The 72,089-nt window shown below is 38.5% G+C and overlaps 1 protein-coding gene across 1 annotated transcript; it reads left to right on the top strand.

Annotated features, from left to right (window-relative positions):
* The first annotated feature begins 31,305 nt into the window (after positions 1 to 31,305).
* Positions 31,306 to 59,197, top strand: PTP4A2 (protein tyrosine phosphatase 4A2). The gene is made up of 5 exons (XM_001365757.4): positions 31,306 to 31,437; positions 33,130 to 33,222; positions 53,881 to 54,011; positions 55,495 to 55,569; positions 56,725 to 59,197. The coding sequence occupies exons 1-5, from the start codon at positions 31,342 to 31,344 to the stop codon at positions 56,831 to 56,833; spliced, it is 504 nt and encodes a 167-aa protein (XP_001365794.1). The 5' UTR covers positions 31,306 to 31,341; the 3' UTR covers positions 56,834 to 59,197.
* The last annotated feature ends 12,892 nt before the right edge of the window (positions 59,198 to 72,089 follow it).

Raw genomic sequence — 72,089 nt, 5'->3', positions numbered from 1 at the left:
AAGGGCTAGCAAATGGGGGTTAAGCGACTTGCCCAGGGACATACAACTAGGAAGTATCTGAGGCCAGGTTTAAACCCAGGACCCACATGTATCTAGACTTTGCTCTCAAACTCATTTCCTTTCCCCATAAAACCTCCCCTCCTCCAAACTTTCCTCCCCCACTATCTTTAATCCTGTGGCCACATTCTCTCACTTTTATCTTTGTAACATCTCTTATATAAGCCATCACTCAGGGCAGGCCCACACCCTTGGACTATTGTAATAGTCTGCTTGTTAATCTCCTTGCCAAAAGTCTCTCCCATTTCAATCCATCTTTTACTCCATGATCTTCTTAAAGCTCATTTGTGACCACGTCACCCTCCCTATTCAATCAATCTCAGTGGCTCCCTATTACTTCTCTAGGATCAAATATAAATCCTCTGGTTCATTATACCTCTGAGATATATCACATACAGCCTCTGTTCAAGTCACACAACCCTAGTTTAAATCCTCATCACTTATCACCTCCTTGTTGGTCTCCTTGCATCTTGCAATTATTTTTTTTCTTTAATCATTCTTTACACTGAATGAAAACCAAACAGAAACTCTTATTGCACAGATGTGACCATGTCACTGGTAAGGGGTAGAAATGTTAGGGGGGTTACATAAAAGGTTGGACTGGATTATTTAAAAATAGAGTTGCCAGAAACTTAATTAATTCCAAAGAGATTTATTTTAATAATTTATTTATAAAATATAGAAAGAGTGAAAGTAAGAAAAATCAGAGAGAGGATAGGGTAAGATATCTAAACTAATACACTAAGCATTTTGCTCTGGTCCTGGGCTCAACCCAGGGTGGGCTAATTAGTCCTTAGCCAGAGGGGTCTCAGCCTTGAGCTGAGGACCTGGGATTCAGGGAGCCTCTCTCAAAAGGAGAGGCCTCTCCTGAGGTTAGACCCTTCAGAGAATCCAGGAAAGGAGTCAGCCTTCTTCACTCACCCAATGTGGTAGTTTTAAGGAAAGTAGAAGCAGTTGGAGATCCTCAGTCAGAGCTCCTCCAAAGTCAAGTTGAAGACAAAGACCAAAAAGACCCTTCACAGGAAGTTCTTGGCATTTTTAAAGATCATTCCTTTTCCACACTTCCTGTGACTTACTTCCATTTTACGCGTATCAATTAGAGTTAAAGCTTTGTTTAGGACTGTCCAGGGGGCAGTCAGTTGATTCTGATTTGTCACCCATTATTGCACATGTGGGTCACAGACCTCCCCCACTCAAGTGTAAGTGGGGTGTATATACTTCTGGTGATTAAATCTAAAAATGGGCAGGGGAGAGTTAATTTAATCTTCACAATCAGGGGAGAGTTAATTTAATCTTCACAATCAGGGGAGAGTTAATTTAATCTTCATACTGTCCTATTGGAGAATTTTCAGTGGCTCCCTATTGCCTCTAGATAAAATGAGAATTCATTGCTTGGAAAAAAAGCCCTTTATAGTCCATCTCCTGCCTATCTTCCCAGGCCAATTTGGCTTTACTCCTCCTCACTCACAATGGCCTATGTGCTAGTCCCTGTGATAGTTGATCTCCCCCCCCCCCCCCCCTTTGTACAGACTATTTGTTTCCATCTTCTTTTTCAATCTGACATGTTCTCCCTCTTTGCCTTTGGAAACTCTATTTCCCTTTAAAATTCAACTCAAATTTCATCTCCTTAAGGAAGCCTTTCTATTGGTTTTTAGTGCCCCCCATTCATGCTGTATTAATTTTGTGGATATTCCATATCTATTTATCTAGGACCAGGATGTATCCACCTAGTGGAATATACTCTTTCCCTTAAGGCAGAGGCTGACTATCTTTTTTTTTTAAACCCTTATCTTCCATCTTGGAATCAATACTATGCATTGGTTCCAAGGCAGAAGAGCAGTAAGGGCTGGGCAATGGGGGTCAAGTGACTTGCCTAGGGTCATACAGCTAGGAAGTGTCTGAGGCCAGATTTGAACCCAGGACCTCCCATCTCTGGGCCTGGTTCTCAATCCACTGAGCTACCCAGCTGCCGCTCTTATTATTCATTTTTGATCTTTTAAAATCCAAACCCCCAATAATATATAATGGGTGATATTATAATTTCGATTTCCTAGGTGAGAAAACTGAAGCAAACCAAGGTTATATGACTTGCAAGTGTCTGAGACCAGATTTGAACCATAGACTTCTTGGCTCCAGGCTCAGCACCCTGAGCCACCTGTCTTTGTATCTTCTGTACCTAGAATAGTGTTCATCATATAGTGAAGTGTTTCAAAAATGCATAGATTGATAAATTATTGATTGATATGATAAGGTCAGAGAACTATTCCCAGACCCCTGGGCTATTTGGACTTTATATTTTCTCTGGTTTCTAGGCTTGAATCAAGAAAAGGGTGGAGAGAAACCTGCAATATATAACCCAAGTCCTTTGGGATGGGAGGTTTCAAGAGGCCCTAGTAGAGGGGCTATCCCCTAAATTTTAGCCTTTGGGGGGACGAAGGTCAATGATGCTTCTTTAACACTAAGGCCAGGGGAAGTTAGGTGGTTCAGTGGATAGAGAATAGACCTAGAGTCCACAGGTGCTGGGTTTAAATTTGTCCCCAGACATTTCCTAGCTGTGTGACCCTGGGCAAGTCTCTTAACCCCAATTACCTAGCCCTTGTCTTTCTCTCTTAGCATTATTACTAGGACAGAAAGCAAGTATTAAAAAACCCGCAATAATAAATGCTTATTGATTGTTGAAGACATTGAAACCCAGAGACCCAAGTGATTGCTCACTAAGCAGAGGCTGGATTTGAATTCAGATCTTCTGACTCCAAACCAGTGCTCTGTTCACAGCACTACACTGCCCACTCAAGATGAGAAGTTAGGGAGGAAGCAGGGTGGCTCAGTGGATTTGAGAGCCAGGTCCAGAGATGGGAGGTCCTAGGTTAAAATCTGGCCTCAGATACTTCCTAGCTGTGTGACCCTGGGCAAGTCACTTAACCCCCACTGCCTAGCCCTTACCTCTCTTCTGCTTTAGAACCAATACTTAGTATAAGATGGAAGATAAGGGTTAAAAAAAAAAGATGCGAAGTCAGTCCAGACTATAGTGTGATAGAGAGGGAAGATCACTAGATGCTGAACTGAGGATATGGTTCTAATCCTGTTCTTGCTTCTAGCTTACTATGTGATTTTGGCAAGACTTCTCAGGGCCTCCATTTCCTCATCTGTAAAGTAAAATCCTTTGCCTGATTCTAAGGTCTTTTCAGCTCTGAAATACCTTCTAGAAGGGGAAATGAAGTGGCCTTTTCCTGCTCATTCCCCAACCCTTGGCTATTGTTGGATGGGACAGAGAGCAGCCTGTGGACTCAGTTCGGTGAGGGAGACATTCCTGGAGAAATCTCTCAGTCCTGCTGTCTCTTGGGTCCATTTTGTCCTGCCTAGTTATTATCAGACTCTAACTTTCCAGATTCCACCATTGTAGGGGAAACCTCCCTTCCTCTCTAACCTCCCAAACCCAACCCAGCAGTAGCCTCGCGATGTCTCCTCTCCTCTTCCCCTGGCTGGGTTTTCCCCAAACAGCAGGGACTTACTTGGAGGCTGTCATCTGCTTTGTGGCGCAGGGATTGCCTTATGCTACTGAGACCAATGGGAGCTTCGGCAGCCCTCTCCAGTCCTCCTGGACTCTCACAAAAGCTGATGGGCAAGTGGGTCTCCTGCTGCTTTCTGGGGAATCTGGGCACCCACTCATTTTTTTTAAAGGCCTGTAAAATTCCAGACTCTAGATTAGAGGCAGGGGATGGGTGGGGCAGTGAATCAGTGCATTCCTTCCTCCCCCTTCTCCCTCCTTTTCATGGGTTATCACTCTGGTAGGGTGTGGGCCCTCTAATGGAAGGACCCACTGGCAGATCTTTTCTAATCTAAGCAGAATTCCAGACTAGCTGAGGAGTGCAGATACACTCCCTCCTTCTCCTTCCTAAACTAGACAGAGCTCTGGTCCCCCATTAATTGGCCACTGACTGTGAGAGAAAATTCCCAGACCATGGCCTCATTTGGTTTATGATTTGGAAAATGTCTACCCTTGTCCTCCCGGGGGTCCCAAACCATAAGAATCAGAGAATACCAGAATGAATGGTGCTGGCTAGGTCAGCAGGCTCTCATTCCTTTTTTTTTTTTAAATAAAAAACCTCACCTTCCATCTTGGAATCAATACTGTGTATTGGTTCCAAGGTAGAAGAGCGGTAAGGGTCAGGCAATGGGGTTCAAGTGACTTGCCCAGGGTCACACAGCTAGGAAGTATCTGAGGCCATATCTGAACCCAGGACCTCCCATCTCTGGGCCTGGCTCTCAATCCACTGAGCCACCCAACCTAGCTACCCCCTCTCATTACCTTAAAAAAAAAACACACACAACAACAATCCTTGCCTTCTGTCTTAGTATTGATTTTAAGACAGAGGAGTGGCAAGAGCTAAGCAAAACAGAATTAAATGACCTGCCTAGGGTCACACAGCTAGGAAGGGTCTGTGGCCAGATATTCTCTTGCCTAGACTACATGGAGGAGTCTCTCAATAGATCTCTGTACTCTTCAAGCCTTTTCACTTCTCCAAGCCATTCCTTACATGACTGCCAAAATAATATTCCTAAAGGCACAGACCTGACAGATGACTCTCTTCAGTCAGTCAATCAACCAACCAATAATCAACTATTATTCGCCTTCTATGTACTGAACCCTCTGCTTAAGTGCTACCAAAAAAAGGTAGAAGATGGGCTTTTATGGAGCTCACAGTCTAACAGAGTGGGCAACTATGTATAAACAAGATACAGACAGGATTAACTAACTAGATGTAAGAAGAAACTCTAGGGGTTCCCCATTGCCTGGAGAATAAAATGCAAACTTGTTGCATATTTATTTTTTAAACCTTTATTTTTGAACCCTTACCTTCTGCCTTAGAACTGATACTAAATATCAAGGCAGAAGAATGGTAAGGGTAGACAATTAGGGTTAAGTGACTTGCCCAAGGTCACAAACTAGGAATTAGCTGAGGTCAGATTTTACTCTGGGTTCTCTGGACACAAGGTCTGGCACTCTATCCACTGTGCTACCCAGCTGCCCCTTGTTGCATATTTAAAATTCTTCACAATCTGGCTCCCACTGAACTTTGCAGACTGATTTCACATCCCTTCCCTTTACTAACTTTATTTTCCAGTAGTTTGCCTACTTGCTATTCCTGCTACATTCCGTTCCATGTCTTGCCTTTGTACAAGGTGTCTTCATTTTCACCTCTTAGAATCCCTAACTAACTCCTTTTGAGATTTGGCTCAAGAACCACCTCTATCAAGAGACCTTTTCTAATTCTCCCAGTCCCACCCCCAATCACTTTGTAATTGTATATTGTATATTTACCTATCCCTGGAGATAATGTGTTTCCCCAGAAGACAGTAAGGTTCTTTTTTCTTTTTTTGTTTTATTGCCTATTCCTCTAATTTCCCCCCCATTATTGTAAAAACAATTTAAAAAATTATTTTCTGACCTTTTGCAATCCAAAATTCTGTCCCTCCTCCCCTCCCCTTCAACACCCCAGAAAGTAAAACAATTGGATATAGGGCTTTACAGTGTTGTCATGCAATACAAAATTTCATATTCCTCATGTTGTAAAGGAAGACATTGCATTCAAGAAAAAAGTCGTGAAGGCAAGCAATGGTCTGCTTCCATCTGAATTCATGCACTTCCCGGTCCTTCTATGGCTGTGGAGAGCATTTTTCATCATGAGTTCTTGGGGTTATCTATGATCCTTGCATTGCTGGTTATAATTTAATCCTCCATAGTTGATTATTGTACAATATTGCTGGTACTGGTTACTGTATCTCCTGGTTCTGCCCACTTCACTTTGGACCAGTTCCTATAAGCCTTTCCAGGTTTTTCTGAACTCACCCTATTTATCATTTCTTATGCTACAGTAATATTCTCTTAAAACCATATTCCACAACTTGTTCAGCTATTCCCCGACTGATGGGCACCCCCTCAATTTCAGAGTTGTTATAAATATTTTTGTACATGTAGGTCCTTTCCCCTTATCTTTGATCTCTTTGGGATACAGACCCAGTAGCGGTATTGCTGGGTCAAAGGGCATGCAGAGTTTTATGGACCTTTGGATGTGGCTCCATATCATTCTCCATAATGGCAGTATAATTGTATCAGTTCACAATTCCATCATTATTGCGCTTCTGGCAAGGCACACATTGTACTGGGGGAGCTACAATTACCCAAAGCTCCATAGGAGCCACTTTGATTGCAGATGAGGGGAAAGAAGGGAAGAAAGGAAGCTTTCTTTAAAGATGAACACTAAATGAATCTTCTGCCCTGTGGCCTTAAGGATCTTTCTGCTCTCAGGAGCCATGAAGCCTTTAGACCTATACAAAGGCCCCTGGGTAACCCCTCTCTTTCCTAGACTTCTTCATAGGAGCATTCTAACCTGTTTTTTCATACTAGAAATCTGTATTAAAAAAAAAAATCAGGGGCAGCTGGTTAGCTCTGTGGATTGAGAGCCAGGCCTAGAGATAGGAGGTCCTGGTTCAAATGTGGCCTCAGACACTTCCTAGCTATGTGACCTTGGGCAAGTCACTTAACCCCCATTGCCTAGCCCTTATTGCTCCTCTGCCTTAGAACCAATACACAGTATTGATCCCAAGACAGAAGGTAAGGGTTTAATAAGAAAAAAAAATCACCCTAAAGCATGATCTAAGAGTGCTACCAAAGGTTAGTGTCCCACTTTCCCCACCTTCACTCCAGAATTTGTCATTTTTCTTTTCTGTCATATTAACCAGTCTGATGGGTATGAGATGGTATTCCAGAGTTGTTTTAATTTGCTTTTCTCTGATCAATAGTGATTTGGAACATTTTTTTCTTATACCTTTAGTCCCTTTTAATTCCTTCCTCTGAGAACTGCCTTTGACCATTTATCAATTGGGGAATAACTTGTATTCTTATAAAAGGGAGGCAATTCTTTATACATTTGAGAAATGAGTCCTTAGTCAGAGATGATAAGCTTCTTGAGGGTAAGGACTCTTTCATGTCTTCTCCCACATTCTCAATGCTTATTTAGTGCCGTGCTTGACACAGAGTAAACGCCTGTAAAATTGAACTTGTTCATCTGTAGCAGCAGCATTCACTGCTATGATCAGGTGGCCTGCTGAGTTCTAAGGGTCAGAGATAGCTAGATAACTAGGCGGCCTCATTCTTTCTTCCAGAGTCATTGAAGGCCAGTGACAAGACCTAAGTCAGGATGACTGTCATGGCAGTTGGAACAAATTGTTCTCATCTGTCCATTCCACTGGGGGAAGTCACAACCTGGCAGAGTGTATCTGCCAAGAGCATGTTACAGCTTCTTGGAGCCACAGGTGAGAGTTGGGTGAAAAGCAGACACCAGAGGTGGTTGAGCAGCCCTGAAAAGGGGTTGGCAAGCCCTCCCCCCAGAAGCGTTGGGCCTTTTTGAACACCCTCTCCACCCAACGAGGGCATCAGGTAAGTAGATCTATACAGAGAGGAATTATAGATAGACATGGCTAGATGGATGGATATAGATAGGTAGAAAGAAGCATAGATGGCTGGAGATAGTTAAGTAGGTAGGTAGATAGGTCGATGGGCAGATGGAGAGATGGCTGGAGAGATGGCTGGATGAAGGTGCTGGAAACATTCCAGCTTAAAGAGACCAATTGTTAAATCTTCAGTATGAGCATTTACACCTGGCTACAAAACAGGGCTTGATTTATCGTTTTATTGACTGGACTCAAGAAAGTGAGAAATGGATAGAGGAAATGTTAATAATGCAGGTTAAACTTAAAAGTATACTGTATACACTGATTTTTAGTGGACTAACTGTTGAATGTTTACTATTACACGATATGATAGATAGATACCACGTGCCAGGCTTTGTGCTAAGCAAGCCTGTGCCTTGGGTCAGCTAGGTGGCTCAGTGAATAGAGAGTCAGACCTAGAGATGAGAAGTCCTGGGTTCAAATATGATTTCAGACACTTCCTGGCTATGTGACCCTGGACAAGTCATTTAACCCCTGTTGCTTAGCCCTTACCACTCTTCTGCCTTGGATATCTATTAATTATATCTATTATATAATATATTTATCTATTATTATATAATCATTAGTTTCATATTATTATATTCTATTATTATAATTCTATTATTATTAATATACCTATTCGTATCTATTCTAAGATGGAAGATAGTTCTTGCCTTCAGGGTGCTTAACATAAAAAGCAACAGGTAGAGAAGAACTGAAAGGGAGTGGGGTACACATGTATCCCAGGTGTGGGGTGAATGGGAGATGGCCAGGAAGTGAAGAGTCTGGACAGGGTAAAGTGGAAGCTCATATCTTAGAGCCCAGGAACCAGGGACAGAGTCCAAGTTCCCAACCAGAGCTTAGAAACTATGTAGTAGAATACCTTTTTTTTTTTTGTAGCGATGATGAAATGATGGCCTAGGGAGGTTTGTAGCATCATAGGAGCATAGCTTTAGGGCTGGAAGGGACCTTAGAGGCTATCTTGTTCAATCTCACCCATGGCTTCGAGAAGCTGTAACATGGTCTTGGCAGGTTAAGGGTAAGCCAGGCCTCAAATCCACCATTGATGGTGAGTTACTGGGGTGGCTACCCCAAGTATTCAAAGACTTCCCCCAGGGGAATGGACAGATATGAACAATTTGTTCCAACTGCCATGACAGTCATCCTGACTTTGGCCTTGTCACTGGACTTCAATGATTTTGGAAGAGAGAAGGAGGCTATGTAGTTATTTAGCTATCAAAGACAGAGAGGCAAGGGATAGGCAAATGGAGTTAAATGACTTGCTCAAGGTCACAAGCTAGGAAGTATCTGAAGTCACATTTGAACCCAGAACCTCCAAACTCTAGGCCTGTGCTAACTGGCTCTTCCTTATTGCTTATTGAATAAAGTATGAATTCCAAGTATTGAAGGCCATCTCTTCCTGTCCATCTAGCTCTAGCTTACTTGTCCAGCTTGATTTTATTCCATTCTCCTTTGTGCTTTCCATGTTTCAGTTAAATTGGATGACTCTTTATCCCATTCTCATATTCTCATCCTCTTCCATTTCCATGTCTTTGTTCAAACTGTCTCTCATTTTTTGGGGGGTGATTTCCCCTGCATCCATTTCTATAGAAAATTGTCTCTTCCTATAAGCCCTTCCTCCTCCTCTTCCTCTTTAGCTCCAAGGAGAATGTAATGGCCCTCCCTGTCATCTCAGTTTCACAAAGCACCTTCTTTGGTCTTGTCCTGATCTCCCTCTCCCCTGTCCCACAGTTACCTGTGTATTTGTCTTTCCCTTCATTAAACTGTGTGACCTTTGAGAGTGGGGCCTGAGTCATATCTATATTTGTAGCCCTCATGTAGCCAGCATGATGCTTTATGCTTAACATAATAAATAAATGTCATTTGACTTGAACAAATAATTATTGAGTACCAAAAGCATGGAAGCCAATAGGCTAATTGTAGCAGTATTTCAGGATCCTGGGTGTTGAATTCTGAACCTAGCTCTCTATAGACAAGTCAGTTTTCTTCCCTAGGGACTTAGACGTAGCTTCCTCATTACATATATTATAGGGGTCTGGAGCCTGTTCAGGGTGTCTCTGTCACATTTAAAGAGGCTAGAACCCTGCTCCCTAAAGAACTATGATAATAGGTAGTAACAGGACAAGCCCTGGAGAGACTGTGGAGTAAGTGTAGACATTCTAACCATGTGTATTGGGAAGCCTCTTTGGCTGCAGAGCTAGAACTGGAGTCTCCTTCCTTCCTTCCTTCCTTCCTTCCTTCCTTCCTTCCTTCCTTCCTTCCTTCCTTCCTTCCTTCCTTCCTTCCTTCCTTCCTTCCTTCCTTCCTTCCCTCCCCATCCCTCTTCTCTCTCTCATTCTCTCTCCCCTCTATCTCTCTTTTCCTCTTTCTCTTTCAAATTCTTACTTTCTGTCCTAGTAACGACTCTAAAACAGAAGAGCAAGGGCCAGACAAATTGGGTTAAATGACTTGCCAGAGATCCCCAGCTAGGAAGTAGCACATTTGAACCCAAGCCTCCTGACTCCAGGCCTGGTGCTCTATCCACTGTGCCACCTAGCTGCCTTGGAGGTACTTTTCAAAGACCTTACTTGGCCTCCACCATTCCTCTTTGATTCATTCTGTTTGGCTGCTTTATCTGAGTGGATTTCATTGACTTCACTTGTGGTGTCTAGTGAGAGACAAGACTGTAAGGCTTTAGGATTTCTTTGCTCTGAGGCCATATGGCCTTGTGATTAAAAGCCTGGGTTCTTTGTTCTGGAATTTGTTTTCTATTTTAGGTGAAAGGAGGGTGACATCCTAACCTATAAGAGTTTGAATTTTGCAGCCAGTATAACACTGATGCTCTGAGTGCAAAGAGTGACTTTGCAGACCCAGCCTTTTAGTAGATGAGAGAGCTCATTTAATAGCGGATATGAACTTGGTGGAACCAGTGTTATGTAGGAACTCTGCTAAGAGTAAGCCCATTTTCTTATAAGAATGAGGTAGGAAAAGGGAAAGTATTTCTCCAGTGTATTTGTAGGGGTGGCAGAGATTGTAAATTTGTCCTTGCTGTATCTTCAAAGCAAATATTCCTTTGTAAAAGTTTATTAATATTAAGTGCAGATGTCCATTCCATAGCAAGACTTTCTTCATCATGGTTTCAATATATCTGAAGTCAACATAATAAATTAAATGGGAATTTTGGGGGAGTTTTGTGGTAGCCACAGATGACACAGAAAAAAATTTAGAAACTCAGAAATGCATAAAATATAATATGGTATTGTATGATATCAAGATATTCTATCTTTAATACCATAAATATATGCAAAATTTATTTTTTAAATTAAAATAAGTAAAGAGTTAAAATTTGTGAAAAGAATTCAAAAGCCAAAAATTTTTATGTAGGTTTTCTGGGTCATGGGGTGCTGTGCCTCCTCCTCCCCACCCATATAGGAGGGATATCTGTAATTAAACAGACCTGGGATTCTATAAGTCACTGGTGCCTAATGGTGAGGGGAATGTAGCTGATGGGGGCTCAAGCCTAGAGAAGCAAACCCACAAGCCTCTTAAAGATCCCTAGAACCCTTATGATGAGATAGAACCTATCTAGCTCTGAAAGAGTGGCCCCAGGGGGCCAGAATATACTGGCTGCATGTACATATCTGCCTTTTCCAGATTTATTTCATAGAAAATTTTGTTGAATGATTCCCTTTCATGCACATATGTTTCAGCCAAAGTAGCCTACTATTTTCTGAATTCAACAAGCTATCTCCAGGAGCCAGGCCTTTTCATAGGCTGCTTCTGGGACCAGGCCTGGCCTGCCCTCCCTTTTGGTCTCTGTTAGTATCTCCAGCTTTCTCCAAAGCTCTGTTCAAGTACTATTTCCTATGGAAGCCTTTTCTGATGTCTCCACATTCTCCCTCCTATGGTTTATATTTATTTATCTGTGTAATTATGTCTCCCCAGTAGAATGTCAGCCTCTCGGGGCTATCCTTGTTTCCTTAACACTCAGTGCCTCAGACTTGATAAATGTTTGTTGAATTGAATTAAATAGTCTATGAAACACCAGCCACAATCAATTCAATTACCAGGTATTTATTAAAGTCTTCATTATGTGCCAGGCACTGTGCTAGGTGCTGGGGACAGAAGTACAAAAATGGAAATCATTTCTTCTTCTAAAAAGCTTATTGTCCTATGAGGGAGACAAGAGGTACTTATAAAATATGTAGAGAATATTCAAAGTAGTAACTCTTCATTTCCTCCTTGGCTATGGTCTATGGATTTCTCCATCATGGCCTTGGAACTTCCTGTAAAGTCCAGTAAGACCTGGTATTGACATCTTATCAGCTTCCTGGTTTCCCCTCTGATTGGCGGTAGAGAAATCTTCCCAGAGTCTCCACTGAATTTCTCGATCATGCCCCTTCTCTTTGCCTCTTTTCTCCTTTTTTGCTGTGTGTTGTCTTCCCTCATTAGATTATATTTCCTTGAGGGCAAGACCTTTTTTTTTGTCCTTCTATCACAAGCACTTAGTATTGTGGGTGCAGTGCCTGACCCATAGTAAGTGCTTAATGTTTATTGATTGTTGAACTGACAGGTAGTTTGGGAGGAAAGCCTTTATGCAGAAGGTGGGTTGTATCTTAAAGAAGAAAGGAGGGGGCAGATAAATAGCACAGTAGATAGAGTGCCAGGCCTGGAGTTCAAATATGGCCTCAGATACTTCCTAGCTATATGACCTTGGATAAGTCACTTAACCGTGATTGCCTACCCCTTGCTACTCTTCTCTCTTAGAAGTGATACTAAGGCAGAAGATAAGGGTTATTTTAACAAAAGAAGAAAGGGAATAAGCATTTATATAGTGTTTACTATGTACCAGGCACTGTGCTTAGCAGTTAAAAAAATCTCTCTATATAATTTCATTTGATAAAGAGGAATTCTATGTGGGAAAAGTAAGGAGGGATGGCATTCCAGGCAAATAGGGCAGGCACTGTAGAGAGACAGAGACGAGAGGTAGAATGTCAGTTATAAGGAACGGAGAAAAGGTTAGTTTGGCTGGATTTCAGCGTGTAGGAGGTGAGTAATGTCCAGTGAGGTTTGAAAGGTGTGTAGAGAATATACTGTATAAGTGGTTTCCTGCCCTTGAGGTGCCAATACTCTACGAGCTAGAGCACAGGATAGTGACAGGCTACCTCTCAGAGCTATTGGGAGGATTAATAAACTAATGAGACTTGGAATCTTTCAGAAAAGGCACTGCTAAACTCAAGGCATTTATTACGTATTAAATTCCCTGCCAAGAATGATTCACACCGTATAATACAGGTGCCTCAAGCCCATTTCTTAAGCCGTTTAACGTCTGCAGACACACTGTTACCACCCTGCTTAGGAAAATGTTTTTGGATATGGTCATAAGCCCCATTATGTTGGGGTGTTTCTTTGTTCCTGAGGACTCCTGGGTAGGCCTGGCTGATGTCCTAATACCACCCCTTGCTTTAGAAGATGTTTCCCCTAGATCCCAGATGTGAGGGCATCATGCCTGGGATCCCTTCTCAGCATGGATTCTGGGCTTCATGGATATGAGAGACAATTTCTGCCTAAGGCAGTTGGAGGGCAAACAGGAGCATGCCAGCTTCCCCTATGCCACCAGGTAGATGCACCTCTTTCCTGACCTGTAGCACTGTTGGTTATTCTAGTCCTTCACTCCCACACAGCCTGGCTTGCATAGTCCCGAAGTTCTCCCTCCTGGGGCCTTTGACAGAGAATGAACTCTTGGGTTTTGTGATGGGCTTATGGAGCTGAGTTCCAGAGACAGACTTTTCTTTGCATTGTTGAGCCTTCTGGGCATCTCTGAAGAATTAGATCCAGCTTTAGAAATGCACAGTGGAGGGGGCAGCTAGGTGGCTCAGTGGATTGAGAGCCAGGCCTAGAGAAGGGAGGTCCTGATTTCTAAGACACAAGGTAAGGGTTTAAAAAAGAAAGAAAGAAATGCATAATAGAGTCTCACTTGGAGAAGGAAGGCCCCTACTCCAGGGAGGCTGACAACTATTTCTTAGGCAACTTTGAGGCTTTGGAAGGACAGGAAGAGATCAATTGAAGACAATTCCTTCATCAACAAGCACCAGAGGGTGGGGGTGGGCCAGCTAAGTAGCTCAATGAATTGAGAGCCAGGCCTAAATATGGGAGGTCCTGGATTCAAATGTGACCTCAGATACTTCCTAGCAGTGTGACCCTGGGCAAGTCACTTAATCCCCAATTGCCTAGTCATTACAGCTCTTCTGCCTTGGAACCATTGTACAGTATCGATTCTAAGACAGAAGGCACGTTTAAAACAAGCACTTGATATGTCCCTGGCACTGTACTAGGTACACACATAAAAATGAGATTGTCCTTGCCCCTGAGGCACTTCCCTTTTATTAGGGGAATACTTCTGGTACCTAGTTTTTGGATACAACTCTCAATAGCCATTTTCATTTAAGACATGTTTTCTATAACTTGATCCTGAAGCTCTCCTTTCATTAAAATTCTCCCCATATGCCTCTGCCTGGAATGGAGGTAAGCCTTGGTTCCTGAAAGCTGTGTACACACAGAACACAAGCAGCCCACAGATCCTCCGAATTTGGGAAGGCCTAGAAGATGAGTACAACTGTAGCCTGGGTGTCTTATCATCCAAGGAAAAGTCCAGGAGAGGTTTGTAGTAGAGGTTTAAATGTCAGGGGATGATTTTTTGTTGTTGTTATGGCAGTTTATGAAAACTAACTATTTTTTTAAGCTTTTATCTTCTGTCATAGTATCAGTTCTAAGAGCAGAAGAGCAGTAAGGGCTAGGCAATGAGGGGGTAAGTGACTTGCCCAGGGTCACACAGCTAGGAACTATCTGAGGTCACATTGGAACTCAGGACCTCCCATCTCTAAACCTGGAGCTTTATCTACTCTGCTGTCTAGCTGACCTCCCAGACTAGGGTTTAAAGGGATTGAGTCTTCATTGGTAGAAGAAAGCCCCATACTGATGAGATCAGGGGCCTTTTTAATTAATGAAGATCCCTGAAGATACCTCTATTCCCCTCTGAGAAGACTTCCAGTGATTGTTCTTTATGACAACTGGCAATCAGCCTGGTCTAGCTTCCTGCTATTTGTCTCCCCGCCCCCCCCCCCCCCCAAAGTGGTTAAGCCTACAGGAAATCTGTCCGAAATGCAAGGTCAACCTTCGGGCCTGAGACCTGCTGCCCAGGAACTGCTGGGCCTAGAGCCAAAGAGACCCCAATCTCTGAGAAGGCTCAGCCAAGAGGTGGGCAGCTCTGGCTTCTGTGCCCTCGGCCTCTGCCAGTCTCAAGGCTGGGAATCCCTTTGCAATGGCCTTCAGCTCTCTTGCCACGTCCCATCAGGGTCTGGCACCAGGCCCTTGCATCATGGCACCTGGTAGCATGGCCAATACTTCCAGGAGCAAAGGCTGCCGGGACCCCTTCCTAAGCAGGCCCAAGGCCGGGATGCCTGAGGGGGCTGCCGGGGAGTGTATGTACCCGGGAGCGCCGGTGCATGTGACCTCCCCCATTCTCGCGACTACTTGGACCGGGCCTCCGCGGGATGGAACAAGAGTGAAAGAAACCGGGGGGAGAAGCGGGAGGAGGGGGTGAAGGGCAGAGGTCAACACAAAGGCTAGAGACCGGGTGGGCGGGTCGTACGGGATGGCAGTCCGGCGAGTGAGCTGGAAGTGCGGAGGGAGTGGAGGGCGGATGAACGGACCAACAGCCCGGGAGGGCGGGGGCTCTCGCTGGAGAGAAGACACGAGGAAGGGGGAGGGGGAGAAGGCGAGGTGGTTCCGGTTGCGCGCGCAGCAGGAGCGGCGGCGGCGGCGGCGGTGGAGGCGGCGGCGCGACCATCCTGAGCCGTAACCGTCCCGGCAGCAGGAGCCGGAGCAGCGGCTGTGAGAGCTAGGGCAGCGGCGGTGGGAACAGGAGCAGCAGCAGCAGCAGGAGCAGCAGCAGGAGCAGTAGCGGCTGGAACGTGGATCAGGCCTTTAGGTGGAGCGGAGCGGCGCGAGGCCCCTGCGCTGCCTCCCCTCGGTGAGCAGACGCCGCTGCCGCCTCAGCCCGAGCCGGAACCGGAGCCGCCGCCGCCGCCGCCGCAGCAAGACGGACTCGCTGGCACGCGTCGCCGCCGCCCGAGCCGGAGCCGGGGCCGGGGCCGGAGCCGGAGCCGCCGCCGGGCCGGGCCGGGTGTCGCGCGCCCGGGAGGAGGCTGGGGGGGAGTCATCGCCGCCGCCACCGCCACCGCCGCCGCCGCCGCCGCCGCCGAGGTGACTGAGGAGGAACCCCCCGGCCGCCCGCCAGTCCTCGTCCTCGCCGCCGGACTTCAATGCCCAGCCCCCAGCTCGCCGGCGTGAGTGAGGCCTCGCGGGGAAGGGGGGGAGTTGTGGGGCGGGAAGGGGGAGGGCGGCCCGGCTCGGCTCCTTTGGCCCCCCCACCCCAGGCCAGGGAAGGGCCGCCGCCGCTGCCGCAGCAGCAGCAGCCATTAGCCAGGCCCCAGACACGTCCCCGGAAGGAGGGAGTGTGTGGTGTGTGTGTGTGTGTGTGTGTGTGTAGTGTGTAGTGTGTGTGTTGGGGGGACTCCCCGTAGGCTTTGAGTCTATATTTGGGGGAGTCTTAGTGAGTCCAAAGGTGCTCCCTTACTGTAAATGGTATGTAAGAGGAAGCCTTCCTGGCTCCTCTGGCAGGGACACAGTATGTAAATAGTTTTTAGGGGTCCTTATGCAGTCACTTTGTTTTAAAGGGAGCTTTTCCTGCGTCTTCAGGTGGTCACATTAGTTTAAATGGACGGGTTTTTCTGGAGGTCTTTAGGTGGCATATCACTTTTTTTGTAAAGTGAGGTCTTCCTGAAACTAAATAAAGGTAGTTACTTTATTTTAAATGACGTGTGTGGGTTTTTAGGTGGCTACTCATTTTGTTTTAAAGGGAGATCTTTCTGGGGCTTCAGGTGGTCTTTAGGTGGCCCTTAAGAGGCCACCTAAATTTGTTGTAAAAGGAAGTCTTCAGATGGCCACTTTATTGTAAGTGGAGGGTTTTTTCTTGGGACTTCAGGTGGTCACTGTATTATAAATAGTGTGTAATAGTGTGTGAGTCCGTTGTAAAGGGAGGAGGCCCTCCTGGGTCTTCAGTCAGATGGGGATGGGAGAGAGGACTATTTAAAAAAAGATGATAACTATTGTAACTGGAGGGAAATCCCTTGATTCTTGAGGTGTTGGTCATTATACTAGCTAATAGGATGAGGTAATTTTTTTGAAGCAATCTAACCTAGAAGTTTTGGTTTGTATGAGTTTCTCGAGGTTTGAGGGAAATAGTTTTTTGACTTCTTTCTGTTTGTTTTAATTTCCCCACCCCTATATTCTATTTGTGCCTATTTTCCTTTAAGAGTTTGCTAAATGATTGGTCCTGCCCTTTCTGACTTTCCCTGTCCAAAGCTCCCTAAATCTTCTTGTTTAAGACTGACCTTTTCTGTTCCAGACTGAAAAGCACAGCTCTATCCCTGAGAGGTTAATACTTAGAGTGTTTGGAGTTTTTCTGATGAAAGGCATTTTAGAAATGTATAATGAAGGATTGTATAGAATTACATTTATCCCTTCTCTTGAACTTGTTCCCCACTAACTCCTGGCAAGAAAGCCTGAACATACAACTTTCTTAATATCTAAACAAATTCCAAAACATATTTACTTTGTAGATTTTGAGTTTAAAGTTTAGTGCTTTCCCTTTTATCAAAAAATAGCTACCATTGGATTTGAACATGGAAGCTTTTTGTTGGTATGTTTCATATGATATGTAGTAGTTTCAGACAGGAAGTCAGCGAAGTTATGTCCTGTTGAAAGTACAAACGGAAATTAAGGAAGCAGAATGACATTATCAAGGCCTCAAAATCACTTGCCCATACACCAATGGCAAAAGCATTGTGGAACATGATGACAAGTGAACAGGTCAACGTTCAGATTCTTTTTAATGTTGGAATATTAAAGGTAAATTTTTAGACTAATACATGTAGTGCTTTTAATTTCTGTTATAGCATTTAGTACAGTGCCCAGCACACAGTAGGTGTTTCATAAATGTTTATTAGATTGTTTGGGGGTGTGTGTTCTGACAATGCAATATAGTAGTTATGCTTTTTGTCCTCTACTGTTGGCAATCCCCAGTAGAGTCCTTGGTTCTATGGCCTGGTATTCCAAGGGTCTTTTTTGAAGGCTTGATGAAGGCTGAGGAATTTCAGTTAACCCTTAAGCTTGGTGAGTGCTTCAGTCTCTCTTACACAAAAACCATTCTTATTAACTCAAGTTTTCCTCAATATGTAGGATTCCCTTAATTCATATAAACCCAGAAGGGACATCAGCTTTTTTCCAGATCACCCTGTACTTTCTTTTTGCTTTTAGAAATAGAAAGTGGATTTTTCTTTCTGTGGGGTTTTCTTGGAGGTTTCTTCTTATAGTTTGTTTTTCTGAGATCTTTGTAAGCAGAGAATAGAGACTTGGAGGCAAGGTGATTTTTTTCAGAAAAGGCAGGTTGGAGACTCTTAAGGGCTTTTGTGTGGGAGTAGATTATGCTTACACACTCTCTTGGGGCCTCAGGGTGTGTGCCTTGAGCTGGTGTACTCTCAGTTTTTATGAGGCACCTGGGATATGGGTGGGGGAGGAAAATCTGGCTGCAAAAGTTGATGGACAGACCTGTGTATATTTTGTTGGGGTGGTAGGGGAATGGATGGATTTTACTGACTGAGAATGAGTTAGAAAGGGTCATTCAGAAATTATCTACTTTGTGGGAAAGTGAATCAACTAGACATGGTTTTGCCTCTGGGAACAGTTAGCTAATTTTAGGACACCTGTATAAATGACAAATAGTTTAGGACTTCTAAACAGAGAGAGTATGCTCTGACTCAGAATTGCAGAAGTAAAACCACTCCCTCCATGACTCAAAAGTCAAGTAATATTTAATTTTCATGAACCCAGTTGATGGAAAGAAACCGTTTACAACATAGCCATTGAACTTTGGTAACAATCAAAAAGAGTACATATGTGACTGATTTTATGTATAAATTTAAAAATAAAGACCTGAAGGCTTAAGTATTATTTTTAGTGGAAACATTTTCCAGAACATAAAGAATGTAAAAAAACAGATCAAGTGGACCTTTCTTAGGATCAACTTTCTACTTGGTTAGTAATTTACCTTAACATTCCTTCCAGAGCTATTGTCTGAAAAACTTATCTTAAAGAACAAAATTGAAATATAAAGGGCAATTTGTTTTTTAGCATTAGGACAGAATGTGGGGTTGGAAACTATAATGAAGCCTTTAGAGAGAAAGAACTTGGAAATAAAATGTTGAAACATTTGATGTAACTGATGAACACTAATCCTCTACATAGAGTTCTTATCTATTCATCTTGGAAAGATGAGCTAGTCTAAATTGGTAGTTTTTTTAAAGAGTTATATAAAAAAAAATCAGGTTTATTTGAAAATTTAAATTCCCTCTAGATAAAAGGATTCACTTTGGAAGAGTAATGCTTGTTTTAAAGAGAGTGTGGCATACCATCTCTTAAGCAGTGTAGCATATACCTTGCTTTGTGCTATTTAGAATACTTATTGAATGAATAGCAGTGTTGTACTTTGTCAATCTTAAAGCACTATATAAAAAGTGAATTATTTGTTATTGTTACCACTATAAGGTTAGGATTATAACTTTCAAAAATCAGTCACTTCACCTTTTTTACCTGGTGAAAACAATCCAAAGTGAACAATTTTTCCTTCCCTAGTGCCCTAACTTATTACACTAATTTGTTTTCAGCCATTTTCCTCTCCATTATTTTTTTACAGTTATGTAGGAGTTAGATAAGTGCCTAAGTTTCATTACTGCTTGAAAAACAGATTTTTGTTTTAAATTAAAAAAAATATTCCTTTAAAAACTTGCAAAGTCTTTTCCTGGCTTTTTTTTTTTGCAATTTCTGTCTGAGATACTCAAAGTTGATGTATAGTCTCTAGAAATTGATGCATAATCTCTTGATTTTATAAACCATGCAACTTTGGTGAAACAGTTCAATTAGTTATCTTGATTTTGGGTCATGTTTCATTGGATTGTGAAATGGTGATTTAATTCTCTTTACTCTAGGGGAAACTAGGAGTGCTTCTGGCCCCATTAAACTTCACAACTCTTGAATGTACAAAGGTGTCTGACAACTTTCTGCATTTATTCTTCATTGAGTTAGAACCACATTTTTCAGCTTTTATCCCCCCCTCCCCCCCAACTTCCTGGTTAGTTTCTTGAAAGCTCTGCAGAGTTGCTTAAATAGAATTGAAGTAAGTAAATGAAGCAGTTTGGTCTTGGCAAAACTAGATTCTGATATCAGCTAGGCAGCTCCTCTGAAAGAGGCTCTAGAATCTGGCTCTGTCCACTTTCTTTTTTTAAAAACTTTTATCCTCAGTTTTATAATCAACACTTACGTATCTGCTCCATGGCAGAAGATCAGTGAAGGCTAGGCAATGGAGATTAAGTGACTTGCCCAGGGTGACCTAGCTAGGCAGTATCTGAGTCCGGATTTGAACCCAGGACTTCCCATCTCTAGGACTGGCACTCTTGCCTACTGAGCAATCCAATTGCCCCTTTGTCCACTTTCTATAATTATCCTTTGTGGAATTAACCAGAATCAGGTTGAGGAGGTAACCCTCTCTAGTATTTTTAAAAAAATCTTTACCTTCCATCTTAGGATCAGTACAGTGTATTGGTTCCAAGGCAGAGGAACAGTAAGGGCTAGGCAAGGGGGGGTTTAAGGGACTTGCCCAGGGTCACACAGCTAGAAAGTGTCTGAGTTCAGATTTGAACCCAGGACCTCTCATCTCTGGTCCTGGCTCTCAATCTTCTGAGCCACTCAGCTGCCCCTTTCTAGTCTTTTTCACGGAAGATTCTTAACATCACTATTACTCAAAGGTTCTACATATGATTTCATAGCAAAATATCTATAAGAACATAATTAACATAAGCAACAATTTTTACTACATAATATGCATATATATAAAAAGGTTTTGATTTTCTTGAATTTGTTAACCAGTAACATGGAATCTATCATAGTTTAAATAATCCAAAGGCCCTGTTTAATTTCATCCGTTTAATGTAAATTTATCTTCCTCAATGTTGACTTTTTAAACTTTAGGGAGATATAAAATTACTCTTTTTCAATGTCCCATTGGCTAGCTGATACTGTTTTGGAAAAAATATTTTGATACTTGGAAATGTTTGCCATTAGAGAAGCAGTATTTTTAATTCTTTTGGGTTGGTGTCTTTGGGTTGAAATTTTCTTTCTCAGAAAAAATTAGTTCTTTTGGCTCAAAATGCATATGTGATATATTTGCTTTAGAAGGTCATATACACTATTTTATTTTTATTACTACTATGGCCAAAATTTTGGCTTTTAAACTAATGTATTTGACAAGAATTCAAATTTGCAAAAATCTACCTGAGCTTTTGTAGTTTTAATATCAGTAAGGACTTGAACATTACTTTAAATTAGCACTATTTTATTTGAAGTGTTGGATAAATATTTCTTCGAGTGATCTTTGTTTAGCTGAGTCCTACCAATATGAGTCATTTTCTTTGTCCCCACTGTTAGTTCCCACTCCAGGAATTACTTTGTATATATTTTACATTGACTTGGAGGTATACATGTAGTTTCTCTGGAGAGAGTGGAAGGTTCTTTAGGACAGTGACCATTTCCTTTTTGTCCATAAAAGCAGTATCTGAACATGGGAGGCATTTAATAAATGATTTGTGATTAGTTGGTGGTGCACTGGTGTTCAAAGGATATTTACTCTACTTTTAGTACACTAAAGTAAGTTGACATCTGTTTTCGACTTTGTATTACTGGTAAAAAGCCTATCATTAAGGAATGGGGTGACTTGTTAGTACAGAGGAAATGAGTCATCAGCAGGATTTGTCAGCAAATTGAGAGGGAGCTGATGGAGAAACAATAGACTAGTGACATTATTCTTGACATTCTTCACTTTACACGTGTAGTTACAAATAAGCTTTCCTTTATTGATTTTTTTAATCTGTTCAAAGAATGTAGATCTCTCCAAAGGAAACAAATAAATTTGTTAATAGTACTCAGTTATGTTTCAAATTAAATTACTATATATTCAGTATGGTGTATTGCTATATCTCCATTGGAATTTGGATAGATTGATCTTATTAGGAAAAAAAGCTCCCTAATTAGAATTTGCTTAGGTGAGAGTGTAATTGTGAACCCAGTTAGTGGTTTTGGAAGGACCAACGTTAAGAATGCCTACATCCCTTGCATATTTGATCTTGAGTCAGTAAGCTGCCACTTGATTGGATCCTTGCTTTCTCATAAAGTCATGAGAGTATTATTGACTTTTGACTCTTCCTAGGTTTCAAAACCATCCATTTTTTTGGCCTTCTCACATATACTGTTTCAATTCAACAAGCTGTTTAAATTCTTGTGATGTGCAAAATACTGTTAGGCCCCATTGCTAGTCTGGGAGACCATTTGAACTCATTTCTTTTGTATGCTTCAGATAGCAATGCATCTAAGGGTCATCTGGGATCTCTGAACTTTTTGCTCAACCTTTGACCATATTTTCCCCACTCCTTGTTGTGTCCTGCTTTCTCCACAGCAGTCCATGACCATCACTTTCATTTATACTCTTTTTCTCCAAGAAGCTTTTCTTACCTTCATCCTTAAACCAATGTTTCCTTTACTTTGTGTCCACATACTTCAGCTGGTGCGATAAGATGTTACTATACACCTTTCCTCAATACACCTTTCCTCAACTAGATTGAAACTCCCTAGTTTAGTTCATCAAACCAGTGGAGACATATTCTTGTTTTTACATCCTACACAGGCCTTATTGTGGTGTGTATACCCAGCAAATCTTTTATAGTTGGGCTAGTTAAGTCCTGCATTTTAAAATTAGTCTGGTTACAGATTTGCCATATTGCTTCTCCATCTCTGAAGGCACATGAAGGAATAAGGTTTGAAAGTCTGCAATCATGCATCTCATTAGGAAGAAAAGGGAAATTAAATCTGAGGTAATTTTGATGTCTTATTTGAATGGAGTGAAATAACACAATTTTCTGGATTGTCAAGATATTGAGAGAGGGACATAAAGAAATAATAGAGTTCAGTACTTGGAATCAGGAAATCTAGCTTCTAATTCCAGTTCAGGCTTTTTGCTGTCTCTCTGAGTTGGCATTTGAACACAAATCTCTCTTTAAGACCAATACTATTTCTGCTACATAGCTTACTACCCACTTCCCAAAGTTATATGGAAAGTGCTTTGTAGCACTGTATAAATGGAGTTATGAATATTGTTCTTATATTTAATACTTAAGGGGGTCTATAATTTCATTAATATTTTAAAATGCTTAGCACATTGCTCAGCATATAGTTGGTGCTTAAATAGATGCTTATTTCCTTCCTTCAATTGATGTAGACTCTGAAACTTCAGAACGTTGAGTGTTAAACATGATGAATATATTTGACAGAATGAGGAATGTGAAGCATTAAACTGGCCCACAAAACTATCTAATCATTGAAACATGGTATTCTTTTAATAATGTTAACTAGATGTGAACATTTTTTGCTACTATTCGTAAGATGTTACCATACACAATTCAGTTCAATATAGGACAATGTTTTGCATCCTGTAGTGCTGCTTTTATGTTAGAGTTTCATTTGAAAAGTGATTCAAATAACCTTTTCTGAAGTATCTATTTTGCAACCTCAGGAAACTCGCAGCTGTTCTAGTCATTTTAACTTCCCTGATTATAGCCAAGATAACACTTGAGAATGGTGTGAGCAAGAGTCCAGGTGTCCTTGGTTGTTTGCTTGCAGTTAGAATTGCTGTTGAGAATTCTAAATGCATTCCAGTATAAATTAAATAATTGATTCAGTAGTTGGCTATGAGTAACCCTATGTATGGAGTTAGAAACAAAATATGAGTATTGATACTTAAATTGCTCTTTAGGAAAATAACATATTTTTGAGACTAAACAAGCACTAGAATTTAACTTCAATTGGATATAGACTCTGTATACAGCAAATTATTTACTAAATCATTTAGAATGATGCTTATTATCTGTATGCTTTTAAAAAATATAACAGGAAAACGAGAAAGTTTTAAAACACAGGCATATGATAATCTTAAAAGTTAAAACTCCTTTAGAGTATAGCCAGATGATATTTAGACTGGAAATAGTACTAGACCTATTTAACTTAAACATTCCCAGAAAACAATATTAATGCTCATTGTTGTATGATTTTCAATTGTTTTGCAGGTGCTAAAAAAAGATTTGTGTCTCTCCGTCATGGTCATGTTATTCCTATTTTAATTTGTATGAGCAAAAGTATGGGTCTGGTAATATATTTAAATTTGGAGAAGTTAGCCCCAAGTTGATAAAACTTGGCTCTTGGCAATACTTACAGATGATTTTAGTTACAAAGGGGTTATAGGCTGCTTTAGTGAAGGTACTGTCTACACCGACAATATCCCAAATCCTTAAAGAATAGAATTATTGAGGAAAGAAGAAAAGGGTGGTATACATTCAGACACTAAGGCCAAAATGCTTGTGAGAGGGAATTGCTAGATGCTAAAAAAACAAAGTAATAGAATCTGAAGAAACATTTTGAAAGTGGGACCTGAATATGTGGCTGGTAGTTAAGTTTTAATCTTATAGTTCCCTTATCTATTTCACTTTAAAATTTACAAGGATTGCTAATCACTAGAGAACATACAAATAATTTGGAAACCACTCCCTTTTGATTCATGCTTACAGGGTGAAGGGACTTTGGGTTAGTAACTGACATTTCTCAGAATCTGATGTGGTTGTTGGTCAATTGTTTGAATGTTGGGCCATATCTTATGCTGTTTCTGAATTATTAAAATATTTTCCCATTATCTAAGATCATTATTTTCTTTAAAAAAATAGAAGTGTCTTTAGGATATTTGTTTCTTTTTTGTTGTTGCTATTTTCTTGTACTAACTTCTGTCTTTCCATATAATAAAGAACAATTGGGCAAAACACTAATCCTTTCTGATAAAATATATATTCCATCTATATTCCACCACTTTTCTACCAAAGTGAAGATCTGTCTCCTTTTTCCTCTGGAGTCAAGAATTAGCCATTATACTGATCTCCATTCTAATGGCTTTTTAAAAAGTCTTTCCATTTCATTGTTCTTAGTCATTGTATATAATGTTTTCTTGGTTCTGCTTACTTCATTTTGTATCAGTTAACATATGAGTCTTAATTTCTCAGAATTCTTCAAATTTGATGTTTTCATGAAGCAGTAATGTTTCATTATATTCTTATACCATAATTTGTCTAGCCATTCTCCAATTAGACACTTACTTCCTTTTTTTTTGCTACCACGGAAAAAGTTGCTACAAATATTTTGGCATATAGAGGACATTCTCTTTTGTTCTCATTGGGGTAAATTCTCAGTAGTGATATGTTACCATTTATAAAAAAAAATCCTTACCCTCTATCTTCAAATTGGTTCCAAGGCAGAATTTCAGTAGGATCTAGGCAATTGGGGTCAAATGACTTGCCTAGGGTTACATAGCTAGGAAGTGTCTGAGGTCATAGTTGAACCCAGGACCTATCTCCATGCCTGGCTCTCTATCTGCCACTCACCTGCCTGGGTATAGTTGATTTTTAAAAAGTATATTACTGTGATTTTTAACATCATTTTTTTGTGTGCAGAAAAAAACCGCAGTTCAACAAAACTAACATCTTAACTGAGTTATAGAATATTCAAAGTTTTGTACACATAATCTCCATCCTTCTATTGAAGGGAAAGTTGTGAATTTTTTCTTTGAGAACACATTTTGACCAATGATTGATTGACTTGGTAGAACTTTAATATTTCCTCCTCATGAGAGGAAGTGGAAAGGTGGGAATAAATGAAGGAATTGACTGCTATTACGGTAGTTAAGTTAAAAAGCTGAGGTTGCTATTTACAATCTTTTACCTCTAGAGAAAGTATATTGTTGACAACCTTTGTTCTAGGTTGGTATCTTATAAAATGTTCTGCTATAATGTTTCAAGAGTGTAGAAACTGAGTTGACTCAAATGTGTATGACTTCCTGTTAAGTGTCTCATAAGTAAAGTTTTAATTCACACGTCCATAACACTTTATAGTATCTTCAAGATAGGATTCATTCTTTGTATAAGATATACAAATATTGTGTTTGAAAATTGGGCTTGTTCATAAAATTGAGAATTTTCTTGTTATTTTGTAATTCATTTGAATTTTGGTTAATAAAAAAGATAATTTATTAGTGCAGAACTTGATGAAAGATAGGACAGTTAGTTCACTTTTAAATGTCTGCACAGTGAGATATGTATGGGACAGTCTTTAAAAAGGCTACCCAGTATTTTCTGTAATTATGTTAACTTTAGCAGGCTAGTTGCCAGGAGGTATAGAGTCTGTTCCATTGCCTATTTTCAAAGGAGGCATCTTTCAGGGTGCTTTAGGTAAGATAATAACTCCTTCCACAGTTATGCTGGAAAATGGTATTAATACCAAACTACACTTGAAAGAAATTGAGAGATTTGCCCCAGGTCTCATGGCTGAAGTATCAGAGTTGGGATTCAAGCCCAAGTCTTAGATCCAGTTTCCAGCATAACATATTGCTTCCTGAAACAGATGAAGTGCTGAATGCTTTCATAGAGCATATACATTGTTAGGAGTTAAGTGACTTTAAGTTACATAATAACTTAGCTAGGACTTTAACCTAGGGGCTAAACCTATTTTTTTTCTTTCAGATTATACATCAATACAGTTTTTAATATGCAATCCATGTTTTCTCCCTTCTTTTCTCTCTGTTCTTAAGTATTTTACCCCCAGGCTCTATTATTATATACTTGTCAAATATTTATTTTTATGTTAAAAAGTTGATAGGATAATTTTTGACCTATTATTTTAGCCATTACATTCCTGAACTATACAAAGCTTTGCCACTGGACTGACACCAAGCACCTTCCAATAGGCCTTCTGTAAGGGCTTAATTGTGTTATATTGTACTATTGCTGATTGTCTACCTCCCCTCATGAATTTAACTCATGGTTAAGTTCATCTGACAGCACACAATCTCAAATTAATTGATTGGATTCTGTCTTTTCAATTTTAAAATTTAAAGAACTTCAAAATTATCCTTTTCTAAATTTCTATAAAGCCTATTCTTTGATTCAATATAAAAAATATTGACTTTGTTACTCTGTAAATAATATGCCCCTCAGCCTTAAATTAGAGAAGATAGCATTGAAGGAGCATTGCATTGGGTAGGCATTGAGACATCAAGGTGCTATATAGTGAGTTAGGGTACTGGACCTGGTGTCTGGAAGACATGAATTAAAATCTGGCTCTAGATTCTCATGGCATGATCCAGGGCTAGTCATTTAACTGCTGTCCACTTCAGTTTTCTCATTTGTAAATTAATACCTATCTCCTAAGGTGGTTGTGAGGTGAATAAGGTATTATTTAAAAAAATTCTTTGTAAAAGTTAACAGTACTCCATAAAATGCTAGCTATTATTACTGTTATGGAAAAAAGAGATAGGGGGATATAGATTTGAATCTGTAATGCCTAAAAATTTTGTAATCTACAAAAAGCTTAAATACTCATAATAAACTAAAGGGATGTTTGGCAGATGCTTTAAAGTAACTCAGGCTCTTTTGTCACTGAACAGATTTTTTATTTTTACTTATACCTTAAGTGGACACAGCAGAATTAATACCAGAAATACAACTTTCTTTTTAAAAATCTTCCTGGAGTGTTTACAGGTGCTAGCCATTTGTTGAACCACAGGATTCTGCAACTTTTGAGTTCTTCCCAGCTGTAGTAGATTGTTCATGCTCTCTTAAGAGTCTTTTTTTGCTTACTATTATGAGTTTCAAAGGAAGTTGCTTTAATTTTACATGAACTGACAGGTTGCAAAAGTTTCATTGATGTAGCTGAACACTTAAAAAAATTTTTTTTAAACCTTTACCTTCTGTGTTAGTATCAATTCTAAGACAAGAGAGCAGCAAGGGAAAGGTACTTGGTTTTAAGTGACTTGCTCAGGGGTCACACAGCTAGGAAGTGAGGTCAGATTTGAACCCAGGTCCTCTATACTTCAGGTCTGTCTCTAACCACAATACAACCTAGCTGCCTCTAGTTGGACACTTCTTTGAGGGTTTGGGGTGAGAGGGAAAAGAAATTTAATGTTATTATCATGGGTCTATGAGTACTTACAAAACACTTTCTTTTGGCATGGCTTCTTGTGTTGGGGACCTCTGCATTAAGGGCAAAACATATCAATAAATTTATCATTTCTGAAGTGGTCTTTTCAGAAAGAAGTTGGGGAAAAAATGGAGGAAAAAAGCTCACTATTCCCCAAACAGGCAAATATTAAAGCCCACGTAGAAAACTTAGTTCTGAAGTCTTAACTTTTAAAACCTGGTACTCATTATATATCTATAATGCAGTCTTTTCTTTTTCTCAACTGACAGACACATTAACCTTGATGATATCAGGGTTCCAAAGGGCTTCAAAGCAGGTTAGAATTTTGCTTATGTTTTGCTATGTACTATGAATAGTTATTCTTATAACATGAAAAGATTGATTACACATTCACAGAATAACAGATGAACAGTTCAAGCAAATATGTGAAGAAAGTTTACACTTGAATAAAAGAGATTGTGATTAATTCTATCTCTGGGAGGGGGCTGTTCCACCACTGTTCCCAGTCTTCCCCTATAATAAAGTACCTTGTTAACTTACAATTCTATATTCATTGCCAGAAGACCATGGATTCTAGGAGACTTTGACTCCTATTCTTCTACCATGTACCATTTTGACCTTGGCCAAGACCTGTCTGTCTATAAGTCTCAGTTTCCTCTCTTGAGGACTGATTGGACTATGTGATCTCTAAGGTCTTTTTCATCTCTAGATTGTATGGCCAGTAATTGAAAGACAAGTACATTTGGATAATTTGAGATTGATGTTTTTGGTTTGTGCTGAAATTACAAGTCCCTGAGAAGAATATGAATGTTGATGCATATGTTTGCACTCTCTTTAAGCTTAGGAATCTTTTGCTTTTGCATTATTTTTTGCATTGCTTTTGCATATCAGATAGGATAGTGGCATGAAAACATTAAGAATGTCATTTGAAATGCTATGTCTTCTGACTTTTAAGAATTTTTTTTTTGTACTTTTGTCTATGATAATAGAATCCATGCAGTTAAAACAAACCATAAATGAAGACTGAGTAGAGAATAAGAAATGTTTGGAGATTAGGTTTTTCTTGGCCTTGTTATTGAGTTTTTGTGACTATTCCTATGAACTTTATTCTTAGGTATTAATTGGGTCAAACCCATTGCATCTTCTCTACCTTTTATTTTTAAAAAAGTTTTAAGCCCATACCTTTCATCTTAGAATCAATACAGTGTTTTGGTTCCAAGGCAAAAGAGTGGTAAGGGCTAGGCAATGGGGGTTAAGTGACTTGCCCAGGGTCACAGCTGAAAGTGTCTGCAGCCAGATTTGAACTAGGACCTCCTATCTCTAGGCCTGACTTTCAATCCACTGAGCCACCCAGCTGCCCCTTTCTCTACCTTTTAGAAAATTTGATTATTAGAGAGAATAAATGAAAGTGTCTTAGAGAGGCAGCATGATATAGTGGATGGAAGGGCTGGCTTTGGAGTTAGACAAGTCCTGTCTCTGACACAATCTAGCAGTGGGATCAAGTAATTTAACTTCCTAGTGTCCCAGACAACTTGCTTAGTATTTACAAATGGAAATAATAGTTTTGCATGATCATACATGTATAACCTAGATGAAGTTGCTTACTATCTCAGTGAATGAGGGGCAAAGGAAGGAAGGGAGATGTTTTAGATCTCATATCAATCTAGCCAGCCATAGTTTGGATTCTGTGTTGGTAGGGGAGTGCACTCACTAATATAATAAAACCAAGGATCTTCAAAGAGTGTGAAAGTTAACTGAGGTTTTTCCACAGAGCCTCATCACAGTTTAAATGCAACCTTGGGTTTTTTCAGTTCTGAGTGTGCTTGCATTTGCCCCATTGGGTTGGGTACTGTAGACTTTGGAGTGGATTGGGTGAAGGACTGTGTGTCACATAGCATCTCTGCCAGAGGAAGGCCAGCCTAATTATCTTTGGGACTCATTACCAGGTGGACTGAAGGGTATGTGTTTTTTGTCTCTAGCTATTCTTGAAAATTGGTAGTGGGCTTGTGATCTACCCGGGTAGTATAGTGAAGGAGATAGGAAAACAGTCATCCCATTAGAGGAACTTATAATCTAGTTGGGGAAACCAAACATGTCTAAGAACATGCAAATAAATTGAATAGTCTTAACCAGCTAGTTGTGTGCCTATGCTAGGGAACTGGTCCAGTTATTTTGACTTAAAATATTGGAAAAATGTTGCCCCCTTTTTTTTCTTCTGCTATTTTTGTGTGTATGGTGGGGTAGTGGTGGAGGGGTAAAACTACATTCTATCAGTTCTGTGATTTTATACTTTTGGCTCAGTGAATTAGGAAGAGTAGTAGGTAAAAGCTGTAATGGGAAAGGAGGAATAATTCTGGTTGGAGCCAGTGCTTATTTTTGTGGTAGCAAAAGAGGTTTACAATCTCATGGTTAAATATATAAATCCCTCTCCTCAGTCTTCTAGTGTAATCTACTTTAAGCAAATAGGAATTATATGAACACTTGACTTGCAAAACCCATGAATAAAGGGGATACTGGTGATTTCATTATGGAAAGTTCTATCTAAAGGAAAAATTATCTTGAATAGTGAGTTACTCATGTAAAAATTTGATAGTTTCCCCAACACATTTTTGTGAACTTTGTAAAGCAAGGATCAGTACACTTTACAATTTGCTCTTTTGCACATCCAGTACTTTTCTATAATTCCACATTTATCAGGGTATTAGAATAGCAAGGAGTGCATTGTGCTCATTTTGTTTCTCACTGTTAGAATGTAAGCTGCAGGTGGGTAAAGACTTTCACTTTAGAATTCCCAGTGCTTGTTGGATTGAATTGATGTCTTTACTCATATCATTGTTCTCTAATGCTTTAATACTGCCAGCTAACTAGTTACTCACCCCTGACCTTTTTCCTTTCCTGTAGGTTCTCTGTTGGAATACACGCCGCACATTTATGGCGATTCTGAGTGTGCGGGCAGACTTCTGCCAGGCTCAGCACAGTGCTTTCGCTGACAAGTGAGCTTGAGGCTTCTATGTGCCATAATTAACATTGCCTTGAAGACTCTGGACACCAAGATTGGCCTCAGAAATATTTGGCATATATCTATATTTTTTTCATATTGGAAACATAGTCCCCTTAACGACTCCAGCAAAATTAAGTATCAAGAAAACACAAGTACAGAGTGGATCCATACTTTCACCTCACCTCACCAGTGCCTAAATGTAGGAAAGGCTGCTTTTTAAGTTGCAGGCAGTTGGATTTTTGGAGGTTGAAGGTAACCATCTATAGTAATTGAGGCCCAAGTTGAATCTGAATTCCAGTGGATTCTGAATAGATCTGCTTATCCTGAAGAAACTCCTTAAGGAAGGAACAAGCTGAATAGAGAAGACACTGATCAATAATAGGCATTTTTGTGGTCTTTTTAATGTTTTCTGCTGTGAACCGTTTCAAGGGTTATTGATTTTTTTTCTCCTCATTTTCCCATCTCTCTTTCAAACACACATCCACACTCACGCATTCTGACTACCCCTTGTCTCTTCTCTCACACACACATATACTTTTTTGTCTGCCATAATGAACCGTCCAGCCCCTGTGGAGATCTCTTATGAGAACATGCGTTTTTTGATTACCCACAATCCTACTAATGCAACTCTCAACAAGTTCACGGAGGTAAGAGATTGGCATAATTCACTTTGGTGATTTATTTTACAGGTTAAAAAACCTATCGTAGTGAATACCATTACAAACAGGTTTTGTACCACAAAGCTTTTTCCATCCATGAGGGATAGACTATAGCACAAGTCTTATTTGATCTGTTTACAACCTAATCATGGCTTTTAGGGCCCCTGGAGAGATTCCAGTATAATCCAGAATGGCCTTCTCTGGATCTGATTCTCATAACAGTTACTTGTACTTTTTTATGGTTACAAGTAGCAATTGCCCTTTCACTCCCAGGTGCCCTAGCCTGAAGCTCCCTCAAAATCTTGAACCATTCACCTGAAGCACCACCACTCAAAGATGACCCAAGAGCTCAGGGGTAGTGTTGGGATAGAGATACAAGAAAAGGTATTAATATTTGCAGAACATCTACCTGTTTGTACTGAAATTGGTATTATTTTCATTGGATAATTTGTTCCTAAGTTTCTGTTCTCATTAATGTCCAGGTTCTGAATACTAGGATTATGATTTTTCTCAGTATAGGATTTTATCTTGAGAATGATTGAATTGTTGCTGTATGATTTTTAAGTCCTACAGAATTCACTATAATGAGATTTTACCTGCATTTTGATTTTGTTTTTTAAATTGTTAAATCTTTAGATCTCTTGGGTCTGTACTCTAAAAATAGTCTATTAACAATTATAATGCTATTATTTATGTAAATGATTTAAGTTCTTTATAGGCTATCAGTATTATCATTTATTTATAATTGTAATTCTCTAAGCTAATTGATTTGGTGTGCATGGTATGCAGATTGATCAGAGGGCCTCCTGTGGTGGAGTCATGGCATTTCAGTGGCCTAAGACTTTTTAGGTATGGCTGGTACTTCATATTGTCTCCAGTCTGTGAATTCTAGGCCATTTACTTCAGAGATAGCAGAGAAACCTAATATTTTGAAGTTCCCTCATCTCTTGCAGCTGTGATAGGGGCAGAGTTGTTAGGTGAAAATTTATAGTAAGGAAAGTATAGAGGAGCAAAGAGCCAGAGTGTGATTGCACTTATCTTCTACTACATCTTATAGCTTTTTTTAAAGCTTTAGAAGAGTTTCAGAAGTGCTGTTATAAGGAAGAACTCTGGATTAGGAATCAGGTAACCTGATTTATAATTTCACCTCTACCTTACAAGATCAATAACTTTTTAAGATAGGATTGTCCTTTTTCATCTTCGTATCCTTAGTACACATGGTGGGCGCTTAAGAAATAAATGGTTGTTGCATTGAACTTAACTGATTTGAATGATCTTAGGCAATTAACTTCCTTCTAGGACTCAGTTCTTTCATTTTATAAAATGAGCAGCCTTGGAGCACCTAGGTGGCACAGTGGATAGAGTACCAGGTCTGGAGACAGGAGGTTTTGGTTTCAAATCTGGCCTCAGATACTTCCTAGCTGTGTGATCCTGGACAAGTTAATTAACTCCAGTTACCTAGCCCTTACCACTCTTTAGCCTTGGAAATGAGATTTTATATTGGTTCTAAGATGGAAGGTAAGGGTTTAAAATAAATAATAAAGTAGAAAGAGTTTAAATAAAAAAAAATAAGCAGGTTTGATTAGATAATTTTTAGCATTCCTTCTAGTTCTCTTAATTTTTGTAGTTCTAATCCTAGACTCAGATAGCAAATATACTTGTATTTGTTTTTCTTTAAAGGAACTAAAGAAGTATGGTGTGACAACTTTGGTCCGCGTTTGTGATGCCACGTATGATAAAGCTCCAGTTGAAAAAGAAGGAATCCAAGTTCTAGTGAGTGTGTAGTATTTATAATTTTTCTATTATCAAGTAAATATAATACCTATATAATAAGTAATATACAGGCCAAGTTTGTATCCAGCAAGGCCAAATTAGATTGCTAAAAAAAATTGCTGATTCAGTAAAGTGCCAAAAAACAATTTTTAGCAGTTTCCGTTGACTCCTGGTTTAGTAAATTGCTAGTTTTAATTCATTTGTACTTTAAAAAGTCTAGAATTGCAGAATATTTTTACCACATATATGTTATCTAAATATCCCTATTTATATCAAGAAAATGGAAATTTGCATTTTTATTTGAATATTAATAATATCATATTTCATTTATATTTCTAGGCCATTGGTTGAAATCTGAAAGTAATTTCCATTAAATATTCATAAATTACATATGGTAATCTTTTTTATAAGCATAGAAGTATTCTTTTTTTATTTTTTGATAAATTGTGAGGAATGGGGGAGGATAAGGATTAGAAGACAGCTTTACCTTATGAGAGTGGTCAGCATAGATTATGACACTGTTTTGGGTCTCTGAGCAGTTGTATCATGGTTAGATTTCTTAGGTAACTAAACCTGACACTAAAGCATTGTCTATCACAAAACTAAAAATCAACTTTACTTTCACTTAACCTAAATACTAGTAAAAGCAGTAATTTCATCTTTTCTTTATAGATTACTTAAAAGTATTTGTCAGGTATACATGTAGAAAGTGGCAAGGTAATGAGGAGGGAATTTTAACAATATGTTGTCATCCCTTAAGAAAATTTGTCACAGGGGCTTTTTAATCTTTGGTAGGATTTAAATTTAACAATGATAAAGTTAATCCCCTTATAAACTTTCATGTGTCTGATAATGTTAAATTTTGTTCAGTATTCCAGTGATTTCATCATCACTGTAGGTACTAAATATCTATGATCTCTTTATTCTGTAGTATATGGTCTTTTTAATATTTATTTAAACATTTTGAACCTTATTGACAAAAAAGGACATTTCCATATATATATATATCAGAATGCAAAAAAAGGATTATATGTGAAAGTGAAAATCTACTTCATACCACCTATTTTTAAAAAAGTGTTTTATAAATTCCATATTACTTTCAAGTCTATCCAGTTTGTGCTTCTTGTTCTCATCTTTGCATTTTTAAAAATATTTTTGCATGCCCCCCCCCCCCCCCCCCCCCCGCTTTCTTTTTTTCTTTTGGCTCTACTATTGTTCTCTTTCCTGCTCAAACATTTCCTCATCCCCTAGTTAAAAACCCAGAGGAAAATAATTATTCTTGTAATGAGTAAACATAGGCAAATAAAACAAATCTATACAGTGGCCACGTCCAGAATGCAAGTCCATTTTTGCACATTGTGTCTGTCACCCTTTTGTCAGGAAACTTGGGAAACATTGTTGGTCGTTGTATTGATCAAGGTTTTTAACTCTTTCAAAAATTATTTATCTTTATATTGGTATTTTTCTTTATGGAATTGTTCTTTTGGTTTTGTATACTTCACTGTGTCAGGTCACATTACTCAGGATTTTCTGAAATAGTCTCTGTGGGACATTTCTTGTGTTTCAGTAATATTCTATTACATTCACATAGCAGTTTATTTAGCTATTCTCCAGTTGTGGAGTATCCCCTCCCCTTTTCCTTTTCTCCTTTTAATTACTCCTTCAGGATCAGGAAGTTTGTTTTGCTTGGCACTATTCTCTCTTTGATATTATCCTTGCATAGCTTTCTACACTAATTACCCTTCTTTGAATTTTGATGTATTTCAACGTGTGTGTGTGTGTGTGTGTGTGTGTGTATGTGTGTGTGTACACATGTGTGTACAGCACTTTGTCTAGTTCAAACAAGAATGGGATTCAACTCATGTCCTCACCCCTTCCTCTCAAGAATATTTTTACACTCTTCTTAAACACCCTAATTATAAGAATTGGCAGATTCCACCAAATTACAAAGAAATAGTAAATTTTACTTCTCCTTTTCTACATTAGTTCTACATTACCATTCTTTCTCTTTAAAATCCTCAGAACAGAATCACTCTGCTTCTAGGATCCTTATCTCCCTTCTTTTTCTCCCTACTTTGAAAGCATTAAGGTTTTAAAGGGATGCTTATTTTTTCCCCTCTCTATTGCCTCTTTACTCTGGCTGTTCCCTTGAGCTTTCAGGGTATCCACCCTGGGGCTTAATGACCTCTGTTCACTCTTGTTGCCTCTAGATACAGCCTTTCAGGCTCCAACTGTCTTCATTGGTTGTTCTGGAAAGCTAAGCTTGGCGGTCTGCCCTGGTACTGTTGGCAGGCCCCTTTATCCTCGTGTCCATGGGCTTCTGGTTGATTTTTTGTGCAGTTCTTAGGGGAAAAAGTCACTGTAGTTTCTTACTGGATTTCTTTTCTTTAAAAAAAAAATTAAATGTATGTATTTGTTATATTAAAATTCCCAGGTAACACCTTCCCTCTCTCCTTTACCATAGTAGAAAAGGTGTCATCTGATAAAAATATATATGTGTATATATAAAACTATGTCTTGTTTATTTCTGTTTTCAGTCTTTCTCTAGAGATAGACATATACAAGTTATTTTTCAAACAGTATTTCTGTTGCTGTATATAATACACTTTTGGTTCTGCTTGTTTCACTCTTTGTAATTTCTGGTAGTTCTTTTTATGTTTTTTGAAAATTAAATTACTTGTAGATAGGTAGTACACAGGATAAGAATGCCATACCTGGAGTTGGGAGTATCTGAGTTCAAATGTGGCCCCAGACACGTTCTAGCTATGTAACCCTAAGGAAATCACTTAATCCCAATTGCCTAGCCTTTGTTGCCCTTCTATCTTAGAATTGATAAGGCAGCAGGGTAGTTCAGTGGTTTGAGAGCCAGGCCTAGAGACAGGAGGTCCTGGGTTCAGATCTGCCCTCAGATACTTCCTAGCTGCGTGATACTGGGCAAGTCACTTGACCCCCCATTGCCTAGCCCTTCCTGTTCTTCTGCCTTGGAACCAATACATAGTATTGATTCTAAGGCAAGAGTTAAAAAAAAAAAAACACCTGACACTAACTAAAGGTTTTAAATAAATAAATAAATAAAATTAACCTGCTCTTCATTTCTTGCCACACAGTAGTATTTCATCATGTTATTGGATTTCTTGATCCTTTTCAGTCTGGTACAAATTTTGGGGTTTTGCCATCTTAGTTATGTGGTATTTAGGTAGTCTGCCTCTGTTCAGAGAACAGTATGATTGTTCTGAGTCTTCATTACTGAATGAACTGATGGTTAGCCTGCTGGTGATGAGGCACCCCCTCTGTTCCTCTAAGCCAGGCTGGTTCTCTCATGGGACTCACAGAGTCTTACTGGGCCTACTCCTTTTTTTTAAAAACCCATACCTTCTGTCTTGGAATCAATACTGTGTGGCAGAAGAGTGATAAAGGCTAGACAGTGGAGGTTAAGGGACTTGCCCAGGGTCACACAGCTGGGAAGTGTATGAGGCCAGATTTGAATATAGGACCTCCTGTCCTTTAGACCTGGTTCTCAGTCCACTGAGCTACCCAGCTGTCCTGGGCCTTCTCTTAAAGTCTTTCCAGTTGAGTTGGGGTGGGGGAGGCACTTGTAAAGGCTTTGAGCTCTTTAGTTACCTCTATCCCATGATTATACATCAGAGGAGACTTCAGTGGAGAATCTAGTAAGTTAATGTTAGAGCTTGCTTGCTGGTCCTCCTACTGAATCTCAATCACCCTTTGCTCTCTCCATGTGCTTGAAGCACACTTTTCCACCTTCACCTCCTAGAACTAATAGTTCTCTTCAAAACCCAGCTCAATCTACCTCCTACAAGCAGCATCTGTACTCTCTCCCCCCTTCTACCCCCTTTTTTTAGTGCTTTCTCTTTTCATGTGATTCCTTTGTATAACTATCTGTACTTTGTGTCCACTTCTTTATGTCTTACATATAACAATTACTTAATATGTGTTTGTTGAGTTGAATTAAGTAGATTGCTTATATATTTAGAATTAGTATGTTACCATGCAAGACTTCATTTTGGAGAATAAACACAATTTTGTCATACTTTATTGTAATAACTCACATTTATATATAGGTTTATGATTTTTATGATGCTCTTTGATTACCATAAGACATAATGTGAAGATTGTAAATTAAGAATTATTAATATCCTTATTTTATAGATGAGGAAACTGAGCTCATTGGAGTAAAATGATTTATTCAGCATCTTTCAACTAGTACATTTCAGAGCCTGAATTTCATTTTAGCTCTTTATTGATTCCATGTTCTATATTTGTTTGGCTATACCATGCTCTTAACTTCTGAGAATAAGTTAGAATTAGCAAGATTCTGAAATCATCACTAGGATACATTTTACTTAATCCCAAATATACTTTTTTCCATCATTCAAAAAAAATTATGTAGCTCTAACAGCTTACCAGAACTGTATGATTTTGACTGTTCTACTTCTGTTTTTCTTGATCTTTCTTCAGTGGGCTACCACTACTCCATTTCAGGCTTTTGTAATTGGACCTCCAACCTCTGGGCTCTCATCTTTCACATGACTTCCAGAAGAATTTTCTAAGGCCACTTTTGACAATGCCAGTTAGCCCCCTGCTCAAAATGAGCCTTCAGTAACTCCTAAGTGCTTTTAGGGTAAAATACAAATTTCTTATGCAGGTATTTAAGGCCTTATAAGGTCTGTTTTTGTTTTTTTAAACCTTTCTTACCAACCTTATTTCATGTTATTCTACTTCCTGAACTTACCTTTTAGAACCCAAAATTCTTTCAGACTCCTCTGTGCCTGGAATGAACATCTGTCTTTGACAATCCTTCCTATGTCAAAGCTTACAATAAGTTTCAATTAATCAAGAAGTATATACTGTATTTCCCAAGTGCCTATTATATGCCAGAAACTTTTCCAGGCTCTGGTGATGATACAGAGATAAATACAAGACTCTCCTAGCCCTTGAGTTGCTTTTGCTCTGTAAGGGAAAAATACATGTACATATATCAGCAAATGTAAAAATATTCAAAGTAAATGCAAAGTGACAGTGGGAGGACTTTTTGTAGGCAGGGAGGCTCAGGAAAGTCCTTCTTTAGAAAGGACTTCAACTGAGTTTTAAAGGACACCAGGGATGCTATGAGATAGAGAGACAGTAGTCCAGGGATTAGAAATAACCTAGACAAAGGGATGGAGGTGGGAAATGGAATATTATCATTGAGGAAGAGCAAGTGTGGAATGTAGGTGAAAGGGAGTCATGTATAATAAATCTCTTAAGGTGGGCTGAAGTCAGATTGCAAAGAACTTAAACTTAACCGAGGAATTATTAGTTTGTCTTAGAGGGAAAGGTGAGCTTTTGGAGTCATAATGAGCAAGTTATGTCATGGGCCTGACTGCATTTGGAATGTCACTTTGGTAGCTTTGTGAAAGATGGTGGGACAGGCTTGAGGCAGGGAGGCTGATTCAGGAACTGTTCTATAACACAGGTGAAAGTAAACTAGCAGTTCGTAAGTGCCTCTGCTAAGTGCTGGGAGTACAAAGATAAGCCAAATGAACAAACAAAAGAAATCAGCCTGCTCTAAGGAGCAACAGCATAGACTAATGGGGGGGGGCACCATATGAAAGATTATGTGTCAAGATAAATATAAAATTGGGTTAGTGTAAGGTAAACAACCAACATTAAGGAGGCCTAGGAAAGGCCTTTTGTAAAAGATGGGACTTAAACTGAGGCTTGAAGAAAGCCAGGAGGATAGGAGGAAGAGATGAAGAGGGAGAAAGTTCTAGGTGTGGGGAAAACCTATGAAAATATTTAGAGTTGGGGATATGACATATTCTGTTATAGAAGCTGTGTCAAAGTAGGCAGAGATTGCAGAATATGATGAGAGGATTAAGTGCAAGAAAACTGGAAAAGTAGAAGAGGGTCAAGTTATGAAGAGTTGCAAAAGCCAAATAAAAATTTTTATATTTAATATTGGAGGTGATAGGGAGCTATATTTGTGGAATAAGGAGGGTAATAGAGTCAGATTGCACTTCTGGAAGATGTGACAACTGAGTAGAGGATGAACTAAAGTCAGGAGAGAATTGAGGTAGGGAGCCCAACTAGTTGGCTATTTTAACAGTCCAGGTATGAGGTTCTAGGACTTATACCAAGGTGATGGCAGTGCCAGAAGGTTTATGGAATAGGTGTGAAAAAGACAGAAACAAGACTTTTTTAAACATGTTGAATTTAAGATGTCTATAGGACATCCATTTTAAGACATCTAATAGGCAGTAGGCAATTTGAGAGTAGAGATCAGAAGAGAGGTTAGGACTGGACAAGTACATCTGAGAGTCATTTGCACAGAAATGCTAGTTGAAACTAATGATGAGAGTAAACTAGAATGCTGACAAAGGAAAGAACAATTTATTAAACACCTGTGTATCAGGCACTGTGCTAAGTACTTTCCAACTATTATCTCATTTGAGTCTTATAACAAGTGCTATTATTATCCCCATTTTACAGTTGAGAAAAATAAGGCTGATAGAAGTTAAGTGGTTTTCTCAGGGTCAGTATCCAAGGATGGATTTGTCTTCTTGACTCTAGGCCCAGCTGTCTAATCTTTTGCACCTTCTTGATACTTCTCCTAGAAGAGATAGATGTGAATAATGTGGAAAATTGACAAGATTCATTAAGATTGAATTTAGAGGGTAAAAGAGTACAGAGTTAAATTAGATTGTAAGCCACAGGGGCTAGAAGGATGATTGTGTTCTTGGCAGAAATAGGGAAGTTTGACAGGATAGGGTGGGTTTGGGGGAAAGATAATTTCTGTTTTGGATGTATGGAATGTATGTATAATGTATATTTTTTTAATTAAAAAATTTTTATCAAAGTTTTTTCCCAATTCTTTCCATTACATGAAGAAACTTTTTGACAATTGTTTTTGATATTTTAAAATTCATATTTTATCCCTCCCTTTCCTTCCCCCACAGATAGTGAATAGTCTGATATAGGTTATACCTATACTTTCATGTAATTCATAATTCCAGAATGTTCATGTCGTGATAGAAAGAAGACACATTTCACACATATAATAGAAATCTCATGAAGGAAATATTGTGGAAGATGGCATACTTTGGTTTGCACTCAAATTCCAATAGTTTCTTCTTTGTAAATAGCATTTTCATGATGAATCTCTTGTCCTTCATAATTGATCATTACATAATATTTCTTATACATTTGTTCTCTTGGTTCTGCTCACTTCACTTTGCTTCAGTTCATATAAATCCAGGTTTTTCTGCACTCATCCTGTTCATTGTTACTTATGGCACAATAGTATTACATTACAACCATGTACCACAATTTGTTCAGCTATTCCCCAAGTGATGGACAACCCCTCAGTTTCCATTTCTTTGCTGCTACAAAAAGAGCTGCTAAAAATATTTTGGTACAGGTAGGTCCTTTTTCTTATCTCTGATCTCTTTGGGATATAGACACAGTAGTGATATTGCTGGGTCAAAGGGTATGCATAGTTTTGTGGCCTTTTGAGCTTGGTTTCACATTGCTCTTCAGAATGGTTGTATCAGTTCACAGTTCTACCAACAGTGTATTAGTGTCCCAATTTTCTCACATTCCCTCCAACATTTCTCATTTTCCTTTTTGGATATGTTAGCCAGTCTGGTGGGTGTGGTGTCTCAGAGTTGTTTTAATTTGCATTTCCCTAGTCAGTAGTGATTTAGAGCATTTTTTCATGACTGGATAGTTTTAATTTCTTCCTCTGAGAACTGCCTGTTTATATCATACTTTGAACATTTTTCAATTGGGGAATGCTTTGTATTTTTATAAATTTGATTTAGTTATATATATGAGAAATGAGGCTTTTGTTAAAGTCACTTGCTATGAAATTTCCCCTCCAAATTTATTGTTTCTCTTCTAATCTTGATTGTAGTGGTTTTATTTGTACAAAAACTTTTAAAAGTTATGTAATCAGAATTATCCATTTAATTTTTTTGTGATGTTTTCTTTATAACTTGTTTGGTCATAAGTTCTTTTATTATCCACAACTATGACAGGCAAACTTTTCTATGTTCCCCTAATTTGTTTATAGTGTCACTCTTTATTTCTAGATCAGGTATCCTTTTTGACTTTATCCTAGTAAGTGGTGTGAGCTGTTGGTCTATGCCTAATCTCTGCTATGTTGCTTTCCAGTTTTCCCAATAGTTTTTGACAAATAATGAGTTTTTTCTCCCAAAGCTTAGATCTTTGGATTTATCAAACACTAAGCTGCTATGGACATTAATGGGTATGTGTTGAACCCCAAATCAATTCCATTGATCCACCATTCTTATTTCTTAGACAGTAACAGTGTTTTGATGATTACTGCTTTATAGTATAGTTGGATATCTATATATCCAATTATATATCTATATAGTTGGTATAGCCAGGCCTCCTTCCTCCATATTTTTTTCCATTAATTTCTTTAATATTCTTGGCTTTTTGTTCTAACAGTTGAATTTTGTTATATTTTCTAGTTCTGTGAAATATTTTTTGGGTAATTTGGTATGGCACAGAATAGGTAAATTGATTTAGGTAGGATTGTCATTTTCACTGTATTGGCTTGGCCTATCCATGAGCAATTAATGTTTTTCCAGTTTTGTAATTGTGTATATATGGTTGCTGGTTTGTTTTAGTAGGTATATTCCTAAGTATTTTATATTGTCTAGAGTTATTTTTAATGGAGATTCCTTTTCTGTTTCTTGTTTTGTTGGTGGTAAATAAAAATGCTAATGATTTATATGGGTTTACTGTGACTTTGCTGAGGTTATTAATTATTTCTAGCTATACTATCATATCATCTACAAAGAGTGATAACTTTGTATCTTCATTACCTATTCTAATTCATTCAATTTCTTTTTCTGTTCTTATTGCTATGGTGAGCATTTCTTATTGCTATAGTGAGCATTTCTTCTAGCACAATATTAAATAAGAGTAGTGGTAATGGGCATCCTTACTTTATACCTGATCTTATTGGGAATGGTTTTAGTTTGCCCCCATTATAGATTACAGATACGTTGCTGATGGTTTTAGATAGAAACCATTTATTACTTTGAGGGAGATTTGATTTATTCTCATGTTTTCTAATGTTTTTATAAGGAATGGGTGTTGTATTTTGTCAGATGGCTTTTTCTGCATCCCCTGAAATAATCATGTGGTTTCTGTTGATTTTGTTTATTGATATTGTCAGTTATGCTGATGGGTTTTTCTAATATTGAATCATCCCTGTATTACTGATATAAAACCCACCTCATCATGGTGTGTGATTCTTGTGATATGGCGTAATCTTCTTGCTATTATTAAAATTTTTTTGCATCAATGTTTATTAGAGCACTTGGTCTATAGTTTTCTTTCTCAGTTTTAGCTCTTCCATTTTAGGTATCAATACCATATTTGTGTCAGAAAAAATTTGAAAGGATTCCCCCCTCCCTTACCTTCCATCTTGGAATCAATACTGTTATAGGTTCCAAGGCAGAAGAGTGGTAAGGGCTAGACAATGGGGGTTGTGACTTGCCTAGGGTCATACAGCTGGGAAGTGTCTGAGGTCAAATTTGAATCTAGGACTTCCCGTCTCTAGTCTTGGCTCTCAATCTACTGAGCTACCCAGCTGCCCCCTTCCCCTATTTTTCTAAATAATTTATGTAGTATTGGAATTAGTTGTTATTTGAATGTTTGGTAGAATTCCCTAGTAAATCCATATCTGACCCTGAGGCCTTTTTCTTAGGGAATTCTTTTATATCTTGTTCAGTTTATTTTTATGTGATGGGGTTCAGTATTCTACAGTGATACCTTGACACACAAGTTTAATTTGTTTGCTCTTAACTCATTTTGCTTGTGTGTCAAATCGAATTTCCCATTTAAATGAATGGAAATGCAATTAATCTGTTTTGGTCCCAAAAAAACACACTAAGTTTTTGTTATATACACTTCTAAATATGAAAATGTACTTTATAAATAACTAATAAATATATTTATAGATAATAAAAATGTAAAGAAATAAACTTGCTTATGAAATGTTATTTACCTTCAAGGTGTCAGGCAAAGATGCTAGTGGAGAAGGTTTTCATTTCATGCGCTATCACTTAACATAACTTACTCTCTGACACACATAATGTTACATTTAAATGCAAAATTGACCTCAGACATTACTTAAGATATGTAACTTTATTGCTAAACTTAATTGATCATCATTTTCTTCATTGAATTTTGGCTGTTTTGCCACACTTTCCTCTATTTCACTTAGAGGCTGTTTCAACAAAAACCTTTCCATGAAAGTTTGTTTCTTCCTCCCTTTCAGAACATTTTGAAAATGTGTTAAACAAGTGTTATCACACAGCTCCAACAGGGAACCTGTTGCAACTTTTCCTGGGTATGTCTTTTCAATAAACTGTTTAATTTTTTTCCATATCCTCAACATTTCCTTAATCCTGCTTGTACTGATCACTTCATCCATCTTGGGTTCTTCCCACAGGCGGAAGCTCGTGATTCAAATATCTGCTTGTGACTTAAAGCAAAACATCCTGATTGTAACTGCTCGTATTTCAAATTGCTCATGACCTTGAGGTGCTTGTGTATTGATACCACTGTATTTCCTTTTTTGTTAATCTGGTAGTTTATATTTTAGTAAGTATCCATCTGTTTCACCTAGATTGTCAGATTAATTGGCATATATACATAGTTGAGCAAAATACCAGTAATTGCTTTAATTTTTTCATTGGTAGTGCTTTTACCTTTTTTCATTTTTGATCCTGGTAATTTGGTTTTCACTTTTCTTTTTATCAAATTAGCCAATGGCTTATTTTAGTTTTTCATAAAACCATGTTGTCTTATTTATTAGTGTGATGCTTTTCTTATATATGTTTTCAGGTTTTCCAATTTGGTGTTTAATCAGGGATTTAAATTTGATATTCTTCTAGTTTTTTTTTTAGTTGAATACCCAATTTATTGATCTGCTTTTTCTCTATTTTGTTGATCTAAACATTTAGAGATATAAATTTCCCCTTGTAGTGCTTTGGCTATATCCCTTACATTTTGATGTTGTTTTTTCATTGTCATTCTCTTCCAATGAAATTGTTGATTGCTTTTCTGATTTGTTCTTTGACCCAATTGTTCTTTAGGACATGATCATTGAGTTTCCAAATAGTTTTTAATATTTATTTCTGCCATCTTTTGTTTTTTGTAATTTTTATTGCATTATGGTCTGAAAAGTATGCATTTAGTATTTCTACTTTTTTTTATATTTGGGTGTAAGGTTTTTAATGCCCTATTATGTAGTTAGTTTTTGTGAAAGTGCCATGTACTGACAAGAAAAAGGTTATTCCTTTCTATTCCCATTTTACTTTTGTCCAGAGGTATATCTTACCCAGTTTTTCTAAAATTCTATTTATTTCCTTAATTTTTTTTTTAATTTTTAGTTGGATTTATCTACTTCCAAGAGAGGAAGGTTGAGGTCCCCCACAGTAATGTTTTACTGTCTATTTCCTCTTGTAACTCATTTAACTCTTCCTTTAGGAATCTGAATGCTATGCCATTTGGTGCATATATGTTTAATAGTGATACTATTTCATTATCTCTGGTGCCTTTTATCATGATGTAATTTCCTTATCTCTTTTGATTAGATCAGTTTTAATTTTTACTTTGTCTTGATCATGATTGCTACCCTGCTTTTTTTACTTTAACTGAGGCATAATAGATTCTGCTCCAGCCTCTTTTTACTCTGTCTCCCTGTTTTAAATGTTTTTTGTAGTCAGTATGATGACTAATTACGTTTCCCTCCATATTTCCCGTATTTCTTCTCTCAGCCTTTCTCTGTTCAGAGATGTTTTGTTTTTGACAACCACACTCCCCAATTCAGTCTTTTTGTCTATCTCTCCCCTTCTCCCCCCCCCCCCCCCCAATTCTCTCTACCCTCTTCCTTCTCAATAACATAAGATAGGTTTTTATAGCTGACAGAATGTGGGTATTATTCTCCCTTTGAGCTAGTAAGGTTATGTAATGATTATGCAAGTAATGGGAGTAAGGTTCAATTGTAACCTCCCTCCCCATCTTCTCCACTATATTTGTCACTTATGTCTCTTAATAAAAGATAGTTTACCCCTTCTATCTCTCTTTTCCCCATGTGTTCCTCTTTCTTATCCCTTTTTTTATGTTAGTCCATCTTATTTAGATTCCTTCTTTCTTTGTATACTCCTTTTCATTACTCTAATAGTGATAAAGTTCTTAAGTATCTTAAGTACTTTAGGTATTTTTGTATACTTTAGGTACCTTACCTTTTTTTCAAGTATCATAGATATCTTAATTATTTCAATTATCACCTTCCCAGGTACAAATTTATTCAATTCAGCCATATCAAAACCCTTAAGTTTTCATTTAGCTTTTTATGCTTCTCCTAAGTAATGAATTTGCTTATGAAATTTTCTTTTCAGCTCAGACTTTTTATACAGGAAAGTCTGAAATTCCTCTATTTCATTAGTTTATGCTGGTTCGTGTAATTCTAGTTTATAGTTCTTGATCCTCTTATGCCTTTTGCAATACCATGTTATGCCTTCTAGTTCTTTAATGTAGAAGCTTTAGGTCCTGGCCTGGGACTTCTGGAATTTGGTTGTAAAAGTCCTGGGATATTTTATTTTGGGGTATTCTTTCAAGAGGTGATCAGTGGATTTCCTCAATTTCTATTTTTCCCTATTTGAGGATATCAGGGCAGGTTTTCCTGGTGATTTTTAAAAATATGATGTCTAGGCTCTCTTTCTGATTATGGCTTTCAGGTATTCTGATGATTCTTAGATTTTTTGCCTCCTATTTCTCTTTTCCAGGTTGGTCATTTTTCCACTGAGGTATTCTAGATTTGTTCTTTTTTCCCCCTCATTTAAAGAAAATTTTGTCTTATTACTTTCTAATGTCTTGTGATTCATTAGCTTCTATTTGTTCAATTCTATTTTTTAGGTAGTTATTTTCTTCCTTGAGTTTTTGTGTTTATTTTTCTATTTAACCAATCTTCTTTTCTAAAATTAATTATTTAAGAATTTTTCCCCATTGTTACATGATTCATGTTTTTTCCCCTCCCTTTCCTAAGCTGACAAGCAATTCCACTGGTTATACATGTATCATTGTTCAAAACCCATTTCCATATTTGCAATAGAGTGATCATGATCATTTAAAGCCAGAATCTCCAATCATATCCCCATTAAACCATGTGATCGATCATATGCTTTTCTTCTATGGTTGTACTCCCACAGTTCTTTCTCTAGATGTGGATAACATTCTCACAAGTCCCTCAGGATTGTCCTGGATCATTGCAATCCTTAAAGAGTTGTTTTCTTCAAGATATTTTTGTGCCTCACTTTTCTTTGGCCTGTTCTAGTTTTTTGGGCAGTTGATTTTTTCAGTTCAATTTTTCTCAGCCACTGATTTTTCTGGCACTTCTCTTATTATTTGTTGTTGTTTTTAAACCTATACCTTCTATCTTAGAATCTATACTGTGTATTAGGTTCCAAGGCAGAAGTACAGTAAAGGCTAGGCAATAGGGGTTAAGTGCCCAGGGTCACAATTATTTGTTTGTTTTTTTTTTTTAACTTCTTTTCAAGTTCTTGTAGGAGTCCTTTGAGGACTGACTTTCATTCTTTCCTTTGAGACTTTGTTTCCTTTTTGGCTTTGTTCTCTTCTGAGTTATATTTTGATCTTCCCTGTTACTAAAGTAACATTTTAAGGTCAGGGTTGTGGGTTTTTGGTTTTTGTTTTGTTTTGTTTTGAGTCTTTTGCTTATTTTTCTAGTTGGTTTTATGTTATCTATCTGTTGAGGTTCTTTGTTCCTGGAATCCAGGTTGTCCTATTGGAGTCCAGGTTGCCCTACTCCAAGCTTGCAAAGTACTCTTCTCAGGTACTTGGGATAGGCCTGGATGCTCTTCTTCCTCAAGGTGTATCTGTTGGCCCTGCTGACTTGATCTGGGGAGGTTTGCACCCTTTGATAGCAATTCCCCTGTTGTTTTGGGGCTGGTGTGATCCCTACTCTGCTGCTTCCTTGCTCCTGCCAAGTGGCCTGAACCAGGTGGGTTCCTTGATCTGCTGCCTCAGGCATTCTTCTCTGTGGAATGGTTTGGACTGGGTATGTTCCCATTCTGCAGCTTTGTTGTCTCTGGTGGAATTACCATGTATAGCTAACTCCAAGTTCTTCTAGATCTTGCAGAGGCTATACTGCCTGGGCTGTTCTCTCTTCTTTTTCTAATGGTATATTCTTCCAGCTTTCCTGTGCTTTGAGGCTATTTATTTTCTAGGGATTGGGGGAGCGGAATGTACTTTACTCTGCCATGCAACTTCTCCTATGTGTCAATATCTAATAATAGGCAGTGGTAATATTGAGCCTGTGGTCCTACTTTTTTATATAGCCTTTCCTGCAGCTGTGAAAGTGATTTTCACATTTTCTTAGAAACCTTTGGATTGCCTCTTTACTCCTTTAACTCTTTGCCTTTTATTACATTAAATCTCTTTACGTGTATTGCCTGAGTAAAATGTGTGACTTTGAGTGTCCCTTAACATCCTGTCCTGGGCAGCCTTCTTTTTTCTTTTAATGTTCTCACACTTGATGATTTCAATACTTCCTTTGGGGTTCATTTATCATTTCTATGGAGATGATTTTCAGATCTATGTGTTTATGTTTCAACATGTCCCTCCTGAGTTCTAGTCCTACATTATGGATTGTCTGAGATATTTTAAACATCTTGGACTCCACTGCCTATAAAATAACTCATATTTCCCCACCCTTCTTCAAAGTTTATTATTTTTGCTGGGATTAAAAAGTTCTCTTAATCCCCATGGTTTAACAACCTCCTTTTCATCTTAGATCACTTTTACTCCACATTCTGAGATGGTCCTGAATTAAGTCATCATTCTGATGGCATTTGTGTTTGATGTTGGAAAGAAATGAGACAATCATAGGTCATTCTGTAGTAACTTAAAGGTTTATTTAGTTATACAGAAGGATATTCAAGAAGCTTATGCTATTATTATTATTTTTAAACGGATATCTTCTATCTTAGAATCATTGGTTCCAAGGCAGAAGAGATGTAAGGGCTAGGCAATGGGGGTTAAGTGACTTGTCCAGGGTCACACAACTGGGAAGTATCTGAAGTCAGATTTGAATTTAGGACCTCCTGTCTCTAGACCTGACTCTCAATTCACTGAGCCATCCAGCTGCCCCTTTTAAAAAATTAAATACAATTTTTTTAAAATTAAAATTTTTATTATTATCAAGAACCCAAGTTGATGGGCTTAGTGGAAGTTCTTTGCCTACATTGCCCAGTGTGACTTTCTGGCCAAAGAGCAGAACATACTTAAAATGCTTCATATTTCTTGTATGTAAGCACCCAGGAGGTAATGTCAGTAGCCTTAAATATCTTTTAAAGGTTTTTACCTTTTAAAGAAAACTTCTTGTAACTTGTATGGAGGCAGAGGAGCTAGGGTATTGCTTCTACCACACCCAGGTAGGGGAAGGGAATAAGCATTTATATAGCATCTACTATTTACCAGGTACTGTACTAAGCACAGTTTATACACATTATCTTATTTGATCCTTACAACAACCCTGCCTCTTGTAGCAGACAAGAGACATAGCCTAGTCTCTAACCTTGTCCCTTATATTTGTCCCCTTTTCCCTACTCACAGTTACCATACTCTAATTCAAACCTTCATCTTCTCTTGCTTAGATCATTGAAATAGTCTCCTAATTGGTCTCCCTGCCTTTTAAGCTTCTCCCTCTTCCATCCATCTTCCACATAGCCACCAGAGTGATTGTCCTAAATTGCAAATCCAACCATGTCACTCTTGCTTTTAATGAACGCCAGTAGCTCCATATTAACTCTAGGATGAAATAGAAACCACTCTGACATTTAAAGTTCTTCACAGCTTGGTCCCGGCCTCTCTTTCCAGTCTTACTTGATTACTCCTCTTCATGTACTTCTTCAGGCCACCTTGTACTGGCCTTTTTGGTTTTTCTCCACGCTACTCTCCCCTCCCCTCCCCATCTCTCCCCTCACCTCCCTCCAATCATAATATCTAGATAGGTAAAAATTTATACTCCTGTGGCACCCCCTCTGACCAACATATATGTATTCTGAGGGTTGGAAAACTACTGCCTTGAGGGCCCAGCAGCAAGCACAGAATGACTTTTACATTTTTAAATGCAATAAAATTTTATTCAAAATGTAATTTATTTAAAAATATAAAAACTATTCTTACCTGGGTAGGCCCCTGAATTGAATGTCAATCTCCAATTTGATATGTGACCAAATTAGTTGCACTGCTTTAGACTAATTTTGACTCTAAAACTAAGATCTGCAAATTTATTCTCTGTTGTATCATCTATATCTGTCAGATAGGAAATTAGCTCATTTTTAATAGGAATTAGGGTGAGAAGATGGAGCTCTTTTGAATTAATAGTTCCACTAAACTTTTTTTAAAAGATAATTTTAAAAACTTAAAAAATTTTTCCATAGTTACATGATTAATTGTCTCTCCCTCTCCTCTTCCCTCCCCCAACCTGGAGCTAACAAGCAATTTCTAGTAAACATTTTCTTTTCTTTTTTTAAAAACCCTTACCTTTCATCTTGGAATCAATTCTGTGTATTGGTTCCAAGGCAGTAGAGTGGTAAAGACTAGGCAATGAGGGTTAAGTGACTTGCCCAGGGTCACACTGCTGAGAAGTGTCTGAGGCCAGGTTTGAACCTAGGACGTCCTGTCTCTAGGCCTGGCTCTCAATCCACTGAGCCACTCAGCTGCCTCCTTCCATCATTTTTTGTTCCTTAGTTTGAGAAGAATGACCAGGACATGGTCTTACCCTTAAAGCAGGGATCCCTTGCAGACCTGAAATAGACTACCTGACTATTAAATATGTTGAACTATGGGTTGGAGAATTAAAAGCAGGAGTTTCTTTAGGAGGGGAGGGTGCCAGGTTGGGAGTTCTCTTTGCCATCCTCCAAGAGGGTCACACAGCTAGGTAGTGTCTGAGGCCAGATTTGAACCCAGGATCTCTCTGGGCTTGGCTCCCAATCCACTGAGCAACCTAGCTGTCCCCTTCTAGCAAATATTTTTAAAAAATGAAAGTTGAAGACCAATTAGGACATTATTTCAATAATATAAGGAATAGAAGATGAAGGTTTGAATTAGAGTATGGTAACTGTGAGTAGGGAAAAGGGGACAACTATAAGGGACAGGGTTAGAGACTATTTTGAAGAGGACATCAATTTACTCTTAGGTTGATGCTGGCCAGACCTTTGAATGTATTCTTTATTAGGGTGAGGGAAAACCACTCATCTGTGTTGGTAACCTTAAATGCTTAACTTAAGCTGAAAACCCAAGGACATTTTGAGTTAAGTTTAGAATTTCTCTCCTTTTGGAACCTAGTTGTTTCAAGCTGATTTGGAAAGTAGTTCGTGGTTTTATTGATTAGTAAAATGCTAAGCATCTTCAAGGAATACTGTCTTAGAGGCAGTTATGTAAAATCGGGTAAGATTATAATCCATTAAAGCATTCTTGAAATTTATGTTAAACTGGGAGTAGATGGTGATAATTTCAGATTTGATCATTTAAGGTTTAGATGTTAAATTGTTATTTTAATGGTGAGAAAATGCTTTGTTTTTGATGGAAACTGCTTCAGAAGAGTCCATATTTCATGTTACTATTTAAATATATTTTGGGGACTAGTGCAGAAAGTAAACAAAGATGTGGGGGGCATGGCCACATGGCTGCACACAATTAAAATTCTAAAGAGTAGATTATGTTATAATTATACAGGCAATCTTCAGAGATCCTTAATTATTGGGAGAAGCTGGTAGCTTGAATGGTAATATGCCATCCTGGTTAGTAATGGACTTACAAAGGGGGTGATGAGATTGAGTATAGTTTGGGTGATGACACTTTTTGGTTTGCCTCTGCCTTATTGTGTTAAGTGTCTTTGGAAGGTCCTTAGGAATATTTTCTTTTTGAATTCCAGGTGTCCAGCATCTCAGTGTCCATTTTCTTCTTTAAAGAATAGTAATAATAACTGACATGTCAATTTGATCAATCATCCAACAAGTGCTCATTAAGTACCTACTTAAATTCTAGGTAATGTGATAGGTGATGGTGATACAAAGACAAAAATGAAAGCATTCTAGCCTTCAAGGAGTTTAAAGTTGGGGCAGCTAAGTGGTTCAGTGGATAGAGTGCCAGCCAGGTCTGGAGTCAGAAGTCCTAGATTCAGATTTGGCTTCAGATACTTCCTAGCTGTGTGACCCTGGGCAAGTTACTTGACTCCCATTGCCTAGTCCTTACCACTCTTCTTCCTTGGAACCAATACTTAGTATTGATTCAGAAAATATGGGTTAAAATTTTTTTACAGTCTATAAACAGTAATTTCTTAGGTTTGAGGTGCTGGCAGGCAGGAAAGGCCCTCATAGAAAGTAGAACTTGAGCTAATCTTTAATGAAATGCAGAATTTTGAGAGGTAGAGGAAGAGGACATTCTTGGAGTGGGAGACAACTTGGGTGTGTGATTGTTAGATAGGAGAGTTAGCAAGTGGGCCATTTTGTTTAGAGTATTGAGTTTATAAAGAGGAATAATTCGTAATAAGCCAGGAAAGATAGAATGGAACCAATTTGTGAAGGACTTTAAAATGCCAAACAGAAGAGGCATTGGAGTTTTTTGAACTGAGGAGTGACATTAGTCTGATTTATGCTCTTGGAATATTAATTTGGCAGCTGTGTGGGAAATGGAGAATGAAAACTTGAGTTTGGGATACCAATGAGATTATTGGAGTGGTAGTAGTAGTAGTAGTAGTAGTAGTAGTAGTAGTAGTAGTAGTAGTAATAGTAATAATAGTAGTAGTAGTAATAGTAATAATAGTAGTAGTAGTAGTAATAGTAATAATAGCATGTAAGATAATTACTTGCATTTTACTAAAGTGTTCACTGAGGCTGAGAGAGCTTGAAGTGACTTGACTTAGGCCACAGCTAGGCAGTTTCTGAGGCAGGTTTTGAATTCAGGTCTTCCTGACTTAGAGTAGCTAGGTGGTTCAGTATATAGAGTGCCAGGCCCACGCGGAGTCAGGAAGACTCCTTCCTGAGTTCAAATCTGGATTCAAACACTATGTGACCCTGGATCAAGTCACTTCACCCTATTTGCCCCAGTTTCCTCATCTGTAAAATGAGCTGGAGAAGGAAATGGTGAACTACTCTAGTATCTCTGCCAAGAAAAGCCCCAAAGGAGTAGAGTTAGTTGGACACTACTGAAAAAAATAATTGAACAACTATATGCCACTCACTATGTTTGATGTTAGAGATACCAGGACAAAAGTGAAGTAGTCCTTCCCCTCAGGGAGTGTATGTTCTTTAAAAACATCTTTTTTAAAAAATATCTTCTGTTTTTATCTAATCACCTACACTTCCCATGAGGTCCTCCCCTCCCAATCCAGGAAGGTTTTTATGAGGGTCCAGTGTGAGTAGAGACCTGGAAGCAGATGAGAGAAAAGTAGTGGAGGTAAAAACAAAGTTTAATTAAATATCTATTGTTGATTATATATGTGAGGCGAATGAGAATAAAGAATTTTCCTCTGTCTGTTTGACTTAATTTTCTTCTATAAAATGGGATAATTCATACCTGTATTTCTAAGCCTTAGGATGGTATTTTGGGGATCAAATGAAATGTCTATAAATTAGTCTATATCCTTTCAAGGGCTTCACACATACCAACCAACTGTTGTTATTACAGATGGAGGAGAGTCTGCTTGGTGTGGCAATTCTTTATCTTTTTTCCTCTTAAAGTTGCCATGCTTCACTTTCTCAGGACTTCTCTTTCTACTAGATACAGAGGAGACTTTGACTCTCATTTATCCTGTATATGTTTGCAGGAGCTAAAAACCAGGAGGGAATCAAAGCAAGATCCAAAAGGAAATGGATCCTTTGAGGATTGTACTCTTTGCATAGGATCCTACCATGTGGCAACCCTTTGGTTATGAAGCATACATAGTTCAGGCAGGGCTTGTCAGATATTGGACACTTTTCCTCTTCTGAGTTAAGACAAAGATGATAGTATGTTTCAGTTATAGTCACTAAACCCACTGGAAATATCAGTATCGTATGAAGGAGACCTGTTTTCAAGCAGAAAGCTGCCATAACTTTAGAGCAGCTGACTGAGGAAAATTTTTTGAGATGTTTACAGACATGTAGTTCCATTTGCACAATAGACTTCTACATGTGTGCCATTTTAAAATTACTGGCATATTTTCTCCTTTTAAACTTTTTCTGGATTTAATTGTAATGCTAATGTCTAATTAAATTACTTCTGAACTCTTATTATGGTTGGTAAAATACTATGCTTAGATTTTTTTTTGTAAAGACTATATTATAACCTTGGTGAAGTAACTTGTACCAGATAAAATTAGATGAATAGAGATTGATTACTATGCTACATTGAGGTTAATTTATTTGGGTAGATTTAGATGCCTATTGTGATTTAGATGAGAACATTTTCCAGCAGTGATCAGGAATAGGTATGAAAAAAAGAATTTCTAACATCACTTGCTAGCCTTTTCCTCTTCATAGTGTGTGAACATTAAGTCTTATGAGAGAAACAATTTAATGTATGGGACTTTTTTTTTTTATTACTTTCGAGGACTGGCCATTTGATGATGGAGCTCCACCTCCTAATCAGATAGTAGATGACTGGCTAAACCTATTAAAAAGCAAATTTCGAGAAGAGCCTGGTTGCTGTGTTGCTGTGCATTGTGTTGCCGGGCTGGGAAGGTAAGTACTTAGCCTTTTGTTGAAGAATTCATCAGCATGTCTAAATAAGTTGACTAAAGGTTTCAGTTTTTCAAAAATTGGCATTTATTACACTAAATAATAGCTAGGTGGCAGAGTGGATAGAGTGCTGGACCTAAAAGACCTGAGTTCAAATTTGACCGCAGACACTTGTGACCCTGGGCAAGTCACTTAACTCTGTTTGTTTCAGTTTCCTCATCTGCCGAATAAACTGGAAAAGGAAATGGTAAACCACTCTATCTGTGGCAAGAAAATCCCAGATGGATTCAAAAAGAATCAGACACAGCTGAAAATGACTGAACAACAATAATACTAAGTAATATTAAATTTCCCTAAAAAAAGGAAAATGATGATGTATCTTCTTAGATTCAACTTTCTTTGTTGTGGGTTTTGCCTACTATGGTTGATTTAAGTACTAAGAGTTGGTATGTTACATATTTTGTTTGTGATATCAACTCATTGTATTTAAATTATCTCTGAATTTAAAAACATTGCAGATTTCCAACTTCATCCTTCCCTTGATTTTTTGAAATAATCAAATATTTTACTCATTCTAGCTGTTTTAGATTTAGAAATTTGCACCACATCCTTAAAGATGATTATTTTTGGCTTTAAATGGAGAAATTATAAGCAGTAAGGATTGTTTTATTTTAACTTTCCTAATAAGATTAATGAAGATGAGTGACTGTTATGATTTAAAAGCCCCTCTCTTTTCACTGCATCCCAAAATGGCATTGCACCTTTTTGGTCAGCAGATTAAACTGCCTATTTATGATAAGAATTTGGACTCAGACCATTAGTTGAAACTATTTTTGTCCCAAGATAGTGGTGACTCAGGCTCAGTTCTTCTCAGACGCTGAACTTGTTTGTCTCTCTGCAGCTTAGTATGGTTTTGTCTTGTGCTCCGTGAAGCTGAAGGGAGCTTTCTCGACAAGTTCTGGGCATTTTTGTGTCTGGTCTGTGCTCTCATAATCTAGATAGCAATTGGGAGCCTGTGTTGGATTTAAAATAGCAACCTTGAGAGCTAGTCTCAATTTAACATTCCCTCCCTGAGCTCACAGAACAGGATTATAGCAATTTTGGGGCCTCCAATGAGAGGAAGTATTAACACCATCCTGGAAATGAGAATTTAGAAAGTACTCTTGCAAGATTAGATAATGAATTTAGTTTTTTTCCTGTGATAATGGTCAGGGCCAGATGTTTACATTTTAGATGGTGGACCCAGAGAATTTTGAGATACAAATAATATTTCAGACACAAAGATCCTTTGACATAGCCTTAAATTTAGTGCTTTGCTAAGAATAGTTTACTATTATAGAAGTTATAATGCTAGAGAGATATTGTTAGAGTACTTTGTGTACTAGGAAAAAAGTGCTTCTGCTTTAGTAAGTATGACAGTCCTGTGTTTAAAAATCCTTTAATCCAAAAGATTTGTGAGTATTTACAGATGGGCTTCTTTTTGCAGGGCACCTGTGCTGGTTGCACTTGCTTTGATTGAATGTGGAATGAAGTATGAAGATGCAGTTCAGTTTATACGACAGTAAGTATGGAATTTGGTGTTTGGCAAGCTTGTGGTGCAAAGCATTACAGGAGGCTTGTGGTCTCGCTTTCTGAACACATTGATGGGCTAAAGAGAGGTGTTGAAGAGAGAAGGATTTCATTTATAGTACATATTAACTTTCTGTCTTTGGCCTAAAAATCTATGACTGAAAAAGAAAGACATAAATAAAATCTGGTTTTTAGAGGCAACACCATTCTAAGGACTTAAATTGATTTGGCAAATTGAGATGCTCATGATTTCATATGATTTGAATGAAGAGATGCAACTAGATAAGCAGTAAGGGTCATTCATATGCCTACAGAACTAATTCTAGAAGCTAATTCTAACTCAGTGCCATTATGAATAAAGAAGAACCTGTGTATGAAAAATTGTTTAATTTCTCTCTGGTACTATTACAAGTCAATGCTCAATTAATTATTCATGTCCAAAGTTAGGGTGGTAATAATCTGTAGAAGATGTTAGATAGAACCTAAGTCTTACTTCACAGTTCAGTATGTTGTACTGTACTATAATTGTGTCCAGAAATGTTGGTAGCCATCACTGGGCCCATTAAAAAATGGTAGCTACCATTTCAAAAAAGCTACCCCCTCAGAAGAACAAAATGATCTCTATATAACTAAACCAAGGAGTCTGAAATGTTCCTTAGTGTCTGTCAGATGGGCATCTTCTCAGAAGACATTTCTTATGCCTGTCTTGAAGCATAGCCCTTCCTTTCCCATCCTTCAATGGATATTGTTTTGGGGAAAAAAAACCAATACACCCCCCCCCCCCCCCCCCCCCCCCCCCCCCCCGTTTATGAGCTAATGAAAAGTAACAGGTTACTCTCTTGGGGAAAAGTTATTCTCTTAAATGTCTTAAAATGTCATTCTGATCTTGGGGGAAACCATTTGATGGACTTGTGGCACTGCCCACAGAAAACTGAAGGGAATTTTTCTATCCCTTCTATTGGAGGGACCATAATGCTTCATTGTAGGTTTTTTCTTTTTGATATGATGTCACATGAAAAAGGAGATAGGTTTTAGTTTTCTTGAATTTTAGAAAAGCCTTGGGTTGAAAATAGCAATAGCAGCCTGTGTAGCTTAATGAGTAAGGAAGACTTTTGTACTTATTTAGTTGCAATTCTTCTATTTTCAGAAAAAGAAGGGGAGCATTCAATTCCAAACAGCTGCTTTACCTTGAGAAGTACCGACCTAAGATGCGATTACGCTTCAGAGATACCAATGGGCATTGCTGTGTTCAGTAGAGAAAAAGCTGAATTTGGATGCTTCTTTTTTGTGGGGACTCTTGGTACCTGGAAATGTGAATCTGGAATCTATGTCATCAAAGTAGTGATGGGAGTCAATGCTCCTTAACCTCTGTCCTAATGATTAAAAAAAACCAACAACAAAAAGAAAAGTGAATAATAAAAAGTTTAAAAAGGGGGGAGGGGGGAGACAATGAATTCAGTGAAGGATTATTTTCTCCCAATATTGCAGTTTGAATTTCTGCCAGGAGTGAATCATTTCTAAACCTCCTGTATTTTTAAACTTTTTTTTCAAAATGGGGTCTCTAAGGAAAACCAGCAGAACATTGGCCTGTGCAGAAAACATCTTTTGGGAGGAGCACACCTGACAGTTAGGCCTGGCCCATTCCACCTCCCTGTGGCATTTCCTCTCTGGTTATCTTCCCCTTGCCCCTCTTTTGAGTGTATGTCTGTGTGTGTGAGTGCATGTGTGTATGTGGACAGAGACTAGGAAGAACCCTGATTGCTGTGGGTGTGTACAGTCTGACAGCCTTAAGCCCTACTGGGCACTTTTAGAAATAACAGTGGCATTTGTGTTCTTTGGCCCAGGGGATTGGTTCTTAGTCTTGAGTAATAAAAGAGATGCTCTTTGTAGACTTTCTTTTTCTGAAAATTCAACCTACCATTAGGCAGAGCAGCCAAGGAACCCTTTTTAGGGGGGAGGAGTCATTTGAAGGTTGGTTTTTTGTTTTCGTAATTGAGATGGAGTAGTATTAAGAGGAGTATTATCTTCTGTTATGTGTGCTTTCATACTTGTCCAAAGAACTTAGCCCAGAGGTGAACTGTTTCTTCTATTGCCTAAGTAAGAATATGGAGCAAAAGCTAAGTGGATTGTGGGAAGATGAACTTTTTACTAGGTGGGAGGAAAGGCCTCCCTCTTCCAGGTTAGATTGGTCTTGCCCAAGAGGCCCTTTCAGGTAGGGTGTTAGCATACTTTTTTTCTACCCATTACAGACATACCAGCTGTAGCCATTATTCAGACTTGATATTGGACAATGTCGAGCCCACCAATGGTTTGAAATGCCTGTTTCAGGACTAGATTGTTTACTGTGTGTGAGTTTTCATGGATAGTCAGAGTAGACAGTTCACAATTGTGGACTTGAGAATAAATAAATGCCTGGTGTGGGTATTCCCAAACTGGCCCTTTTGTACAGTTTCAGTTTGACCACTGATTGCCTTGTTCTTTTCTTACTCTATTCTTTTTTGAGATTAAAATCACTGGTTCAAAAACAACAATACCTATTGAGTATTTAGTCCACAGGCTAGGGTAGAGAAGAGACCTTGAATGAATTGGAGCCTAGGGAATATGGAATGGGTTACTTGTGGATCAGTGTAGCATTATTTTGTGCAGAGTCCTTGCTGGGTTCTATGTGCTAATGTAGACTTTCTGCTCCTTCCCAGGCAATAGACCTAGCCAGGCTGGTTTGACAGAACAGTTGGAGAGCCCTGACTGGGACTTTTTCACCTCAACATTGCATATATAACATCATTCCACTTCTGAGGCTTGAGATACAAGCTTAAGGTCATCTTGTCCTGTTGTATCTTGCTGTGCAGAGCCAAAACTTTTAATTTGTGTAGAGCAGCTGGGTCAGTGGGAATGGACTGGCCGGTACTTTGCCTCACACTGATACCTCAGATGCCGGCTATGTGAACTGCCTCTTTTCCCATTCCCAGAGTTCTGTTTTGATTGTTAGCTAAATGCAAAACTGCAGATTATTCTCTTTACCTTTTCCTCCTTCCCCCTGAAAACACAAAATAATGCATTTTAAAATTGTTCTTAGGGTTTTAAAATTAAAAAAAAATAATGGTACTATCCAAAATTTATTATTTCAGAACATGCCAATAGATTCCTTTAACATAGGCCTAAGATCAAAACAGCGCCCATCAGTACTCAAAAAAGACTTTTTGCTCAGAGATTATTTTATCAATACCATAATAAACCTCTTGCCTTGGAGAAGCTTGGATTTTCATTGTTGCTAAGAGCTAGGGCAGTATAGTGACCAGCAATATCAGTGCCTACCTGAGTTAGGAGAACATTCCTGGTTTTGTCTAATGAGAAGGGTGTCTAAGGCTATAGTCAATATTAGTCCTCTTTTTTTGTTTTGAACTGCAGACTAATGTTAACTATTCTCAGAACTGGATTTTTTTTTGTGTGTGTGTGTGTGAAATTAAAAAAAGTTTTTCTTTTGAATTTAATGAAGTATTGCTAGCTGAAGCCAGTTTGACATGGTAAGAGAGATGTCCGACTGATTGAGAGGTGTGCAGCCTGATTCCAAACAAACTCTGAACCCTTTTAAAGAACAATAAAACATATTTTACATGCTTCTTGCCTGGTTTTGCATTTTGTTTTATTGGGTTTGCTGCGATTCTGCAAAGTTTGTTATTTTACAGGTTTGTTCTGGGCCCCAGCTTGTGCCAACTTAAACTCGAGAGGAGAGACAAGTTGAGAGTCTAGGAAGCAGCTCACATATGTCATCTAGCCCAGGTGTGAGATCTGGACAAGTTTAACTGCCATTGGGATGTGTCTGTCACATTTTCTGGTTCAGCTCTTGGGCAAGGTGGAACAGGAATTTGTTCAACATGCTGCCTTGTTGTTTATAGAACTGTTTCCTAGACTTCTCATGAGCATATAAGCACTGTTTTTCAGCTTCCAATGGACAGTGAAGCTCCATAGGAAGCAACTTTCCAAGCATGGGGGGAGGTAGTGTAAGGTAGTGTTTACAGGGAGTAAATGGTTAGATCCATTAAATCCAATCCTAGATTGGCTATTTATCCTATATCATTTATATTTGGTACTTTTGTAGGAGCTGATCAGATGAACAAAGTTATTTCATTTTCTGTTATAACATCTGGTTTACAGTGGGCTGGAACACAGAATCTCAAGGTTGGAAAGGATCTGAGTGGTTATCTAGTTCATTGCCTTCTCCCAATTTTGTTTTTCACTTGAAGCTTTTTATTAAATACACTTGAAAAAGACTTTCTGCCCTGCCTTCCTAGTAGGGCAGGTGGAGATTTGGGGAAAGGTGAACTCATTGGTGTCAGGAGGCCAAAGGCAAGGCATATCAGTAGGAAGACTTGTCCAAGCCCAAGTATATTTTTCAGAGGGTAAACTGTATTTTTCCTTAAGGCTTTAGGAATCCCTCATTGCTTTTCTTTCATTCCTGCCTCTCAATACCCTTTCAAATACCTGGCAAGAAGTCTTTCAAGGCAGGCAGAAACCCAATCCCATTTTTAGGTAACACCAATTTTCAGTAAATTTTTCCTTTCAGAGTAAAAATCAGACTCTTTGTGACTTGGGCTCATTGGTACTAGCCCTCCTTGGTGTGAAGCAGAATGTCTGTTCACTTTCACATGAGAGTTTTGGAGATACCTGGATTCAGGGCTTATATTATCTTTTTTTTTTTTTTTAACCCTTTCAGTTTTAGTAACAAAAGTTGTTACTAAAGCGTTGTTAAGACAGAAGGGCAAAGGCTAGGCAAATGGGTGTAAGTGACTGCTTAGGATCATTCTGATAAGATATTTCCAAGGCCAGATTTAAGCCCATTTCCTCCTGACACCAGACCTAGTGCCCTATCCACTGTGCTACCTAGCTGCTCCACTTTGTTTCTATCTCAAAATTTATTGTTCCTTAACGGTAATAGGTTTTAAATCCTATCATTCTTGTGTCCCTTTTTTCCTTTGATATGGCACCTAGAATGGAATCAAATGTAGCATCCCAGACATTGTCTGACCAATGTGAATTCCTGTATTTAAATCTTGTTGCTGCCATTCCCATAGAACCATATAGCCAATAGCAAGATACTTCTCATTGCCTTGTCTACCAGCCTAGATAGAGCTTGAGGGGAGCAGCAAACTGCCAGGTAGTAGATATGACTGTCATGTTTTGATGAGGTGGCATAAAAGGCTATGGGATTTCTGCTAGTACCCTGACTGTAGGGAGTACCTCCTAATTTGCAGGCCTGTTTTTAGTAAAGGTTTTTGCTAATTGAGCTCCTTTGAAAAATCTAGTCAAATTTCAATGGTACCAACCAGCCATGATGAAGCCTGCAACTAGTCACAAACTAAGATGCTGGAGTTTGTATTTTATAGTTGATTTTACATTGCTTCTGGCTGGTTCTGCTCAGAGGCAATAGCATTCTAGTACTGCTGTTGGAAGAAATTTTCTAGTGGATTTTATCTGCAGTGCATTAATGCATGGCCTCAATTCCTGCAGAAGCATAAGATAACCAGTCTGGACATGTCTTGCCAATCATAACTAGAGTCAGGCCACTGATGCTTCAGCTTTATTCGGCGTAGATAAATGGCTTTTCAGAAAATGCTTTTCTAGTTAAACCTCATGACTTGTGTCTCAGAGAGCCACAAGTTCAGACTGCTTGTAATTAGTGTATATTCACCAAGCCATGATAAGGCACAGAAATGAGGATTTATTAATACGGGTAGGTTTAACTCTAATCTTCTTTTATAACAAAAGGCTCTATATTTTGAGATTCATGGGTCACTTGGAATCAGTCTAATTTTCAAAAGTGCAAAATAGTAATGCCTTTTAAAATCACGAAATATGAAATGTGATCCCAGCAATGTGAAAAGCATTTGAAGCTGTATGCATGGGAAACTGAAGGATATTATGTAATTTAATATGGATTAGCATACATAAATGTTTTCAATTAAAAATTATTCAGCTCTAGAACTGAAGAGTTGATCACAGCTGCATGAAAAATACCCATTAATCATATAATGCTTTTATGCAAATGGATGTATTTGACTTTCATTTGGATTTGCCATTAGCACCTGGAACCAGGAGATTGATAGCAGGTAAAATTTAATGGATACGGAAATTAGATATTTAAATTAAATTTGGGCTAATTTACAGCACTTTTATTCATTACTACAAGTTCTCTTGCAATCTGAAGACCCCATCTTGTGGCAGAGAATGGAGAGAGGGAAGAGACTACTTGACAGCTTCTCAGTGATGACTGACATCAGGAATAACTTCAAAGATTTGAGTTATGTAAGTGTTTGCTACCAAAGAAAACAGTTGACACAGACCCATGTTTCATGGATTAATCTTAACTGAATGCCTAATCCTCATGGTTTCTTGACTTCTGTCTGTCTCATTTCTTCTTTTCCCTCTTTTTGAACTGGGTACACCATAACTAAGTATATTGTTTTACTGTTCCTGTCTCCATAATTGTCCTTTGAGAAAACTGATTGAATTAGTTTTAGTGTTTTGGAGATGGCAGGTTCTCATCATGTGACACTTAATCAATGAAAATCAAACATTTTTGATTACCTACTATGTGCAAAGCAGCCCTGCTAGCTTTGAGAAGATAAAGAATTAAACTGTCACTAAGGCCCTCCTCCCTGAAGCTTTTACAAGTAGAGAAAAAAAAATAATAAATTTATGGATTTTGTAAGTATGTAAGTATTACAATTTCATAATGAAAAGAATTCCAGGTAAATTGTAATACAAAATAATATTGCTCTAAATGCATTAGAAAGGGATACTTTTTCTGTTCTTTTATTTTTTCTATTTTTTTAAAATTTAGAATATTTTTCCATGGTTACATGATTCATGATCCCCTCCAACCCCTGCTCTTTCCTCCTCCCTCCCAAAGCTGACAAGCAGTTCTACTGGGTTATACATATGTTATTGTTCAAAACCTATTTCCATGTTATTCATATTTGCACTAGAGTGATTCCTTTACATCAAAGCCCTAATCATATCCCTATCGATTATATCTTTTTCTTCTGCGTTTCTGCTCCCACAAATCTTTCTCTGGATGTAGATAGCTTTCTTTCTCACAAGTTCCTCTGGATTGTCCTGGGTCATTGCATTGCTGCTCCTAGAAAAGTCTGTTACATTTGATTGTGCCATAATATATCAGTCTTTGTGTATACTGTTCTCTGGATTCTATTCCTTTCTCTAATTCCTGGACCTCTTTCCAATTCACCTGGAGTTCCTCCAGTTCATTATTCCTTTCAGCACAATAATATTCCATCACTATCAGATACCACATTTGTTCAGACATTCTCCAATCGATGGACACCCCTTCATTTTCCAATTTTTTGCTACCACAAAGAGCGCAGCTATGAATATTCTTATCCATGTCTTTTTCCTTGTTATCTCTGGAGTACAAACCTAGCAGTGGGATGGCTGGGTCAAAGAGTAGGCATTCTTTTAAAGCCCAGAAAGGGGTACTTTTTTAATAGCCAACCATCAAGGAGACGAGTGACAGCAATTGACTTGGATTATATAGGATAGGTAGGAGTTGCATAGGTAAAGAGGAAGAAGAGAAGATTTTCATAGGCATAGGGAATGTTGTGAGCAAAGGCCAGAAGCAGGAGTATATTGAATACTGTTCATTTTCATGAATAAAGTGATCGTTGGCTGTTCATCTCTGGAAAGTACATTCTTGTTGCCCATTTTTTTCATATAAAACCAACATCCCCAAACAAAAATACAAATAAAGTGAAAAACAGTATGTTTTGATCTGCATTCTTAACAGTTCTTTCTCTGGAGGTGGATAGCATTCTTTGGCTTAAGTCCCTCAGAATTGTCCTATATCATTTTTATTGCTGAGAGTAGTTAAATCCTTCACAGTTGATCATTCTACAATATTGCTGTTACTGTGTGGTGTTCTCCTGGTTCTCCTTATTTCACTGTGCCTCAACTCAGCTTTCTAGCTCTTCCTGAAATCATCCTGTTAATTTCTTATAGCACAGTAGTATTTCATCACCATCTTATATCACAGTTTGTTCAGCCATTCCCTAGTTGATGGACATTCCATCAGTTTCCAATTCTTTGTCACCACAAAAAGAGCTGCTCTACATATTTTTGTAAAAGTAGGTGTTTTTTTCCCCTTTTTAAATCTCTTTGGTATACAGATCTACCTAGTAGTGGTATTATAGGATGAAAGGGTATACATAGTTTTATAACACTTTGGACATAGTTCCAAATTGCTTTCCAGAATGGTTGGATCAGTTCACAACTCCACCAACAATGCATTGGTGTCCCAATTTTGCCATATTCCCTCCAACATTAATCATTTTCCTTTTTCATCATGTTAACCAATCTGGTAGATGTGAGATGGTACCTCAGAATTGTTTTAATTTACATTTCTCTAAGAAATAGTGATTTAGAACATTTTTTCATATGATTCTTGGTAGCTTTGGTTTCTTCATCTGAAAGCTGCCCATTCATATTTTTTTGGCCATTTGTCAATTGGGTAATTACTTGTATGCTTATAAATTTGTCCTAGTTCTTTATGTATTTGAAAAATGAGCAATTCGCCATAAATTTTTTTGCCCTGTTAATTTCCTTTTTAATCTTTGTTATATTGGTATTGTTTATACAAAACCTTTTAAATCTAATTAAAATTATTCATTTTACATTCTTGAAATGTTTCCTATCTCTTGTTTGGTCATAATTTTTTCCCTTCTCCATAGATCTGACAGGTAAACTATTCTATGCTTCCCTAATTTGCTTATAGTGCCACTCTTAATGTGTAAATCATACCCATTTTGACTGTATCTTGGTATAAGTTGTGAGATACTGTTCTGTATATAGTTTCTGCCATTATTGTTTGCCAGTTTTCCCAGAAGTTTTTGTCAAAGTTCTTATCCCAAAAGCTGTGACCTTTGGGTTTATTGAACACTAGATTGCTAAGGTTATCTCATGGGACTTTTTTTAGAATCAGATGATAGAGCATATGTAAAAATGATTTCCAAACTATCAAACACATTAGGAGATAGGATTTTGATTTTTGATTAATTGTGCAGGTCAGATCCTGATCTATTTGGGATGTCCTAGGAATTTCTGTCTACTATAAAAATAAAGGCGAAATTACAAAAACTAACATAGCAATGAATTTGATTATTGGCTATAAACTGATTTTTGATACTATGCTTGCTATGCTAACAAAGTATCCTCAGTTTATCTGTGAAGTGAAACTCATAAATGAACTTCTCTTTAGGGCCAGGAGCAAGGATGCTAAAGAGATACTGGTTATAAAAAAGAAAATATTTATTGAAATATGTAAGGATAAAAGGATTTCTAAATAAGGGATTCTAACTCCACCCAAATAAAACTCCCTGGTTCTGCAAGGAACTGCTTCTTCTGTTTTTCATAGGCTACACTAATCCTTCCTGATATGACTAACCCAAATTTTCCCCATTCTACAATAAACTACACTATTATCCTTCTAATTCTTAACTTTGCCTCCAAGTTATAAAATAGCAAAGGCTAGCTGGTTGAGTCTCAACAAGAATCAAGTTAGGACTCTGAGCCTTAGCAGACTCAGAGTCCAAAGTAAAGACCAGGTCTTTCTTTGGTCTTCCCAGAGTTAGACAATCTATAAAGACAGTAATAGATAGTCAATAGTGTTTCCCAAGTTGGAAACAGAGAACACCTCCTTCAGGTCTTTACCTCAGACAGTGAGTGTGAGGGGCAAAGATATTTCCTCAAAGCCCTCAGAGCAAGAGTCTGTGTAACTACCAGAGAACAACTGTTATAACTGTCAACATTTGAAATCGCCACTCTCAGCTCTGCTTGAAACTCCAATTCTTTCTCAAACCAGCTTCTCTACTTCTTATCTCTAAACTATTATAACAAGACTTATTTTCTGATATCATCCTCATACCACCCTTCTGTTGATTAGTCAGTTTTGAGATGGGCCGATGCCAAAGTCTTTAAGAACTCTGACATTTCTACCTTAGATTTGTAGGAACATTGGCTCTCTGATCAACACTCTTTAGGAGGGAATGTTGTCTGTTGCCTGATGTTGGTCAGAATTGTCTAAAAGTACCAGTTTATTGCTCCCTGTATTGACTGGAAGAAAACCTATCAGTGACCTAGACTGGCCTCTGGTGCAAGGATTTTTCAGGCATCAGGAAGGTCAAGTGGGATTGGCAACAAAAACAAAAATAGGTCTTCTGATTATGTTGACTGATCCTTGGCTTTATCAGCAAGGTGCCCAGGAAGAGCCAAATCCTGAGTTTTGTGTGTCAGTCTGCAGAGAGCAAGGCCTATTTATTCATTGCTACTATATAGACTTCCTCATCTTAACTTGGGCCCCAGGGGAAGGCTTGCTGTCTTTATTGGCATGAACATGAGACCATCCTGCAGATATACTGCTGTCACCAGGGCTTTCTGCCAGGCCTGGTAGTCTGCAGAGCTGGCAGCAAAAGGAGGCAGGCTCCCCAGGACTATTCAAATTTGGCAAATACTGATTAAGCATCCACTCTGGACAGTGTGGTAAGTACTGGGGATACAAAGAGTTTCTTACCTTTGATTCTGAACCAGGCCTTAATGAACATCTCCACCCTCTTCAATCCTTCCTACACTAAAAAGCTAGTATTATTCATCCATAGACTTGATCATCCCATTTTTCTATTCTGAAATCTTCAGAGGCTTCTTGCCCCAGAATTCAGTTCTTCCTTCTAGGGGGATAGTGGAGAGAGGGCTGAACTTGGATCAAGGAAGTCTTAAATTCAAATCCAATCTTGTGCATTTAATAATAACTTTAATCCGGGGTAAGTCACTTGAGCTCTGTCTGCTTTGGTTTCCTCATCCGTAAAATGGGGTTAATACCTTCAGGGTTATTGTCAGGATCATATCAGATAATTATAATGTGCTTTGTAAACCTTAAAGCATTATATAAAGGCTAGCTATGGTCATTGTTATTACTAGTACTACTATTGTTGTTCAAGACATGCCCTTACTTGGCTTACTTAACTTTCTGGCTTATCTGTCAATATTTTCCTACACAAGTTTATACTCCAGACAAAATGGGCTATTTGTTCTCAACCATGAATTCCTGCCCCCACCTCCCCACCCCCTCTTACAATTTCTAACTTCCATGTCTTTGCTTACAGGTCTAGACCTGAATTGTTCTTCCTTTGTTCCCTTCTATTGAACACTCAGCCATCCTTTGAACCTCTGGCTCCCACTGCATCTCCTCCAGGAAGTCTTCTGTTCCTCCAGTTGGTAATGACTTCTCTTTCAGACCTTGTGGACACCCTTCTGATTCACTTACGATGCATTATTTCGTATTGTGGTTCGTTTTGCCACCTCTTGCTTCCTGAGCATCCTTCCTCCAGCCCTTCCTGACAAGGCCTAAAACTCTGGGGGATAGTTCAGCTGAGCCTCATCTGCCAAGGAAGCTTTAACCTTCGGGGAGAGGGAGGGAGCTGGGCTCTGCTCCTCATGTTGTTTGTGGATGTGCCCATCTTCCTTCTAGCCTGGGAATTCCAGCAGGACAGAAACTGTTGCTTATCTAAACTCAGTCCTTCCGTCTTTTGAGCCAGGCTGTCTTTGTAATACATTCTGCAGTTTCTTTTTTAAGCCCTTAATTTATGCCTTAGTCGGGTCTCTAAGACTGAAGGGAAAGGACGGGGCAAACAGGGTTAAGTGACTTGCGGGGATTACACAGCCAGGGACTGTCCGAGGCCAGATTTGAATCCAGTCCTCCTACCTCCAGGCCTGGTGCTCTATCCACTGTAACACCTTGCTGCCCCTGTAGTAGATTCTTCATAAGTGTTTGGTGCAAGGAAAGGAAGCCGCTGTCCACAATGGCTCTGCTTTCCCCCTCTAGAGCAGGAAAGCCCTTCAAGAGCTTCAGTTCCTGCCTCCTCTAGGCTTCACAGTCTGGCTGCCCACACTATGTCAGCTCCCCCCTCCATGCAGCAAGCTCACCAAGTCACTGAGCCCTTTCATCCAGGCTTCCTCAGGCTCCCTACCACTTCCTCAAAGCTTCTGGGGAAATACAAAGCAATACAGCAGGCACCCTGCCTCTTCTACCTTTGGGACAGTGTGTGGTCCGTAAAATCCTATGCTGTTAGACCAAGAACATATGGGAGAGATCACATAGGCCAACCCTGCCATCTTACAGATTGGTCCTGGGGCAGAAGGAGAGGCAAGAGAACACACTAACAGGGCCTCTAGGTAGCACAGTGGATAGAGTGGTAAGCCTGGAGTCAGAAGGACCTGGGTTCAAATCTGGCCTTCAATTCTTCTTAGCTGTGTGACTCTGGACAAGTCTTTTTATCCCCATTTCTAGCTTTTGCCCTTCTACTCTTAAAATTGATGCTAAGATAGAAGGTAAGGTTTGTTTGTTTTTCAAGGGAGCGAATACACTAAAGCCCAGAGAGAGTGAAAAAAATAAATATTTGTTAACTACCTAATAGGGTGCCAGGCACTGAGCTAAGTGTTTTGGAAACGTTCCATCATAGGATCTTCACAACAACCCTTTGAGGTAGGAATTATTAGAGTTAGGGAAAGAGAGGCAAAAAAGATTAAGTAACTTGCCTAAGGTCACACGGCTGAGGTTTGATTTGAACTCATGTCTTCCTGACTCTAGGCCCAGTGCTCTGTTCTGCACCACCCAGCTGTGAAAATTTGTGGCAAAGATGGCATTTGAATTCAAATCTCCTAATTCCCTTTTAGGGTTCTTTTAATTAGTTTTGGGAGGTAAAACATAAAACTCTGTGCCTCTGGTCACCCCTTTACACCTGTAATATTTAGGCTACTTTTATGACTGTCCTAGTCAGCTGCTTCCCTCCAACCTCACACAGACTTGACTAAAGTCAGCTCCCATACATCCCTTACCAGGAACCCTTCCTTCCTGGTCCATTGTTCTTGTGTCCTGAACATTCCTGAACATTCTCCACATGTTCTGTCTCTCATTTGGTTTTTACCAGTCTTCCTGTCTGTAATGTTCTCCATATACTAAAATCCTACCCATCTTCAAAAAAAATCTTTTGTTTTAGAAATTTAATTCTTGAACTTGTCAAATCAAATAAAATCTTTAAGTTCTGTCAGGTTAATGATCTTAAGATTCTATGAAATCAGATTTTTTTTTTAAAATTTTATTTAAATTAGTCAATTTAGAACATTTTTCCTTGGTTACGAGAATCATATTCTTTCCCTCCCCTCTCCCCACCCTTCCCATAGCCAACGCACAATTCCACTGGGTATTACATGTGCCCTTGATCAAAACCTATTTCCATGTTGTTGATGTTTGCACTAGGGTGATCATTTAGAGCCTACATCCCCAACCATATCCCCTCAACCCATGTAATCAGGCAGCTGTTTTTCTTCTGTGTTTTTGCTCCCACAGTGTTTACTCTGAATGTGGATAATGGTTTTTCTTGTAGATCCCTCCGGGTTGTTCAGGATCACTGCATTGCCACTAGTGGAGAAGTCCATTACATTCAATTGTGCCACAGTATATCAGTCTGTGTACAATGTGTTCCTGGTTCTCCTCTCGCTCTGCATCACTTCCTGGAGGTTGTTCCAGTTTCCATGGAATTCCTCCAGTTCATTATTCCTTTTAGCACAATAGTATTCCATCACCAACATATACCACAATTTGTTCAGCCATTCCCCAATTGATGGGCATCCCTTCATTTTCCAATTTTTGGCCACCACAAAGACCACAGCTATGAATATTCTTGTACATGTCTTTTTCCTTATTATCTTTTTGGGGCACAAACCCAGCAGTGCTATGGCTGGGTCAAAGGGCAGACAGTCTTTTATCGCCCTTTGAGCATAGTTCCAAATTGCCCTCCAGAAGAGTTGGATCAATTCACAACTCCACCAGCAGTGCATTAATGTCCCAACTTTGCCATATCTCCTCCAACATTCATTACTTTCTTTTGCTGTCATGTTAGCCAATCTGCTAGGTGTGAGGTGATACCTCAGAGCTGTTTTGATTTGCATCTCTCTGATGATAAGAGATTTAGAATACTTTTTCATGTGCTTATTAATAGTTTTTATTTCTTTATCTGAAAATTGCCTATTCTTGTCCCTTGCCTATTTACCAATTGTGGAATGGCTTGGTTTTTTTGTACAATTGATTTAGCTCTTTATAAATTTAAGTAATTAGACCTTTGTCAGATTTTTGTTATGAAGATTTTTTCCCAGTTTGTCACTTCCCTTCTAATTTATCTCCCCATACCGTCTTCCAATTTTCCCAGCAATTTTTATCAAATAGTGGATTTTTGTCCCAAAAGTTGGGATCTTTGGAATTATCATGAGACTGTCTTGCTGAAGTCACTTACCCCAAGTCTATTCCACTGATCTTCCTTCCTGTCTTTTAGCCAGTGCCATATTGTTTTTTTCTCCATATTTTTTTTCATTTAGTCAATTTAGACCATTATTCCTTGGTTACAAGAATCATATTCTATCCCTCCCTCCCCTACCCCTACCCTTCCCGTAGGCCATGCGCAGTTCCACTGGGTATTACATGTGTCCTTGATCAGAACCTATTTCTATGTTGTTGATGTTTATACTAGGATGTTCATTTATAGTCTATATTCCCAATCATATCCCCCTCAACCCATGTTGTCAAGCAGTTGTTTTTCTTTGGTGTTTCTACTCCCACAATTTTTCCTCTGAATGTGAATAGCATTCTTTCTCATAGATCCCTCGGCGTTGTACAAGTACCATATTGTTTTGATGACCACTGCTTTATAGTATGGTTTGAGATCTCATACTGTTAGGCCACCTTCCTCCCCCTTTTTTTTTTCATTATTTCCTTGGATATCCTTGATCTTTTATTCTTCCTGAAATCAGATTTATTGAGACCACCATGATGCTATATAAGCAAATAATCCATTCACATCGCATTTGTGGCTAGTCATCCTGTATGATTCTTGTCCCTGCCCTTCTGAAAAATTTAAAAATATTTTATTGATATTTAAAAATAAAATTACTGTCATATGAATAGTCAAAACAAATCCACACACTGGCCATGTCTGAGAATGTGTTTCTTAGTCCACAACCTTTTTTTATCTGTAACTTCTATTGTTGACCTCCTTGGAATGAATGCCTATTAGTTAGTATTTTTATTAGTATAACTCAAATGATTTTTCAGAATAATTGGAACCATCTAAGTTCCATCAGAGATGTGTTAGATTTAAAATAGTTTTGAGAGCAAGGGAAATATATAACAATTATGACTGCTGAAATATGTTTTCTACTGTGTCTTGGTTTTATACAAATATAAGATGGTCGCCAGGGAATATATTCCCAATTTATGAATATGCCCAAGCCAACTGGGTTTTATAGAGAAATTTAATTTATAATACACTGATTAATCAATAGAAAAAGAGAGAAAGTAAGAAAGGAATAAGAATGAATAAATCAGTCAGTTGGTTTTATCACTCACCCAAGATCTCTCTAGGTAAGGCTTCTCATGCCAACCTCAGGCTCCACCTTCAAGAGAGCCTCCTTTCAAGAAATGTCTCCAGAGAATTCTCCTCCTTCAGAGCCAGCCTTCTCTCCTGGTCCTCCCACAGAGCAACCTCCTCAGTCCTCCTTCAGAGCCACCTCGCTCAGAGCAAAACCTCCTCCCCTCTCCTCAGACCCCGCTATCTTTAAGGAAATCATCTAAGTTCCCTCCCCTCAGTTCTCACATCTACCAATCACTGTCGATGTCTCCCCTGTGCCAATGGTGGCTCTAGCTTAACCCAGGACCACCCAGAGGTCTGTTTCCTTTCCACATGTCTGTTGTAGGTCATATTCTCAAATAATTAAATCTTGATCTATGCTGCAGCCCTTCCTAAATCCTGTTAGACTGAGTAGGGTGGAGATTGTAAGTTCCAAGACCTGGTTCTGTCATTCCAAGTATCTCTATTGTATCAATTCTAAAATCAATCATGACTCAAAGAACTTCCTGTTCTATGCTTAAGCATAGGTCAAAGCCCTTTCCATTGTTTAGCAAAAGGTTTCTGTCCTAAAGTAGTCTTAGGTAGGGAGGAGAAGGACCCTCCCATGCCAAGGGTTTTCACATTCCAATAGAGTTCTTACTATCAATAGGAAATTTTTTCCAAGTATGAAATTTCCCAATGGTGAAATTTCCAACATTCATAAGTCTAAGAAATTTTAAAGTTTACAGGTGCATCAGTGTGCCTTCTCAACATTTACTATTTAATATTTCTGTCTTTTATCATCTTTGCCAATCTGATGGATGTAAGGTAAAATATGAGTTGTTTTAATTTTCATTTGAGTCAAGGGGCATGTAGGTGGCACAATGGATAGAGCACCAGGCCTGGAGTTGGAAGGACCTGGGTTCCATTCTGGTCCCAGACACTTCTCTAGGTATGTGACCCTGGGCAAGTTATGCTACTGTGATTTCCTGGCCCTTTCCCTATTTTGGAGTTGTTGCTAGGACAGAAGGGAAAGGTTTTTTAAAAAAAAGATTTGAATTATTCTTTC

Source organism: Monodelphis domestica, chromosome 4, assembly GCF_027887165.1.
Source record: "Monodelphis domestica isolate mMonDom1 chromosome 4, mMonDom1.pri, whole genome shotgun sequence".
Taxonomy (NCBI): domain Eukaryota; kingdom Metazoa; phylum Chordata; class Mammalia; order Didelphimorphia; family Didelphidae; genus Monodelphis; species Monodelphis domestica.
Note: the sequence above shows the minus strand (reverse complement) of the source record. Positions and strands in the feature narration are given on the sequence as shown.

Bases quoted from the DNA above. Each gene is read 5' to 3' on its own strand.
- PTP4A2 (XM_001365757.4), top strand. From the start codon at position 31,342: ATGAACCGTCCAGCCCCTGTGGAGATCTCTTATGAGAACATGCGTTTT. The intron at 31,438-33,129 runs GTAAGAGATTGG...TTTTCTTTAAAG, and splicing joins CTCTCAACAAGTTCACGGAG to GAACTAAAGAAGTATGGTGT. The intron at 54,012-55,494 runs GTAAGTACTTAG...TTCTTTTTGCAG, and splicing joins TGTGTTGCCGGGCTGGGAAG to GGCACCTGTGCTGGTTGCAC.